Consider the following 72,089-nt stretch of genomic DNA (forward strand, 5'->3'; position numbering starts at 1 on the left):
CCCACCAATTGGGTGGTTCGCTCATTTCGAGTGATGACTTGGTGGGATGGCAGGTGCAACTTCATTTGGTTGCTCTTTACACCCCATTAGACATAGTAACACTAGACAGGTTAGCACAAGTTGACGACACACGACGGTGGGCTTGGCAAGTTATCATGGCATGGCAGGATGCGAAGGAACCTCCTCTCTTTGGAGAGGGAAATAAGGATTATGATTAAACGGAAGTTAAGGTTAGTATTTATTTCAGTTAGTGTCTGCTTATGTCCCAAGTAATTTATTTCTCATTAACCCCATAACGGGTGGAACTCTTATAGAGTTGCGTCAGTTTTTATTTTCTATATTAGTATGTTTAACCTTATTTTGCAGATGTTCTAGAATTTCACGCATTTCTATGGCATTTTTCTACCCTATTTATTTAAATATTTTGAGGACAAAGCATGCTTCTTGTTTGGGGGCATAGAAACATGTTTAATTAAGGCATCTGTTAGGATATAGATATGTACAGTATGCACTTGTTTTCTAGTTAAAAAAATCAAAACTTTTAAAAATATTAATAAAAGGTTTATGTTGTACACTTAGGAATATTGGTATTGTTTTCCTTCTCTAGGCCCTTGATAATCTAGAAATCTCACGTAGCTTTTGCATTAGAATAATTTTTAGAAACTTAGGCTAATATGTAGGTAATAATCTTTGCATCTATCTATAAATATGTTACATGAGTATCTATGATTGTTGGCAGTAAGTTTCTGAAATCTAGGCTAGAGTACTTATTCTACAAATTCTGTGAGAATATAGCCTAAAGCCTTATATGAGTGAACATTTGAGAAATGACACAAGGGAGAAGTAAAATCCAGATAGAAAAATCACATATCCACTTGCTTGATCATTATACCATATCCTAATCGAGAATTCAGGCCCTCTTTGGATCGATATAGCCAGAAATTCAAACCTATGAATTATTTTCCGTTAGTCGCCCCTTTGAGCCTTTCTTTAGCCTTTCATAAAACGCAAATCCTTTACCCTGTTACAAAACAAAACAAAATAAAAAATCAACCTACCCATTCATTGAATAAGTCTGAGAATAGAGATGAAGAATAGAAAAGAGAAAGACATTTGAAATTAAGAATTTGTTAGTCGCTTCAGATAAGAAAATGAAGTTTCCATCCAAATAAATAAAAGAAAAATAAAGAGTTAGAACTCCAAAAATAGAATCAAATGAGTCAAAAGCCAAAGAAAAAGAAAAAAAAAATATGGCTAAGGATGGAAACAAAGTATAAAAGCAAAAGTAAAGAACAAGGTTTTCTCTAGTTACATAATATGAACACTCTATTATCTCAGACTTATCATTTTTGAATATTCATTTCCTTCATTCTTAAACCATCTCCTAATCCCCGGAACACGTAATAAAGACTTCTAGCTCAATTAGGAATATGTTAGTGTGATAGTAAGTGGCAGATGTGTTTGATCGACTCCAGCTTTCTTGTGTGTCATTGAGTTTGTAAGGTCAAGTGTGCCCGCCCATTTGGAGTAAATAAACTTGAGCGGAGTGGTTTTGTCTTGACATTTATGTGAGGACCTACTTAAGAACACTATTCCGAGTTTTCAGAAACGGACCTGCTAGTTCATCTCATAGTATTACTCATTGTATATATGTTTATACGTAGATGATTGATTATTATGCATATATTAGCTTAGGTTTCGACTTGATTATTCTGTATTCATTGCTAGTGAGATGTATAGATAATTGAGACATAGATAAGGAAACAATAGTTTTATTTCTGAGTCGTTGTAGTATAGATGAAGTTTGTGAGTACCTTCACTGAAAAACTCTCACGAGACTATAACTCGTCCAGTAGGGAATTCCTAGTGGTTTAATGCCTTGTTGCATATGGTCAATGTAATCGCACTCGGCGAAACGAGATTAGTTAGAACTCCAGTTTTGGTCACTTATGCTTAATTTCTCATATTTGCTTGAGGACAAGAAAAATACTGTTTGGGGGTGGTTTGATAAGAGCCCAAAACTGTAGTTTTAACCCCTTAACAATAATACTTTTAGACCAATTATGCGAGTAATAAATAAGAGTTAATGGTAATTACGTGTTTTTATGTATTTCAGGCATTGACGTCAATTATGTATAGAAATGTGCCACTTTGGCGATATAAAAGAGCAAGGGTTGGTTGCTAAGAAGTTCTGTGATTAAAAGCCAAGATTCAAGGAGAAAAAGCCTTTGTAGAGCTCGGTCAGAAGCTGAAAAGTCAGAGTCAATGGGCGTAAAACAACACACAAAAAGTCAGTGAGAACTTCCCAAGACGTCAGATCTTTGGACTCGGACTTGAATTGGGGCATCTTTTATGTCAAAACGACCGGCTCAGAAAGAGCTTTCCAATGGTCCAAACCTTAACCCAATCAAAGGATCATAAGTATACGAAAAGCCTGTTGAAATCATAGCTAGCTGAAAAGGGCCTAGTAGACTGAAGAAATTAGGCTTTGGGCTTGATTTTCCGGCCCAAAACATGAACCCTCAGCCCATGCAAGAAAATGTGGGTCTGATCTCCTCCATTTCCACACATAAGACTTAGCTCTTAAGTATCAATTAGCTTAGGATAGAAAGTAGCCATTAGAGAATAATCTAGATCTAGTTTTGAGAATTTTTATTAGTTAATTAATTAGTTTTTTTCATACCTTGTTTTAGATTAGTTATTTGAATCATTTTTTTATCATTCATTAGATAAATAAAATAGTTAGTTCTTGATAATTTTGATTTTGCTATTTAAAATTGCTTAGATCTAATTTCAATTTTTATTTATTATTCATTTCTTAGTTGTTTACTTTCGAATTGAATTCTTGAGTAGATTGATATAGTAACGTTATACTCTTTATATTATGTTTTATTCAATTTCATATGGAAATGATAGTTTGATGAATCAAGGCTAAACCTCCATTACAGGGGTTTGATGAAAACTTGATTGTGTAGTATAGAATCGTTGTAAGAGTCTATTCTACTCTAGAAGGTCGTTGATTTGCCATGAGAATGGGTTGGACTTCCTCACATGCTAGTCATTATTTGGTAGAGATTGTCATGATTGATTAGGGATTAGAACGACCAATTCTTACAGTAAAAATGTAAGAATTGGATTACAACAATCTATGCTAGTTTATTAAGTTGGATTCAAGGTGGATTCAATCCCCCCTAATTATTTATCTAGATTCAAACCTTAGTATTCCGTAGCATTTCGTAGTTTGAGTTAGCGTATCTTGTTCTTAGAATTCACATCGTAGTATAATCCCACCATGACTCTCATTAGACTTTGGATAGATTCGAAATTATAGAAAACTTTGAATGCTAAAGAACTAGGAGTGAAACGAATCTTTTACTCCACTCTATTTCGATAGATTTGAGAGTACAAATCTTTGATAAGAATTGTTTCGTATAAGTTTTAGTTTTACTTGCATTTGATATTCATTATTTATTCGGAGTAGAAATATTAATTTTTACGTTTATCAGTTGGGCCAACCATTCTTCGCACTTGATGTACTTGTCTATTCTATGGTATATGTCGTCTAAACGTTCTGGTTTGTTTCACATTAGAGACCCTGCTAGGTCAGAGTCATCCAGGAGAGCGTTGGTGAAGGCGGAGGTTGCAAAGCTGTCCTTTAGATCTGGCTCCATTAAGAGGAGCTCCTTTTTGAAACGTCCTAGGATGTGATCGTCTCACCATAGTGCTTGCTTCTTTTCTTGTTGTGGATCTAACTCTATTACTTAACAACTCTCAACTAGCTTTGTGAAGTTCTTGATTGAGTCAGGTGTGAGCGTGTAAAACCATTCCAAAGCTCCGTCTTTCAGGTTGGTTGGAAAGAGTTTGCACTTCAAGTAGTCGTACTCTGGAGCACTGTATAGTGTGAGGATCTGGGTGAAACGAGCTATGTGCTGGCCTGGACACGAGCTACCGTCGTACAATGGAAACTTTGGCTGGATGAACTCTGATGGAGGGTGCTTGTCTCTGATTTCAGCTGTGAATGGTGACGCCTTGTACGTCTGGAGGATCTTCTGAGCGATCTGGAGCGCGCTTGCCTTGTCATTCGACTTCTCTAATCTTTGTTCAAAGTCTTCTAACCTTTTGTTTGTGGTTGTGGTGAGGGCTGTGACGGCGTTGTTCTCCACTGCGTCTGGAGTGTCGTTATTGTTGTTGGAGGTGGTGTGCTCGCCATCATCTAATTCTTTTACTGAAGCGTTATGAATGACTCATGTAACGTCTTCATCTGATTTGCTAGTGCTTGTAATTGTGCTTCCTTGGTGACTTGTTTGTGACCAGCTTCGTGGGCTTGAGAAAATGGTATGTGTATTTTTTTCAAGAAAACGAACTGGCAGACGGCACCAATGTAGATGTTGGTGTTTACTGGACAACGACATGATGATCTGGATGATAGGGAATATTTGCATTCTTCTCAGGATAAGAGTTGCCTACGTATCAAGTTTCTTGGGATAAACTTGAATCAAGCCTTACGTAGTTATCTCTCTCTATTTATAATTGTTGGAAATAAAGGTTGGATCCACCAAGATAAGGATAAACCACTGAGTATAGGACTCTATCCTATCTAATATTAGATGAGTATAGGACTCTATCCTATCAGATATTAGATGAGTATAGGATTCTATCCTATCAGATATTAGATGAGTATATGACTCTATCCTATCGATATTAGATGAGTATAGGACTTCTATCCTATCGGATATTAGATGAGTATATAACTCTATCCTATCGATATTAGATGAGTATAGGACTCATCCTATCGGATATTAGATGAGTATATAACTCTATCCTATCGATATTAGATGAGTATAGGACTCTATCCTATCCAATATTGAGGAGGTGGGAACCTCTATAAATAGACCCCCACCTCTCACATATTAAATCCGAACAACAAGAAAAGCTCTCTCTCCTTTAATGGCGACCTCCAACATTTTCTAAAGTAGAAGCCGATTAATTTGTGGAGATTCCATAGGTGGTATCCTCCCTAGCCATTGTCGGGTTCTTGGTTCTTGGTTAAATAAAAAAAAGGTTGCTTCCGTTTGTGGGTTGGAACTTGACTTAAGCAAAGTTAAGAAGAAGAAGATCTTGAGTGTGTCAAGAACATCTTCTCCGTAGATCAAAGCTTGGAACTTCAAATTGAAAAGTGTGACCAAGGTCACGATCTTCTGTTTCATTAGGCTATTTTATGCATGTGGTATAACGTAATTGTATATATCATAGGAATCATGCATGAGATATCGATAAAATCCAACATTGGTATTAGAGCCAGTTTTCCATGGTTTGCATGCTTTTGTTTGCGGTTTTGATCTTGTGATCTACAATTTTTGAAAAAAATGTGTTTTTTTCAAAATATTTTAATTAATTTTTAAATAATTAGGTTGTTTAAAATTAATTAGATATTGCTTAATTTTTTTTGTAAAATAAATTATTTATGGGAAATTAATTAGTGGAAATTTTTTTTTCTAGGAAATTTTTTCTTAGAAATTTTTACATGGAAATTTATTTCTGAGATTATTTCTCTATAAATTTTAGGATTTTTTTTCACATGTATTTTTCCACAATTAAAAATTGACATTAGGATGTTTATTTTTACCATGGAGTAATTATTTGAATCTGGATTTTTACTATTGCATGAATATAAAATTGTTTGTTTTCTATCAACGGTCGTATGAAAACTAAGGCACAATGCCTAAGTCACATAGACCCGAAACTTGTAGGAAAACTGAACCAGATCTTGGGAGACGGGCTTCCAAGAAACGCATGACTGCAAAGCAATATAGGAGAACTTTGAAGCCTACTGTCTTGAAATCTCGATAAGATAGAGCGAGCCACCATCACCAGAATATACACCAAAGAGCCCCAGTCCTATTCAAGATAGGAATGAGGCTCGACCACTTAAATCTCTCCTACATCGATTATGGGACGATGCTAAGGAACCAAATCCATATGATGTGTCATCAGGGTTTATTTTCCCACCTCACGGGGAAACAGAGGAAGTGGCTAGTAATTTTCGAATGGTGATAGTGTTGAGGATGAGGATGACTCCCCTGGGCACCCAGGAAGCTTCTATGTTCATGGTTGACTAGCTCTGTTTAGTTCTACATTGTTTTTTGAAAGATAGGAAACTCTTTTTTGTAGAAACAATTTTATGAAATGGAAATTTAAGTAGTAGATTTTTTGCATATTCTATGTTATTGATAGTCAAATGCATTGATTTTATTTAATGGCTAGAATCATGCTAGTAGATTATCATGATCATCTCATATGTGAAAATGTGGATTACTTAGATTTAAATTTAAGAGATGATTCTTATTCGTAGTATCTTATTTTTGGAATTCAAACTTGATAGAATGGCACCCGATGGAAAATCCCCGTTCTGATGCTACGAAAAGGACTTGTTAAACGATAAGAATTACGAACTTTGGTCTAGGAAAGTTAGGCTAATTGCGGCAGATAGGAAGGTCATTGATGTAATAACCGACAAGAGCGTAAGGAGAACCTGCTGAAGGATTAACACAAGCCGCTATATCTTTGTACTAAAAAAAGTACAATGAGTATACAAGCAAAGATAATGTTGCCCGAATTGCCATACTTGGCACCATGAGGAATGACTTCATGATCGCGGTATGATGGCCTTGGATCGCAAAAGAGCTATGGGGAAGCGAAAGCGGACCTTGGGGTAATGCGACAACTTACGGTGAGGAGGCTACAAATGAGCTTTGACAAATTTATCGTTGCCCCATACCTCTATGACCAATAACATTGCGCGGTGATGAGAAACATGGTTCTTGAAGTTAGCCAAGCGGGGACAGGTCTGTCAAATGAACAACAAATTCAAGCTGTCATTAGGTCTTTACCTAAAACTTGGGAACAATTTCGTCTTATCTTGACGCATGACGACAGTATCACAAACTTTGCACAGGTGCAAAGGAAATGTGAGCTTGAGGAACAAAGGCTTCTCAATGAAAAGCCTGTTGTTCAAACTGAAGCAAATGTTGTCAACTCCAAAAAGAGGAAGGCTCCTTGGAACAAGAAAAGTGGAAAAGGGAAAGGCAAGGAAAAGGCCAAGCCTAACCCACAGCAAAAGAAACCTAGGAAGTCGATAGACATGACTAGTGTTGAATGCTTCCGTTGTCATCGGATGGGACACTATGCTAGGGCATGTCCTTCTCCGAGGTGAGTTTTACTTTAAGTACTGTCAATGTGATAAGTATCTTGTCATCTTTGTCGATTCATCACAATATTGGATTGTAGATTCAGCAATGACATTGACCACATAAGCCGGGATAGGTCCCTATTTGAAGATTTCCGGAAACTTCCACAAGGAACTCGGAGAGTCCACATGGGAAACCAAAGTGTTGCTGATGTTTTGGGCACAAGCACTTGTAGGTTGGATTTTGCGAGTGGGAGATCCATCCTTATTGAAGAAGTACTCTTTGTACCCTCAATTAGGAGAAATCTTTTATCAGTTTTGAAATTACTTCAAGAATCCTATGTGTTTAATTTTTCCCAGAACTTGCTTGAGATATCTTTAAATAACAGTTTGATAGGTCATGCTTATTTAATGAATTCTTTTATGACATTACACTTAGCACAAACTGAAGTTTTTATGTCTAAAATGGTTGGTTGCCAATTGTGGCATGCTAGACTAGGACATATTGGACCAATAGGATGACCGCTTAGCAAGGGAGGGTTATTAGGTAACTTAACCTCTGTTAAAATGGAAACACTGTGAAAGTTGTCTTCTTTGGAAAAGCCACCAAGAAACCTTTTGGGAAAGCCCAAAGGGCAACTTATCCTTTACAACTTATTCACTCGGACATCCGTGGACCAATGAATATAAACAAGGCATGGGGCTTTGTATTTCATTACCTTCACGGATGACTATACACGTTATGGGACCGTGTACTTGATGTCTCACAAATCGAAGCCTTGGACTATTTTAAAAAGTACAAGAACTTAGTTGAGAATCAACTTGATAGGACAATAAAGGCCTTTGACCCATGGGGCGTGAATATCTTTTCGATGAGTTTAAGGAACTCTGTGAAAATAAAGGGTATAGCTAGACGACTAACTATTCCTTATACCCCTCAAAAAATGGTGTCTCGAGAGAAGGAATAGAACCTGCTTTGGACATGGTTAGATCTATGATGGCTCGGGCTAACTTGCCTATCTCATTTTGGGGTGATGCATTGTTAGCCAATTACAAGCATACTTAACCTAGTTCCTTCAAAAACTGTTGACAAAACACCTATGAACTATGGGTGGTAGACAACCCGTTTTGAACTACCTTAGACCATGGGGGTGTGCGGCCTTTGTCACTTCTCAAAATCGAGAATTTGGAAAGTTGAGTGCTCTGGAAAGAAGTGTATCTTTATAAGATCTGATTGAGACTTCTAAAGGGTATGTCTTCCTAGGGGAGGATACTCGAGGGCATGTCCGCGAGAAATAGAAGCACGTAACATCCGATTCTTAGAGGATCAATACCCAATGAGGGGTGAGGTTGATAAGGATATACAACTTTACGAAGTTGATAACCTTATAGCTGGCGATGAACAAAGGCGAAGATGAAACTTTCATCAACCCTGATTCTAGTAACAATGGCATTGGTCAAATGATTGATCAATCCCAACCTCGTAAGAGTGTTAGAGGCCATATCCCCAAACGTCGGTTTGAGATTGAAGGGGAGATAAATATGACCAATGCACTTGCAGAAATATCTGATGAACCTAAAACGTTCAAGGAGGCTATTTATGGGTCCAATACAAGTAAGTGGATGGAAGCTATGAAGGAAGAATTGGAGTCGATGAAGAAAAACAAAGTATGGGACTTAGTTGATCTACCTCCAAACAGGAGATCTATTGGGAACAAGTGGGTTCTCAAGATCAAGAAAAATCGCGAAGGAAGGAACATAGACAAATTCAAAGCTAGGCTTGTTGCAAAAGGTTACACCAAAAAGAAGGAATAGACTATGAGGACACCTTCTCACCGGTAGTGAGATTTGCCTCTCCATCGTCTCCTCTTGTCAATGGTTGCCCATTTAGATTTAGAGCTTTACCGGATGGATGTCAAACTGCTTTTCTCAATGGAAAATTACAAGAGGAAATCTATATGGATCAACCCTTTCTGGTTTTTCAATCAAGGGTCGGGAACACAAAGTGTGTAAACTGAGCAGATCCATATATGGTTTAAAACAGGCCTCTAGGCGATTGGAATCTCGAGATTCCATGAAGCAATGCTTCAAGACAAATTGAAATGGTAAATGAGGACCATTGCGTATATGTCAAGACATCTAAAAATGGTTTTGTGATTCTATCTCTATATGTGGATGACATTTTGTTAGCAGGTAACAATAAGGCATTGATAAATTCCACTAAGGAGTGGTTGTCATTAAACTTCGAAATGAAGGACATGGGTGAAGCAAGTTATTCTTAGGAGTTAAAATAACCTCGTGATCGGCCCAAACGCTTGTTATCTTTGTCTCAGGAGACATATATCAAGAAGGTTTTGGAAAGATTCAACATGACTGATTGTAAGCAAGTAGATCTCCCAGTAAGTCTAGGAGAGTCTTTGAGTTCTAAAATGTCTCCCAAGAATCCTACTGAAACTTAGGCTATCAAAAATGTACCATACTCAAGCGCAGTCGGAAGCCTTATGTATGCAATGTTGTGTACAAGGCCGGACATCTCGCTATCACGAGTTGGGTTAGTATCAAGGTTCCAAACAAATCGGGTCGCATTAATTGGAAGCTGTCATCAAGAAGATAATAAGGTATCTAAAAGGCACCGTGGACTACTCACTTGTCTACCAAGGGAAAGATCTTGTTTGATTGGGTACTCCGATGCCGACCGGGCCGGAGACCTTGATGAGAGGAAGTCAACTTCGGGATATACCTACATAATGAATGGAGGTGCTATATCTGGAGCGACAGAAGCAAACTTCCATAGCACTTTCAACTATGGAAGCCGAAATATATTGCATGTTGCTCGCCACCACGGGGAGGTTTGTGTGGCTCGACGATTCATCAAACACTTGTCGGTGTTCTCAAGATTTCTTGAACGGTTCACATCCGGATCGACAAACATGGCTGCTCTTTGCATATGCTAAAGATCCAAAGTACCATGGAAGAACCAAGCATATAGAGTTAAAATACCACTACGATCATCGACAAATGATCTTTGAAAAAGAAAGTGGTTCTACAACATATATCCTTGATCGGATGGTTCATGGATCCATTTGACCAAACCTATTCCAAAGGAACTCTTCCTTGCACATGTAAAAATGCTTGGGTTAAAGAGGATGTGATTATGTTAAGAACACTTTGATGGTTTAATGAATAAAAGTGCATTCTTTCGGATCGATTGCATTCTCATTATATCTTTGTTTATCATCTCATATGTATGTCGGTAGGGTTGGTTGGTTCACTCACATGAACAGTCACTTCCATTTTAAGCGATGGGAGTTTAGCTTGACAAGTCACTAAACCTTATAGGAAGGGTGGACCTAGTCTTAGAGTCATGCCCCCTTCTTATAATTGGATAAGAAGAAACAGGGCTTCATAGGGAAGATTCTCATTCTAAACCTACAAGCGGTTGTTGCCAAGTGGGAGCATAGTATCCTTGGAATTGTCATTAGGGATGACAACACTTGCATGGTATGAGTGGACATACAGATATCTATTGTTGAGTAAACAAATTAGATACTCTTGCCATGACATGTTTTCACACAACATGTGTATAGTTGACCACCACGAGAGCAAGAAAAGAAATATCCCTAAAATTCTTGCTATGTGAGCTCTATTGATATATTTTTGTTTAAAACATATCGAATGGTACCCTCCTTGAACTTTTGACCTTGTCAAGAAAATAAGAGGACTACTCGTAACTTTGGTTTTGCTCCCCACAAGCTCTTACTAAAAATTTGGATGCATTTGGGAAGTTGGTAGAACTCGGCGACAATGACTTAGCGTGCAAAGGGTAAAAGAACTGAAGGTTTATCACACAATCACTTTGGGATTCTACCTAGCGGAGGACAATTGATGATAATTGTGAATCATGTGATACGTTTTTGACTTTATGGTGTGGACTCATAGGGATGAGTGCTATTTGTCAAAGTGATGAAACAAACAGATCTTGGGGTATACACACACTCTCCAGGATATTAGGTTTTCGGATTCATCTTCTTTAAGATCACTTTCATGGTAGATCAGCGCGGTCGTGCTTTTCATTGCGACTTGCTACTTCACGAGATATCATGATACGTGTGCTAGGGTCACACCACGAACCAACCATTTGTCGTGTGAGACACACAAATGGCTAAGCATTCTACTTAAATGCTTCTCTTAGAAACCTTCTTCGCCCGTTGTGGGCGAGTGGGAGATGTTGGAAATAAAGGTTGGATAGGCGCACCACCAAGATAAGGATAAACCCGAGTATAGGACCCCTATCCTATCTCGATATTAGATGAGTATAGGACTCTATCCTATCGGATATTAGATGAGTATAGGATTCTATCCTATCGGATATTAGATGAGTATATGACTCTATCCTATCGATATTAGATGAGTATAGGACTCTATCCTATCGGATATTAGATGAGTATAGGACTTCTATCATATCGGATATTAGATGAGTATATAACTCTATCCTATCGATATTAGATGAGTATAAGATTTCTATCCTATCGGATATTAGATGAGTATATAACTCTATCCTATCGATATTAGATGAGTATAGGACTCTATCCTATCCAATATTGAGGAGGTGGGAACCTCTATAAATAGACCCCCACCTCTCACATATTAATCATCCGAACAACAAGAAAAGCTCTCTCTCCTTTAATGGCGACCTCCAACATTTTCTAAAGTAGAAGCCGGTAATTTGTGGAGATTCCATAGGTGGTATCCTCTAGCCATTGCCAGTTCTTGGTTCTTGGTTCGTGAAAAAAAGGTTGCTTCCGTTCGTGGTTGGAACTTGACTCAAGCAAAGTTAAGAAGAAGAAGATCTTGAGTGTGTCAAGAACATCTTCTCCGTAGATCAAAGCTTGGAACTTCAAATTGAAATTTCGTGACCAAGGTACGATCTTACATTTTTCATTTGCTTATTTATTTTATGCATGTGGTATAACGTAATTGTATATATCATAGGAATCATGCATGAGATATCGATAAAATCCAACAATAATGTTTGAATTGACCTTCCATATTTTCTCTGGACCGTTATAAAGTGTAGATCCACCTTGTGTGCTATCTTGATAATTCGCCATTACTCTGCTGTTACAAAATTAATGACTCCATGATTATGGCGTTGATTGAGCTCCAAGATTGCGCTAGTTGGTTTGCTTCTATAAATGGATGTAACTGATGTTGTGGACGACATGGGTGTTAGGTCGTGGGGTACAATCTGATGGTGTGGGACGAGTTGAAAGAGGACGACCTGGAATGTAGACACGTATACAGTAGTGTGGAACGGAGGGTACTTACATATGGTCTCATATAGACAAAACATTGTGTGCACGGTGCACCAAGAATTCAACTCCCAACTAGATGGGAACAAGAGCAATGATAATTGATCTTTTTAAAAACAGGTATGAGATATCCGCCAGCATTTATTCTGATTGTATGGCGTCCGAAACAAAACTAACGCAATTCAGAACTGTATTTCCAAAATTGTTACCAACAATTTTATGTTTGTACCTTCTTACAATTTTTACCAAAAATAACTTCTATTGGTTAGTTGATTAGATTGGCTGATTGGGCATCAGCAAATGAAACCTGGTTTCCTAGTTCCTTCTTTTATATATGTTTGTTCTATTAGGAATTAAAGCTCGTCACAATTAGTCGACTTAACACAGAACATAATACATACAGTAGTGTCAAACAAAGGTATCCCCTAGAAAACAAACACTCCTCTTTTTCTAACTCACAATTATTTTAAAAACGTGAAAATCATATTTGTTTGATTGTTTCTTCTGAATCAAGTGCTTATTTTACTTCCTCATATGCATGAATGTAGGATCCAAAGAACAGAGTCGCGATCATGTTTTCTTGGTTGTTCACTCTTGTATTTGAAAAAGAATTCAAGCTTATTTCAAATTTAAAATAAGACTAGGTTTGTTGTATCATTACTATATAGAAAAAATATAGAGGTCAATGAATAGTATGTATTTTGGTATACGTCCCCGAGACAATTTAGTAATTTCACTGTTTAAAAAATATTTTTTTTAGATTTTTGTATGGGCAAAATCGTCAATTTTCATTTAAAAAAGAAATATTTTTGTCAACATTATGAACTCCACATTTATTGTTTATAGTTTTTTTTTGGTAGGTCCTATGTGGCTTGGCTACATGCAAAAAGCTAGTATATATATATATGTTAGCTGTCTACTATATCCACTCGTGCTTATTTTGATGCCGAGGAATTACTTTACTATTTTAGAAAAAAATAATAAAAAAAAATACTTCTTTGTCGAGATGATAGAGCTGGCATTAGTATTTGTGGTTAATTATCGGTCAAAATTTGTGATTAATTATCACTAACCTCTTCTATAATGCCTTATAGTACCGTGTTCAAATAGAATTCTAATTTCTTAAGAAAACTAGCCTATATACACGCCCACGACACATTTTTTTCAACAAAAACTAATTTAAATGAGGCCAAAGAAAACAATACAAAAATAACTTTGGTGCGTCTGATTTGTGTGGGGCCAACAGTCAAAAATTTAAAAAAAAAAACGTAAAATATGTTAATGGGACAAATAATGGAAATGCCCCCATAACATATGCAAATTACGAAACTGCCAGGGTGACAAAAACATAGTCACCATTGCTCACCCCAAGATTTTTTATACTTTTTAGATTTAGATATAGCTATTGTGATGTCTAAGAACACTCTCTTACTTATGCTCTAAGATCACACAATAAAATGAATGAAAGGAACAAAATTAGAGAAGAAAATGAAGTGAATATTTGTTTATTTAGAAATGGCGATAACAGTTTGACAATTTCTCTCCTTTCCTCCCTCATTCTCTCTCCTTTTATACAATGATTTTTTTGATTATGAATGAATAAATCCCTTTTTTTTTTTCACCCTTCCAGTCTTTATATAGTATCCTGATTTGGCCTCGACCCAATCAATTTTTGCCACATGTCCCTTGTCTTCTTCCTTCCCTTTCCCGCTCAAACCTGCAAATGTTCAAACATAAATCCGAAATATACCGAAACATTGACCCTTATATCAATATTTCAAGTTTTGAAATATCAGATATATTAACTTTATACACGATATTTGCCCACTATATCGCCCCCTCTCGAAAATTTGAAATTTCACCTAATAATTTCAATTTTTTGAGAAGCGGTTAAAACACTTTAGGCCCAAACTTTTAACCAGGTCCATGTCCTTAACAAATTTAAAACAAACCGTTCATCTTTCCCACAACTTCCAGCTTCTTCAATACGCTTCATCTTCTTCAGAGCCCGATTTTCTTTGCTGCATTCTGCCTTCCTTTTCTTCAACAGAACTCCAACTCTTATAGGTAAGTTTGTAACTCCCTGCATTTTATTAGCTTTGCCATACCATATTTTGCTACATCTGACACAAATATAACTCTCATTCTCATAGTTATCGCTAGGGTTTTTTAAAGATGGTTACCATTTGAATATCATAATAACTACATATTTACACTACTGTACACAAGACTATATAATGTTTGACACTATCTAAAAGCTTATGTCTTTATCCCTTTAAAAAAAAAATTGACTTAGATATTCTTCATCGTACTGTTTTGCCCCTCGGATATATTCATTGTTTATATCCGTGTATTGAACTTTCCAATATAAGATTATCTATATCGCAATTTCCGATCTATATTATTGATAATATTATATATACTAACTTTTTCGTACTTAACATACCTTTGTCCTCGCATCTTTACATATAGTCCTCCCCATGGCAAGTGAAGATACCCTCTCCGATGATAATATTAGTAGTGAAGGAACTCCTTCCGATGATAGACTTCGTAGTCATAACCGTACCTCTACTTCTTTGGGGCGTTATCGGCCCCAAATGTCTTGGGAGTTTACTTATGTTGAAGAAAGGATTCCTTGTCATCCTTTCGAAACCACTGCTTCTGAATCTGAACGTGACACTATTGAAGATACCAGTCGATGGAGAGATGGGCTTAGCGGTTTTTTCATTAAAAGACCCAATCTAATGTTAGTTCAAACTGCTTATCAAATTCCCTCTACCCTATATCTACAACATTATGCTGGAACTCATACTTTCACTAAATGTCAGAGTGGCACTAGACGAGCGATTATTGTCACTGTTGGCCAATTTGCTGCTGGATTGAGATTATCTCTAACCAATCTCAATCGCAAAGTATTAAACCATCTAAATATTTTCCCTGGTAAGGGAATGGGTAACTTCTGGCGATTAATGTTTATCTGCAACTATTACAACAGTCATCTTTCCCCAGACCAATATGAATCCGATAGAATCCGTTTATCCGATATCCTTAAACACTATACCTTTGCTGAAAAACTTCCTGGTTATTTTTACCCTCGAAAACACAACAAATCAAACATCAAAGGCATCATTCAAAAAAACCGAAAAAGCAATAAAGAATGGACCAAGTATCCCATCATTGCCTTGGGTGAATGGGAAAGTTTCGATCCTCCTGCAAAACCTCCTCTGAAATATCAAGTATTCAAATTTTCAGGTATACCCTGCTCTTAAATTCGATAACTTCGATATATAACAGAATCCCATTCTGACATCAAACATCCTGAATATTTTCAATTCTTCTTCCTCACTTTGCAAAGGCTCGTGAGAACTCTGACCGAGTGCTTAAACTTTTAAGAGGAACCGATGAAGACATCAATATCAGAACTGGGGCTAACAAAGAAGGGAACCTCGCCTTACTGTTGCGCTTCTTGATATCAAACACTATCACGCTCCTCTTTACGTTCTTCAGATTCGAGCTCTTCATAAAATGGGTCAGTCGCCAACTCCCCCTCAAACTCCCTTAAGCACTTTCTCAGATGATCTTCCCTTTTTCATATCTTCCTTTGCCTTTCATGGCTTGCCTCCTAACCTTCCCAAAAGTTTCTATGACTATTTAGATGACAATTGTACCATGACTCCCAATCTTTTCCGTGAGATTAAAGAAGAGGTTCCTGACTTTTATGAATATCCGATATTGCAAAATATATTGAATGAACATCTTTTATTGTATACAGATATGACCCTTGCTTGTCAACGAATCCAAGTGTTAGTCGCCAGTTTCCTGCTAAAGACAAAAAGAAAGCTGTTGACACTACATCGGCCCAAGGCCCACCAGATAAGCGTCCTGCTCCCCTTTCAAACCTTCGACCCTCTTCTACCACAGATAAGAGTTCTGCTCCTCCTCCTAAAGAGACCTCTCACACTTCCTCATAATCTACCCATACTCATTCTGCCTCCAAGAAACATAAACCCACCTGGGGGGAGAGTGGACTTGCTGAAGGACAAACCCTCGAATCCCTGTCCTCTGATGCCAGTGAATTTTTCAAGCCTACCTTCCGCCTAATCGATGGGAACTTTATCCCTTTGTCTGCCTCGCTTTTCGGCAATAATCCCCCTAAGGATTTAGGCGTGGCGCTGGCTTCTTGCTGTGTTATTCCAAAGGATAAGCTTGTTATGCGCGTTGTATCTCCTTCACAACGCTTGACAAACTTCTGTGATGCTATTGAAAAGGTATTCCTTCTCCTACATCCTCTTTACTTTATTTCTCCTTTTTTTATTCTTATCCATTTCCGTTGCTTTTTTAGGCTAAGGTTGCTACACTAGCCCAATTTGATTCCTACTATAAGCAAGATCGTGATATTGGTCGATTGAAAAGAATAGCTGAGAATCAAAATCTTGAATTTGAGAAACTGAACCAAGAACTCGCTTAAAGCAAGAGAACAGCCAACTGACGCATGACTTAAAACGTCATACTAAAACTGCTGAACACACTCTTCAACAGAAGATTGCTGCTCATACTGACATGCTGAAGAAAGAACATGATGAGCAGCTGAAGAAACTTATTGAAGACTTCGCTATCACTGAGGCAAAGTATAAATATGCTTCGGACGCTCGATGATGAATTTAACGATGTAATGCTACAGTTGAATTCTCTTGATGATCGACTTGAAGTTTTCCGATCATATGTTCCATCTGATGTTCTTGCACAGTACGAGCTTTCTGCCGATAGTGTTCCTGCTGATGAATTTCCTACCACTGTTCCATCTACTTCTGCTGCTACCATCACAACAACAACTTGCCCCACTACTGATGTACTCCCATCAGATGAATTTGCTGAAATAGATGGTCTCCTTAGTACCCCCCATCTTAAAATTGATATTCTGTCCACCTTATTGTGTAATATTGGAATATTGTAACTACTCCCATTTTGCCACAATATTCCTTGATTTTGCTACACTACTATAATTTGCTTCTTTCCTTATCAATCACTTTTGTAAATTTTTATTAATTAGAAACATGAATTTCTCACCATCCCCAACATGATCCACATATCGCTAATATGTAGACTTATAAAATAACAGAAAACCTAACTAGGACAAGTATTATTGAAAACTTAGCCTTATATTAACTAAAAAAAAAAAAAAAACTTTTCAGCGGAAAAAAGTATCAACTAGGGGTGGGAATTTGGCAACTAACGACCTTAACCCCTAACGACCGACCGACCAACTAAGCCCTATAAAGCCCTCACAACTAAAGCCCTCACAGAGTTTAGGGTCGGGGCGGGCTGGCCCTAATGCCTTCTAGTAGGTGGCTAGGGCTAAGATTCTAAAACATAGGCCCGACCCCTAATTCAGCCCTCATTAGCCGACCCTAACCAAGCCCTAACCGCCCCTGTTTCATACTTTCACTATAAATACACATACTATAATTGTCCAACTCTTTGTTAAATATTTTAATTAAAATAACATTGTCCTTTGTAATTTATCACTTACACCCAAGGGTACTTCCAATAACTTGTCTTATATAATAAAAAACTTGTCAACTTAATGACCATGAAGAACAATGAGCACTAGCCTAATAAAAAATAAGACTTTATTCATTTGATCATCAAGTCAAAGTCCATAACTTATTATTCTCAATTTCTTTTCTCACTTATTTCTTATAAATTATATTTTTATTCACATCCAAGCCAAGTCTAAAACTAAAGATTTCCTTCCACACCATTAAAGCAAAATACAGAGCAGACATTTGTAACATAGAAACCAAAAAACAATATTTGTCAGAAAAATGACATTTGTAATCTCAAACCTTTCTCCATCATTTGTTCAAAAGCCAATATTTTCATTTCCATATACAAAGCTTGAATCACTTTTAAATTAGAAGAAAGGTAATATTATATTTGTTTGAATCTATTATAGAAATAATTTATGATATTACAAATAGTTTAACAACTTCCATGACCCTTAACCAAAACTATTATGTTTCTTCTTTATATCTATTACTTCTTCCTTTAAAATGATAATATAATTATTTGTCTATGTATTTCAATTTAAAATGTAATTTTAGTGAGGTTTGAGTACAAGGAAGAACAAATTCCGAACTCTCGATGTAATTGATTCATTAGATTGTGGATGTGCATTTAAAATTTTGGACTTATACAGGATTATTACTAGATTGGTTGGACTTTGAGTTTGTAGATTATTGTACATTTTTGTAATATAAATGAGTTTTAAAACTGATGTAGTAAAAAAAAAGAAAATATATAGGCCCGGCCCTAAAGCCCGACCCTAAAGCCTTTAAAGAGGGCTTAGGGTAGGGGGCTTGAGGTTTAGACTTGAGGTTTAGACTTGTGACTTTAGGGGGGCCCCCTAACCCTAATATTTGAAGGGCTTTAAATGTTTAGGGCCGGGCTAGCCCGACCCGGCCCATTGCCCACCCCTAGTATCAACAGAAAAAACAAATAACTTTTTGATATTCCATCAAAACTGGAGTATCGGCGATACTAAGACTTGTATCATCAGAATAATTAAATTTTTGATACTCCCCCAAAATTGGAGTATCGGCGATACTAAGACTTGTATCATTAGAATAATTAAAATTTTGATACTCCCCCAAAATTGGAGTATCGGAGATACTAAGACTTGTATTATTAGAATAATTAAATTTTCGATATTCCTCCAAAATTGGAGTATTGGTGATACTAAGACTTGTATCATCAAAGTATTTAAAATTTTGATACTCCCCCAAAATTGGAGTATCGGCGATACTAAAACTTGTATTATCAGAATAATTTAAAATTTTGATACTCCCCCAAAATTGGAGTATCGGCGATACTAAGACTTGTATTATCAGAATAATTTAAATTTTTGATACTCCCCCAAAATTGGAGTATCGGCGATACTAAGACTTGTATCATCAGAATAATTAAATTTTTGATACTCCCCCAAAATTGGAGTATTGGCGATACTAAGACTTATATCATCAAAATAATACATGCCAATATTGTTAAAATTACACATTTAAACAACGCACCTTCATAATCACGTATACCTCCTCCATACTGTCGATACAATCCACTTTATGTTCCCGGTATCGGTCCTTGCTTTTGATACCAGAACTTTTGACAATATGCCTAATATCAATATTTCTGCTAATATCAGGACTTTATATGCCCATTATCGGCCATTGTTTTTGATACCAGGACTTTTGACAATGCGCCTGATATCAATACATCTATCGACATCAGGACTTTTGACAATGTGCCTGATATCAATACGTCTATCGATACCAGGACTTGACAATGTGCTTGATATCAATACGACTATCGATACCAGGACTTTTGGCGATGTGCCTGATATCAATACGTCTATTAATATCAGGACTTTTGACAATATGCCTGCTACAAACATTTCTGCTGATAACAGGACTTTGTGTGCCTGATATCTGCCATTGTTTCTGATACCAGGTCTTTTTGACAATATGCCCGATACCAATATTTCTACTAATAACAGGACTTTTTGTGCCTAGTATCTATCATTGTTTCTGATACTAGGTCTTTTTTACAATATGTCTGATACCAACATTTCTGCTGATAACAGGACTTTTTGTGCCTAGTATTTGCCATTGTTTCTGATACCAGGTCTTTTTGACAATATGCATGATACCAACATTTCTGCTGATAACAGGACTTTTATACATAATATTATAACATCATTTCATTATGAATCCAAATATTTTATTATCACGAAAATTCTTGCTACATAGATTATTCCTCTGATAAAGCTGAAAAATCCCCTATTGATAAAATACCTTCAGATTATTAATATTCTGAGGTTTTGGAAGTAAATCACCATCAACATTTTTTAAGTAATATACTCCGTTCATTCCCACCTTGTGTATGATATGGGGGCCCTCCCAATTGGCTGATAATTTTCCTGCTCCCTTCTCTTTTGTCATTTGAGTGACTTCTTTCAACACTAAGTCGCCCTTTTGGAAACTTCTTCCCCTGACTTTCTTATTGAATGTTTTCTTTAACTGTCTGTGGTAGCAATCAAGTTGATTTCTTGCTTGCTCCCATTTTTCCTCTATGTTTAAAATCTCTGTATGCATTCCTTGTTCATTCAACCCTTTTTCCACAAGTAATGTTCTGGATGTAGATACTACCATCTCAACTGGAATTAGTGCTTCCATTCCATAGGCTAGAGTAAATGGTGACTCCCCTGTAGCTACTTTTGGAGTTGTTCGGTATGCCCATAGCACACTGTTTAGCTCATCGACTTATAAACTTTTCTTATCCTCCAACCTTTTTTTGATATTATCCATTATAGTCTTATTTGTCGCCTCAACTTGCCCATTCCCCTGAGCATAATAAGGTGCCTATGTGAAGTGCTTGATCTTATATGATTCTAGGAAATCTCTTACCTTGCTTCTGATGAATTGAGGACCATTATCCGATATTATGGCGTATGGTAAACCATATCGACATACCACTCTCTCAAATAAAAAAGTGATCACATCCTATTCCCTGATATGTTGCAAAGCTATCACCTCCACCCATTTAGTAAAATAATCGGTCACAGCCAGCATGAACCTTTTTTTGCCTCTCCCAGGTACTAGGAGTCCCACAATGTCCATTCCCCATAAAGCAAATGGCCATGGGTTTGACACACAATGCAACTCCTCTGCTGGAACATGAATAGCATGACCATGTTTTTGACATTGAATGCACTTTTTTGCGTATCGAAGACAATCTCTTCTCATTTGTGGCCATAAATATTCTTGCCTTGTTATCTTGTTCGCCAAGGATCTCCCTGCCGAATGATTTCCGCACTCCCCTTCATGTATCTCTGCGATGATTTGATTTTCCTCGGCGGCTGATATACATTTTAAATGTGGTCCCCCAGGATTTTTTCAATACAAGTGATCCTCTATTAGAAGATATCTTTCAACTCCAAATTTTATTCTTCTAGCTTCATTTTTATCTTTGGGTAATTCACCCTTGGACAAAAACAAAATATAATTGCTTAACCATGGCGCCCCCAGCCTATCTATTTCCATAATCTCAGGATGTTTTATATCGATACTTGGGCTCTGCTGGACACCCACTTGCAATATCCGTCCTTCTGTATTTTCCAACATAGCAGCAACATATGTTAATGCATCTGCATGTCGATTCTCTCATCGATCGAGGTGCTGAAATTTAATTCGGCTGAAATTCTAAAGCTTCTTTCTCACAAAGTTCAAATAATCGATCATATTATCGCATTTAGTTGAATACCCTCCATTGATCTGACTTACCACCAACTGAGAATCACTGAATACAGATAACTCCTTGACATTTAACGATGTAGCCATTTTCAATCCTATAATCAATGCCTCATATTCTGCTTCGTTATTCGATGCGTGGAATCCTAAAGTAACTGCTGATTCCAATCTCTGATTGTCTGGTGTTATCAGTACTGCTCCGATCCCACATCCTTTTTGACCTGATGATCCATCGACAAAAAGTCTCCACCCATTTGTACCAGCCCATGTATCATCCTTATCCATGTTATCATCAGGTTCTTTCAAATGTAAACCAATATCTTCTTCCATATTCCAATTTTCATCTTCAGCGGGAAAATCCGCTAGAAAATCCGCTAACACTTGACTTTTTTCTGAAACCTTATTACGATACTCAATTCCAAATTAATCTATAAGAACCGACCATTTTTCCATTCTCCCTGACTTGGTTGTTTTGGCCAACGTATGTTTCAACGGCAAATTTGTCATAATAATGACTAAATGAGTTTGAAAATAAGGCTTCAATCTTTGAGTGGAATAAAGAAGAGCTAACGCGTATTTTTCCAACATCGAATATCGCGTTTCAGCCTCGAGCATGGTCTTAGATTGGAAATAAACAGGTCGCTCAGACCCATTTTCCATTTTTACTAATACCGAGCTAATAGCAAAATCCGATACTGCTAAATATAAAAATAAAGTATCACCTTCCTCCGGCTTTATCAAAGTTGGCACTTCTTGGAGATACTTTTTTAATTCTAAGAAAGCTTCTTCACATTCTTCCTCCCATATGAACTTTGTATTCTTTTTCAGTAATTTGAATAAAGGTTTGCATCGGTTGGAAGTTCTTGATATGAACCTATTTAGAGTTGCAATTCTTCCTGTTAGCTTCTGTATCTGCTTTCTAGTACTCGGAGAAACCATCTGCTAAATAGCTCGAATTTGGTTTGGATTCACATCTATTCCTCTTTTTGTGACTATATACCCTAGAAATTTCCTTGAACTGACTCTGAAAGTACATTTCTCTAGATTGAGCTTCATATTAAATTGTCTGAATATCCGAAACACTGTATTGAGTTCTTTAACATGATCTTCTGTTTTTTTCGATTTGATTACCATGTCATCGATATATACTTCCACAATCTGTTTAATCAAATGCCTAAACATTTTCTCCACCAAACGCTGATATGTTGCTCCAGCATTCTTTAAACCAAATGACATTCGAACAAAACAATACAGACCTCCTTCCACAACAAACGCTGTCTTTAAGCGATCCGCCATGACGCCATGACAACACAAAAAAATATCCAAGTGCCCATTCTGTTCTATCGACCAATTCATCAATCCTGGGCATCGGATAATAATCTTTTGGACATTCTTTGTTAACATCTGTAAAATCCACACAGATTCTAACTTTGTCATTCTTTCTGGGAACGACAACAATATTCGCCACCCATTCGGAATTATCAATTTCTTTGATGATTCCACACTCCAACATCTTTTTGATTTCATTTTGCACCACATTTGCATATATCGGCCGAACCTTCCTATGTTTCTTATGCACAGGAACTGCTCCTTCTTACATATTCAACTTATGAGAACATATAAGAAGGTCAATACCCGGAAGGTCTACCATCTACCAAGCGAATATATCTTTATTTCTTCTTAAGAAATCTATCATATCTTGTCTAACACTTCCACTCATCTCTGTTCCAATAAAGGTGAAACAACTTTCATCACTCTGACTGATATTAACTTTTTGTACCTCCTCCATTGTTTTGCTCGGAACTACTTCTATCTCTGTCTTTAGCTCTGACGTAAATCTAAAATCCTGCTGATGCTTTATGGTGTCGGATTTTAGAGATAAATCATCTGCTAATTGCTATTTGGTGCCTTCCGAGACGCCCCCAGTATCTATTTTCTTTTCTTTCATCATCCCCTTTACAGTGACGAAATTGCATTTCTCAGATTCTAACTGATCACCTCGTATCTCATGTGGTCCATAAGCAGTCGAAAATCTGATAACCTGATAAAAAGTATTGGAAACTGCTCTCATAGCATGTATCAATTTTCTTCCTAATATAGCATTATGATCCGAATGATGTTTGATGACTATGAACTTAGTCATTATTGTTTGTGGACCTACCCTTACTGGCAACTTTATTTCTCCCGCTGGTCTAGTTGAAGTCCCATTGAAACCATACAAATTGAACTGCGGCTCCTTCAAATGTGACTCATCAAATCCGATACCCGTATATGTTTTCCAAAACAGAATATTGACCGAACTTCCGCAATCTACCAATATTTTCTGCACATCATAGCCAGATATCCTTAACGTAATTAACAATGCATTATCATAAGGTAACATCACCTTTGACAAATCATCAGGAACAAACATAATAGCTCCAGGTATACTCACCGCTACCAATGATGGATTCACTGGTATCGGCTCTATGTTCACCTCTAGCACTTCCTTCACCGTTGATATTTTTCTAATCTTATCCCTTATAATCTTCTTCTGTGGGATAACTCCTTTGTAAATCATGTTGATCACTCCCAAAGGCTTATCATTCAACATCGCTGTTACTTCTGGCAGAGCATTTGCCCTGAATTCGCGAAGCTTCTCATCTCGCATTAATCTGTCTACCTCTCTGAGTAACTGTAAACACCTATTGGTTTCATGATTTTTGACCTGATGGAAATTACAAAAAGGTTTATCTACTATTTCCCTAAGCTTATGAACCGGATGTTGGAAATAAGGCTCTTTTCCCACCCTCCTCAAGATATCTTCTACTGTTGTATTAATGACAATGTAATTGCTCGGATCTAACTCTTCTTTCAGCGACCTTTCAAACCTCTTTTTCTGCGATGGTTGGTTCTCCACCTTTGCAAAAGAATCTGTTGACTTCCTTTTATCAGACTTATTGTAGTTATCATCCTTAGCCGACTTGCTTGATTCCGATACCTGTAGTACTGATTGATTCGATGCCGCCATAATTCCCTCCTCAGCTTGCACATCTTTTTCAGTTTTATCATACAAATCTCTCAGAGTTTTAATCTCTTTCCGTAGCATATACTTGTGCATGTCAGATCCTGGAATAAGTCCTGTCTGAAATGCCATTACTGCCGTCATTTCCGACTGATCTAAATTTTCCACTAGCTGTGCCTCTGTCTTGAACCTAGATAAGAACGTCTTTAGAGATTCCTTCTTTCCTTGCTTAAGCTGGAACAAGACTGACACTTGCTTTGGTTTGACTCGCTGATGACCATAATTTGATAAAAACATTTCTTCAATCTCCCGATAACATGATATTGACCCTTCCGGTAGTGAACAAAACCACTTCAACGCTTTCCCCTTCATACTTGCAAAAAAAGATTTACATAATAATGAATCCAGGTAAGCTGTACCTTTATATATCGAAAACTGATGTCGATATCCAAATAAATGATCCATCGGATATGATGTGCCATCATATTGCGTGAACTTCGGAAGTTTGAACTTTGGTGGAATGGGCATTATCTCAACACTCTGATGTATCAGATTTTTGCTGACATCATCCGCCAGTTTTCTTATCGAAGCAGAAGTCTTTTCCAGAAGTTGGTTTTGCATCATCTCTTATATCATTTCTTTAGTGATAGGTTGCGGTATCGGCATTTCCAGTATCGGAGATGATTCTATAGTTCTTTCATGTTTTTCCGATGCTTTCCCCACAAAATGACTAAGAACTACATTCCTCTTCTTCCTCCCCCTGGACATCTTTTACAACCCCACTTGGACTTCCTTTCTTCATCTCTTGGTTCTCCTTTAGTAATATTGCATTTAGCTTTTCCACTTCCTCCAACCTTTTCAAAATTGCCTCTATTGTATTACTACCTTCCAGATTTTCCTCTTGATATCGCCAACTCCCAGAAGCTCTTGTATTTCTTGTTTGCGACTGATTATCGTTATCTATCCTTTTACTGTTTGTTTTCTTCCTTGGAGCCATTATGCTTCAAAACTCACTACCTTATTGACCTTTCTTCACTCTTGTACCTCTCAAATAAAGAACAACTATGGATTCTATATCGAAGAAGAAGAAAACATAAAATTTTCTTGTTCTCGATCCACAGACAGCGCCAATGTGATGTCTAAAAACACTCTCTTACTTATACTCTAAGATCACACAATAGAATGAATGAAATGAACAGAATTAGAGAAGAAGATGAAGTGAATATATGTTTATTTAGAAATGGCGATAACAATTTACAATTTCTCTCATTTCCTCTCTCTTTCTCTCTCCTTTTATACAATGACTTTTTTATTATGAATGAATGAATCCCCTTTTTTTTTCACCCTTCCAGTGTTTATATAGTATTCTGATTTGGCCTTGACCCAATCAATCTTTGCCACGTGTCCCTTGTCTTTCTCCTTTTTTTCTGCTCAAACCTGCAAATGTTCAAACATAAATCCGAAATATACCAAAATATTGACCTTTATATCAATGTTTCAAGTTTTGAAATATCAGATATATTAACTTTATACAGGATATTTGCCACTGCAGTTACTGTGTGTATAAACAATCAATATCGTTGCCCAAAGTTTCAGATTTTCATAAATTTTGCACAGAAGATACTCTCGTCGTTTGAAAGTCTTACTAGAATCTGTTGAAATGTCCTGAAATTTAAATAGAATTACAGGTACTCGCTGTTGAATCTTCATTCTTCTTTTTTTTGGTAAAGAATCTTCATTCTTCTTCAAACATTATCATTCCATAAACATATATATAATTTGGTGCCAACTGGTTATTCGTACAATGTATCAGAATTTAAGCTAATCATTGACATCCTAATCATTTTGTGCCCTTATTTCTCATAGCTTTATAGTCCTAAACATGTCCAGATAATCCTAATTCTTTTGATTATTGTGCATAGTTTCAGTCATAGAATGATTAATAAGAACCCCGAAGACCAATTTTTTTCTAGTTTAGGTTGTTCTGCACTTTTGCTGTAATACTCTAATTGCATATTTGCATCATTGATGGGTTCCACCTCTGACCAGTCGCAATCTTGCTTCTTTGGTTGTTCGTCTCTTAGTAAGTTAGTAGTGTTTTTTAAGTGTTGTTTTAATGATAATCATTGCATAAACAACCAATGTTTTTCTTAAGATTTATTCAGTATTGTTTAAGCTTTGTTAAAACTTAAAAGTATATATTTGCATTTGTTGGTCTAAATGTAAACCCGGCCCCTTGTTTATAAATTAGTATAATTGCACTCAACCGGCCAACATCAACTCTAAATTAATAATTAGCACAAGCCATGTAATCTTTACTAAATTGGTTTACAAATGATTGTGGGGCACTAATTTCGATCATTTATGTAGAATCTATTGGAATTTTATGCGCTTACGTTTGTTTTAATTACTTAAATACTACTAGACGATTCTGATAGATGCTTACATACGCTAAATTGTGTTTTGTATCATTGTTGGATGCAGTCCCAAAGATATTTTGTTTTGCTAAATCAAGTTTATTTGTAATGCTTACTGTATTTGAGAACCCTTTTTTCTTCTGGTGTATTCTCTAGCATTTGTGTGCTTTGCAACTTGGCTTGGTCCAACTGTTTCAGTTTCTTAAATATATATACATATATCTGTTGATTATCAAAAAAAAAAAAAAAACTCTCACAACTTAAACAACTCTGAAAAATCTAATGTTGGCTTTTAGTCCACCTAATACCAATTTTCAAGTTAACTTAAAAATCTTGTCGTCATTATATCATTTTGGATGTAGGTACTAGCTAGCTAAATTTAGGGGCTAAATTTTATCTGTGTCAAAATAATATCATGTTTATCATTTTCGAAGTTTCAAATCTAGAGCATTTTGCATGATACACAAATGTTAGCTATGGATTAGAGGAAAAAAAGTAGTAAGGGAAGATTGCATGAGATGTAGAATTCCAAATAAACTACTTAGGGGCTATTTGTTTTTTTGGGTTAAGTTATAAAAGGGTCTTATAAGACCACCATGTGTTATAAGAGGGTCTTATAAGATGGTCTTATAAAGTGGTTTGTTTTTCATTTTAAGTTCCTCTTATAAGCACTTGTTAAAATAGAAAAAACAAATACATAACATCTTATAGATGGTTATTTGACAAATATAACCCTACTTTACATCACATTTAACATGAATAGATTAATTTGAAACAAAGATATAGTTTGATTTTCGATTTCAAATCAATTTTGATAATTAGAATATCGATTTTAGGAAACTACTTTAATTGGCAGTGGTAGTAGTGGTCTTAATAGCACGGTGGTGGTGGTAGTGGAAGTGATGATATTGGTCTTATTAAGAAATTGGTGGTAGTGGTAGTGGTAGTAGTAGTAGTAGAAGTGGTGGATATCTTAATAGCACGGTGGTAGTGATAGTGATAGTCTTAATAGTACGGTGGTAGTGGTGGTGATGGTAGTGGTAGTGGAGGTAATGATATTGGTCTTAATAGCACGGTGGTAGTAATGGTGGTGATGGTGGTTTTAATAACACGGTGGTGATAGTGGTGATAGTCTTAATAGTACGGTGATAGTGATGGTGGAGGTGATGATGGTGGTGGTAGTGGTGGTGGTGATGATGGTGGTGGTGGTGGTGGTTTTAATAGTTTGGTGGTGGTAGTGGTGTTGGTAGTGTAGTGGTGGTGGGTTTTGTGGTGGTTTTAATAGTTTGGTTGGTGGTGGTTGGTGGTGGTGGTGGTAGCCCGGTGGTGGCTAATATTTAATGGAGTTATTTGAAAAATAAGATAATGAAAATGAAAGAAGAGATAAATGAGGTTAGGGGTATATGGACGGGGGTGTTTGAGTCATTTTTGAGTTATAAGACTTATATAATTGAAGTAGATCCAATTTTGATTACTTATAGAATTGGGCTCTTATAAAGACATTTCTAGTAGAATCATTATAAGAGGCAATAAAACAAATCAAAAAAATATCAAAAATCATTGGGCTACATCTTATAAGAGGTTATAAAACCTAAGAGGCAAAAACAAATGACCCTTGGTACTTATGCACCCTTTCCTTTATGCTTGAGAAAAAGTAAAAATAAAAAAAAAGTGTCAAACCAGGAAAACATTGTTTAAAAAATAAAGAAGATGACAATAACATTTCCTAGAAATCTATCATTATTTCCGAAGCAGTTTAATGATAAGATCTTCTTGCTGTCCAAACGCCAAATCTTGTAAGTCAAAAGTTGAGTCACGTGGAAGATCACACCCATCAATCAATTCAATAAATATTTTTGTCACTTGATTTAAATTTTAAAATTTCTGGCACATAGTATGAGCCTCATATTGTATTGATTATATTCCATTTGATTGGGTGACCAAGTACAATAATTCGTGATTAATGATCTATAACTTTATAAAAAAAGAAAGAAAGAAAAGATTAGGGTAAATTTCCCAATCGGCCGTGATAATGTCATTTTGTTTATAATCCGACCATTGTCAGCAACTCAGTGCAAAAAATTGCTGACATTACCCACTAATTGCTGATAAAATGTCCTATGTTACTATTTGTGGCCAGATCCAAATCAAAAATTTACCCAAAAGATTAATGATCTCATAAAAAGATTGCTTTCTTAAAGTTGGGTAAGTTTCGCAATGGGCCCAAATTCTCACATGGTGAAAGGCATATAAGAAAACCATCATCAAAGATCAACCATGAAGATCCCCATCAGCGCAAGGACCACTACGTCTTCATGTTCAGATGAACCACAAAACCTGTCACCTGTTGTTGTGGTCTGATTATTTATACAAATTGAGGTTTTGAGATGTCCCCAAAGATTGTATGCTACTAAGAGCATTTGCAATGCAGGTGGATAAAGGGGGTTTGTGACTATAGTAACCAGTTTTGTTGTAAAAAGGGTGTGCAATGCAGAAGTGAAAAACTGATGATTATTTTTCTCAGTTGAAATCAAGGTGAAGGTGAAATCTTCCACCGAGATAGTGGCTGACTTGTTAACTTAGGATGGAATGTTGGATTCTGTCTCGTGTGTTTTTTCCGATTTTTTTTTTCCGACATGTTTTTTCGGTTTTTTTTAATTTCAGACAAAATACCGAACGGGATGTTACATTCTGTCTCAATCAAAAAGCCTCCGGACGGAATCCAACATCCCATCCAAGAATTTTTTTCACCTTTGTATTGCACAGCTTCACTTTGCTTTTTACCATTTTGGTGAAATGAGAGAGAATAAATGCCTATATGTAGGTGAATAAGGAGGGGATTATTTTGACTTGCATTGCAAATGCTCTAGGAGTCAAAGAGAAACAATAATAATGTAGATCATCTAGGTGCCCATTTCCAGAATTTCAAAATCTCTTGGGACATCACGCTCGTTCTCCATCAAGTTCCACCAGAATGTTCGGCCACTTCTACTTCTTTTTTACTAAGTTAGCAAGTATATTGATATGAATATGTTGGTTTAATTGGGATTATATTTTCCAATTAACCTCAATCAAATCTGTAATACATGACATCTGGGAATTCCATTTTTTACGTAAGGAAGTATCAAATCGAAAGGCCCAAAATATTGACCTTGGGTTTTGTCATTTATATTATTGATAAATCGAAAATATCATTTTACATTTTTACTGATCAAGAAAAATTGTAAAACAGTGGTAGATATATATTGTATACATCAAGATCAGGCCCCTAATTTTCTATCTATATCTTGAAATTTCTGCAATTCTGCTATATAAGTATATGTTCGGCCATGGTCCCAAAATCTTGGCTGAGATGATCACAATAATGAGTCAGAAAACGCATGCCAAAACCCACTTTATCATAGCCCAGCATCGAAACTTTTTTGCTGGATTCTGCGTTAAAACTTGAAACACAGAAAGCCAACGTTGTGATTTGTGAGTCGGTAACCTAAATGAGTAATGGACTGAAATATTGCTGAAGACGTTATCATGTATACTAAAACTATCAAAAGCACAAAGCTAGGTGGAAAGGGACGCAACTTTATTTCATTTTTGGTTACGAGACACAATTCAGAAAGACAGATCAATGGACAACGAGTTGAATTTTGCTTTGGTTCATCAATGAGTTACTATTGAGTTATCGTCGGGGGGTCATCCAAAATCCTCAAAAGTAACATGAAATTCGAGGGATAAGTGGGCAGGAAAGATAAGATAAGTTAAGGAAACCATATGCTTTATTGACACAAATGGCACAATCCTTTATCATTGTTTGTTCAATTATATACAAGGTCACTTGTCAACAATTATGACCGTGAGATTGCTTGTGTAAGTTGTGTGGATGGTGTTGTCTTTTTTGGGTATTATTGATCGTTTCAGTTTAATTGGGTTCCACCCAAGTCCGCATCGCACTTTTCATTTTTTCTAGGTGTCGTTCTTTGGAAAAATGATGTTAACCTTGAATGTGAAGTTTGGTTGATTTTCTTACGCGTCATGCTGTGGTGAAACATGTTTGTTGCTTAAGTTGACGTACTGAAGCTCTTGATTCCATGTCTGTGTCCTTGCAAGTCAGGACATTATTTTTGTTCCTTTGATTTAAAGAATTGACTATTTACATTTTCATAAATGTTGAAATCCATTGTGCAGATTGTGCCATTGATAAAGCAAAATGTCAAGCTGGTTATATGTGAGAAAATTTTGAAGTCTCAAAAAATTTTGAAGTCTCAAAAAATCTTTTTTTTGGTCGAAAAGAAAATAATTCAAGTTCATGGCCCAAAAAAATCGATCGATTTCAAAAAGAACAGAGCAGAAAGCAAGTGATCAAGCAATCACACAAGAACTTTGCTGCTCTCAAGTCTCAAGTACATAGCAGTATAGCACGCATGTTAGGCATAACACTTGTAGTGGGCGGGACATGTCGAGATGCTGCAAAGAAAAGTGTTGAAAGTTGAAAGACAGAACTGTTATCTGCTAACTGATTTCCCATCATGGATTTTGTAGTGTAATTTTACAATTTTACAAGCGAACTCATACAATGAAAGTAAAATTATAATGACGCTGTTATACTTGGAAGAAAGTTTCTAACTACACTCAAATATGAAACTATGAACCTATTAAATAAGTTCAAAACCAGGTGCTATCATTTGTATGGCATCACAAAGTAAGATATATATCGCTGAGGCTCTTTTCCCTTGAATCTTAACTCATCAATCAATTAAGGACACGCCACAAGAAGTGGTCAACATCTTGGCTGGATCTTTTATCACTAAATTTTTTGTTTACATGCACACCCTGAAGTTTTGCTAAGGAACTATTCTAGTTGAATACTTGGCATTCTTCGAGCTCCATGCCTGACATCATTGGAAGGATATTTGTCTTGTTCTTTTAGTAGGAAGCTACTCCCTTCAATCTTATTATGACTTATGTACCAAAAAAATCTTATTAAGACCGTACTTTTCTAATGATATATGTTGAGCATACATCCATTTCTTTAACACCTCATCGGTAGCAGTTCGAATGAAAAGGTCGATAAAACAGACAGTACAAAACTATAACTAGTACCATGCATGTTTTATGGTTTCCACCATTATTGCAGCCTATTAAAATATACTTTCATTTTCTTGTATAGACTCTAGTCGATAGATGAGTCGCGTGATCAGTTACGTAACACATGGCATCATTATTGTGCATTTTATTAGAAAGGCATTACAATTTTGTGTTGGGAAACACTGTTATAGTGACGATACATTTTTGCTTGTTGGTTTAGATGTCGTTCGATGCTGCTATGGATCTTTTTATGGCTTAAAACAAAACTGTTTTCATGATAAAAACCTAAATTGGGCTGAAATCTATTTGTAATTCGCTTGGTTAGTACTTAGTAGAAACTGTACGTCTTCCCAACAATCAAACTAAATGAGTAACTGTTTCTTACAAAACTTGCATATTTCTTCTCTAATAGTCGCTGTATAATCTGCTGTGTTGGTCATTATTAAATATGTCCTGTATCCATGATGACTTCTATACAACATACCAGTCTCCGATTAATGATTTAGAGATCCTCTGTAACAGCGTCTCATAGCTTAATTGAAATTCCCTGACATTATATCAAAGACTATTAATACTGAGCAGTTGAGAATGCTCCCAGTGAAACACGTCAGCCCCATTTTTTCTCTTAGTAGGACACCTCAGTTTTTCCAAAAATTCGGCAGAGAAAAATCAAATACACGTCTTTTTGTACGCATAAAAAAATGAAAAAACAATAAATTCGAGAAAGTCTATTATCCTTATTTCTCTTTTCTCCCTATGCCCCTCCTCCCCTCCAAAAACCCTTGATTTCAAAAACGCCCGGTTTTTGCTTTTTCTTTGGTTTTTCAATTATTCGCCATCCACCCCGAAAACCCCAAACTCTCTTAAAGAAAAAGAAAAAAAATTGTCTACCCTTCTAAACCGTTGCAACGATTCCCGTGCCTTCGAAGTTCAAATTGAACTGCTCGCTCCAACTCTATACACCTAAATGTTCTGTTACTCCAAGTCAAATTGATCGCTTTTTTTCTTGAAGAGACCCCGACAGGTAATTCCCCTAGCTTTTGTTTTTCTCAATTTCTTAATTCAATTATATTTATTTCCTCATATGTGACTCTTGTGGATTTCTTCTACAAGAGAAATCATGATCCAATCCCAGTAGTTGATGATATTGAGAGGTCACATCACACCCCTTAATTTCATTTCTGTATTTTCAGAACTAACGAGGTTTATTTCTGATTATTGTTAAACTGACTACGAAAAAATGGTTGGGAAACAGTTACCGTGTTTCTATCTGTGGTTTGCTGGAAAATGCCAAAGAATTATCTATGGTGGATATCAGATGGGTGATGTATTTTTGAATTTTAGGTACATTAGAGCACCATTTAGTAGTAGTTTTTTCTTTACATATATACTTAAATACACACAAACCCACATGCACACACTCATATATTTAACATAGACACACAACTATAAATATGAGAAGGTCCTAACGTCATTTTCAGTCACAGGAAGCTCCCAAAATACGAGGTTACTGCTACTTTACAGGTAAGTTGCAAAATGCTTATAAAAGTGCTTCCTTCTTTGGTTGAATAAGCTGGGTTTAACTCCTTGAGTATATGTCTTTTGTATTTTCTGAATGCCAGCAAAGCAATTTTATGCTATACAGTGTGCAGGTAACAAAAGGACGCCTATGAGTAAAACGAAAACAGTGAAAGGTGTTGGCTGGGGTGTATCTGCTATTGGAACTGGTGTGTATATTTACTGGATTCCCACTTACTTTTCTAACATCATGATGAAGTGAAGAATTTCTTTTATTAGAAGAAAATGAATGCAACTAACAGTCTTGCATTAGCTTTTGGTAGCCATTTCATTGCATAATTTGCATTAATAATATACAAGACGCCTTGGAGCAAGTCCTAAATTATAGTAAGCCTCTTGTATGGAAATTTGGATTTTTAATAAAAGTGGTGAGGCAGACGCTGCATACAAAAATATGATGCAAATCTATCCTTTCTTAAGCCCTTTGGTGTCTAGGCCGTAGTCCCAATATCCAGTGTTTTTTTGTGTAAATATGAAAACTTACATGATCAGGGTGGCATTGGTTTATTGATCAATGAATCCGGAAAAATAACTATCTTTTGTAAGTTAATAATATAAGGAATTAAGCTTAGCAACAATTTCTCAATTATGATTATGTTGTGACTGCATAACGCACAAAATTGAATGAAATTATAGAATATTTTATTATGCTTTATTTATTACTTAATCTAGGTTGCTACAATTTCTTTCCTTTTCTGGATTTCTGGGCTCCTTCCAACTGAACCCTTGCTGAATTTAACTTGATTACTACTCTGTACCTTTTGGCAAGTCCTTGACGCTTTTCATGTGTACAGTTAATTTGTTTATTCTCCAGACACGTTCATCTTATTTGTGAAGCCCAATACAAGTGTACAACAGTCTACAAGGCTTAGCTTCATCCTTTGTTTTTTTTTTTTTGATAAATATTTTAGGGTTAGACTTGACCCTTGCCCGCATTAATTTCCAGAATAAACGTTCCCATTTTGAGGTCTAATGTTATTAGCTGTTTTATGGGGGAAGTTGGTAGAATTTAGGGAAAGTGTAAAGGAAGCTCTTGAGGCTTCTGGAAGTCCTGCGGCCCTAATTTGAGCTAATCCTGTGATTCTTGTCCATCAACATTTACGCAAAAAGGTGGTAAAGGATTAATGCAAACACACTCTCGAGAAGGAGTCAACAGCAACAAGGTAAGCATGGTTGATTTGGTTGGGGAAGTAGGTGTGAGGTCCGTATTGGTTATTGAGGAAGTGAGGTGACAACCAAAAGACTGGGTGGTTCTGTTCATGGCGACGTATTATGGGGAAATGGTGTTGAGCTATCTAACAGTATTGCACCTGCACCTGTAGAGGCTGGCTCTTTTGACAATATCGTGTTGGGAACGAGGGCATTAATGAAGAAAATGTTAGTGAAATTGCAAAGAGAATGTACAATTGCCAAAACACTAAAGACACTCGCGATTGGATCAAATACATGGTGGTGCCATTAGCAGCCAACTTGGGGATATCATCTGGTTTGGGAAGAAGGGGCCTTGAGAAACTCTACGGGGAAATACATGGAAATAACAACAAGGAGTGCGGGATCGAGCAAAATATGGTGCTCAATTTGGACGAAAATCAGCCTATCATGGAGGCGCATGAAGATAATCATGTAAACTAACTTAATGTATCACTAGCGATGGTGTAGTTGCTAATGATAGGGAAGAAATGTGGGATCTTTTTTTTTTTACTCCTATTGATCTGTACACTTCTTCCTTGAGTGTTCTATTTTGTTTCCGTTCATTTCAACAAAGGATTGTTTTTTGGCGTTGCTCAAAGTTTCAATTAATCACTTTTGAACAAACCTCTTGCAAACTCTGAAATAATATTATTTTTTACAACTATGACGCAGAGCCTTTGTTGCACTTAGAATTGTGTTGATTTCCTTAGACTTTGTCTTTTACAAAGAAACATGATATCATACAATTGACCATATCAGACTGTCAGTATAAGTGTGTTATTCTCCATGAATGGAAAGATCATTTGATTTATGGGTTGAACAGACATTACTACTCAATCAATATAATTTCAGGAAGAATTAATGAATTTGAGGGTAAGATGCTGCCGAACCTACATAAGAAGAAGTGGACTGATGGGCTGACGCTTCGACGATTTGATACCCACTCAAGGCATGTATAATTGACCTTCTCTTTTTACTGAATTTGTTCCATTCGTTGTCAGTTTATATTTTAATAATCGTTACCTTGCGAAACAATACCAAGATGATGTGTCTTGCAATTTTATTTTTAGTAAACTCAAGATAGAGTTGTAAGTTTGCGTAATAATGGATTGTCTATACTCTATAGTGATATTAGGATGTTATCTTATAGGTAAAAATCGAAACACATATGAACCCTTATTAAAGCGTGCACCTGTTAGTGAACTTCTAGCTACTAACTTTCATTTTGAAGCATCTACTTAGTAATTGAAGTGCTAGATTTATGTTAGTGTCAAATTGATGTAATCAAGTGACATGGGTTTTTATCCATAAGTGAATCAGATTAATATATTGGGTTCGGCCTTCAGTATACGAATTCAGTTGAATGATTGGCAATGCCCAATAGCAAGATGTTAGAATGTCCAGTGCCTAAGTCTACATGATGGACTGATAGGTAGCATTGAGATTGGGTGTCCAAGCCAATCATTTCCGATAGGTTACCGTCAAGGCGTCAATAGCCTACATGGAATATGATAGTGTCAACGTGGATTTGTTCATGTTACTATTCTCTCTCTTTCTATTTGTTGAATGCATTGCATAAATTTCTCCAGTAAACTTAAAATTTTATATTAAGCCAATGGTGACAGACTATTTTGATTTCTCGAGAAGAACATGTTTAGCTACAAACCAGTGTAGATGATTTTCGTAGCTTCAGAACGGCATCTATGCATGATTAACCACTGTATCCATTATCTTTTACTGTTTTAGCTAAATGGGAGTATCAGTTGTGTTGCATCTTTCTTGACTGGTACTTTGCAATTACTTATATTAGATTACTTATATTAGATTCAACGTTAGTAGTTACTGGATCAAACCAATTAAGGCTCACAATGAGAATCCCTGGATGATTTGATTGTCTCTTTAAGGCATCATGAACCCATAATTTCAGTATTTAACTTTCACCTGTTGTGACTTGCTTGCAGCAGGTTCACATAGCTCTGGAACCACCACTCTTCAGTTTTCCAATGGATTAGAAGTGATATGATGGTAGATAATTCACCAGCAGACATCGCATTCAACCTTAACCGTCTATTAACACAGGTGATTGATGATTACCTCTCGCTGCCTTCTGAAGAACCAGCCTCTACCAGCCCATGGATGACCAGGAGGATGTTACTGAGGGAAAACCTGAAAAAGATGGCATTGAAACAGTTTCCTAAAAGAAGAATCAGAAGACAAAATCCTGCAGAACCAAGTTCGAGCACAAAAGAAGTAGGCAAATCCACTTTTGATAAACTGAGTTCTTCCGAGTTGTTGCTCATCATTCGCCAACCCAAAATAAAGAGGCGGAAGAGATCTAAACAGAATGTTAGGGTTCGCGACCTGGAAACCTTAACTTCAGTTACACAGTGCTATAATTTGCTTGTGCCTCTCCCCAAAAATGCTCTGACGTCTCATAAAAGCAAAGAAACATATCAAGAAGGGACTACAATGTTTGTGGTAGAGCAAGAGCTGGCAGTACTAGACTTAGGGAACTCCATATATCATGGAAATATGCCACCTGAACCAGACAGAAGTCACAGTCAATGTTCATTGACACTCCATGAAATAGAAAAAATGGAAACAGAGAAATAATAAACAAAAGTTAGTCATTTGAAGCCAACACCAGGGACTGTTGCTCTTCAGCCATTTCATACAAGGAATTGGGAATGTGCCAAGGCAGGCCTGACAAGTGTCAAGAATATCTGAAGACAAACTCCGAACTTATAACCGCAGGATTTGGGTGTTCAAGCTTTACTGAAGCGGATGGGAGAGCAACAACACTTGAGCTAAAGAACTCTGGTATTTCACCACAACTTTCTGTAGATTCTTTGTTACTTCAAGTAAATGTTGGAAACATGAATGCGGAGAAAGAAAGTCCTACATTGTTAGAGGCTGACAGAGCATTGGAAAATGTAAGTTCATCTGAAAACACCAACAATATTTCCAAGATTCAACAGGAGCTTAAGGCTTTAAAGAAGGAACTAAATGAGAAAGCAGAAGAAATAGAAGACTTGATTAACCTGAACCAAACTCTTACAGTCAAAGAGTGTCAGAGTAACCAACAACTGCACGAAGCGCACAAATCATTAATCGAAGTAAGATTTGTTAGGATTGCAGGCACGTTCATATGTATAATATTCGAATACTTTTATCAGAACTCATAAAACTATTGATCAATTTGTTTATACTTACTACTCCTTGAAATAATCATTATACTTCTCAAAAGAATTAGTATAAAGGAAAATTAATTTCATATGGCAAGTTTGCTATTAATTTTTGATGCTACTGATGCATCAATTATATTTCAGTGGAGGAAGGTCAGTCAATACTCTGCCAATAGTAGGTAATGTATCTAAATGTTGTATTGCAGTTGTTAATAGTTTGACAAAATTAAAAACACGTAATCGTGAACTATCAATGTAGTAGGCCCAGCCGTATGCTAAACAACTGAGAAGAGAAGCTGTAATAGTTGGATTATATGCAATAGATCACACTCAGTCGTGCCAATTAGAAACTATGAATTGTGTAATTTCGGCTTTACAAATTTACATCAAGCAACAGCTGAAAGTGAGCTACAAGCAGAAAAGTCTGCGTAAAGAAACGTGTTAGAATCATTGAAGAGTTAATTAGACAAAATTTTACACTCTTCAAGTGCACCTACACAACAGGGGAACAAACCATGTAAAAATGGTGGCTCTGATATTTCTGAGAATGTTCCTGTTAAATTGGGTATCCATCACTTTTTCTGAACGGGATTAACTGCAAAATTTTGCTAGATTGACGTTTCCAGAAGTAATTAGCCGCTTCGATCCAGCGGGGGTGAACCAGGAACTTTTTATGCTGCGCAGCCCACTTAGCCTTGTCTGTTCCAGTGTGTCGAGACCACGTGTGTTACAGATGAATCAAGGTTTGTAGAACATGTGGCCCCTAATTGCACTGCCATCTCCCAAAGCTTTTGATTATGGGCAATCTCTCCTGTCTTCCAGACCCTGCTGAAAACTAGTTTACAGCCCTTCAGAACTTCTTGTCTTACAGTTTTCAGCACCTACAAAAAATTGGGAAGGATTGTGATTAATGCATGTGGATACGTTATCGTAGAGATGATACCCAACTCTGGGTTGCACTGATAAATCAATCAAAACACAAGACAATGCATGAGTCCCTCTCATGCTTATTGACGCATACGCAATTACCAGGAATTGATAATTAGTTTTAACATTCAAGTGAAACATTGTTAGTTCACAACTTAACATACCATCGAGCGTTTAAGTTTGTACTTCTTACTTATTCACAAGCCAAATAGGCCTAAAAGTTTTGTACCTGTCTTATGTCTCTGCTCATGCCATCGGCATCATGCTCCAGCAAAAATCATCAAGCAGTGAAAAATATTCCTACATAGAATTGGCCTTATTTAAACAAGAAAAAAAAAGGGAAAAAAAAAAACAGAGAAAAATCTTCAGTAATAATGTAATATACCAAATCAAAAACACATCTGGTGAACTCGCTTAAGAACATTAAGAATGTTTGCAAGAGCACCCTCAGCCTCGTTTTCATCAATCTTTGATTATGAGAGAGATTTAAGTCTGAAACCGAATTGACGACCACTTGAAGCAAAGAAATGATATCTTTCCATAAGAATTAGGTTTTCTCTATGCTTGCTCCATACCTAGAAAAGGTTAAACATGAAATTTGTTGTTGGTAATCGAGTTGAAGCTAAAGAACTAAAAGTCAGTAACCATAATGAGAAGAAAAAAAAGAAAAAAGAAAAAACCAATGAGTCTTGACAAGATAACAACCTTTCAATCTAAGTAAGCACTAGTAAAATCTTTCTGTTTAAGAATGCACTTCTTCGAGATGCAAGACGTATCTTGAACTTTTGGTTTTTTATACTTCAGGAAATTGACCAGTACATAAACAAGTGCACTAATAATAAACGCAAATTTCTTTTCATAAAAAAATATGAATAAGCTCAAATTTCTAGTTAATTGTTCAAAAGGCCCACACTCATAATTGTCTTTTGGGAAATATGGATTCGAGCTCCTCTAGTACTAAAGGCTAAAGCGTATGTCAGCGTATTCCACAAAAACTGACAAAGTAAATCGATTATCTCAACCGTTCAATGTTCAGCTACACAGTACATCAGCTACCTCCACCAATGCTTATAATAAGATAGCATTAGTTGCCCATTACACTTCTACTTACCCATCTCCTTTCCCCCCCCACACATATATATTAAGGGAATTTGTGTCAGAGACTATTAAGGGAACTTTCTCTCTATCTAGTATATTAAAGGGAGTTAATATCACACATGACAACAAAACTTTCTTCCTTTGATGATCTACCATGCCCATACATGGAGCAGAAACAAGACCACCTGGAAGATAGGGTGAACCAAGATTAAAAACGAAGGTCTTTGTTAATGTTACGGTCAAAAAGTCATCTCCTCATATTAATGATTGATGATGTAGGTACAACCCCAATGATCCACAGGTTTAATGCAAAAAAATACTGCTCCAACATTATAGTTGGTTAGCAAGAGTCTTCCTCACTAATTAAACAAAAATATCTATCGATTAAAAGCAAATTAATACATAAATACTAATTGAGCAGAGACCAACTGTATGACAGGGATGCCATGAAACAAGTCAGACTGAAGAACGAGCTAAACAAAAGCAAAGACAAATAACACTTAAATTTTTCGTCCAAAGGGCATAACTGATAAGAAATTGAACTTACAAATTCTGTGTCATCAAGAATGACCACGGCACTCTGCACCAAGCACCACATCAAGACCTTTCTGATGTTTTTGGGTGCAATCCGCTTGAGAAACTACTTTGCAATCAAAGTACACTCTTGCTGGATCAAGTAGATCTTCCATTTGTAATGCTTAGGATTTTTCTCCCATTGTGGAAATATGCATTTCATACATGCTACTGGCTTCTCTCAGAAACGTTCGAACAAAGGGCCTCAACTTTGTCATCATATGCATCCTGTCCAACTTGAAAAGGCTCCCCTTTGGAATATTTACCACTATTGAATTGTTAATCAGCAGTAACAATTAAATACAAACAATGAATAAAGCTAAATGAATAAGCAATAGTCAAGAAATGTACGATTTCATTCCAAAAAATACAAATTGCATGAAACTCAATTTTTTACGTCTTTGCATCAATATCACAATTATTTGATTAAAAAGAATCGGTATAGCAAACTTCTACACGAAAACCTGTTATTGAAAGTGTAAGTTGCATTTTGTAGAACAAGTTTTCGGTAGTGTAAACTAAGCCATCGATGAAATATGGTCCTAATGTTAACCAAAGTTACATATGAGCCAAATAAACAAAACCATAGCATTCGTATACATAATACCGAAGGGATTAGAGAATTTGATTTTACAAGACACATTAACCACTCAGAAAAACAGGGTAAAACAAAATGTGTGAAGACCTTAGGTCTACAAGTACATCTGCTAAATGGCCTCTAATTGGTAAAAACATGAAGAATTGAAAGAAAAAATAAATTAAAAAAACAAAGTGTTTTAGTCCCTTAGGACAAGGGCTGTTGAAGCTCGAAGCAGTTTGAACGATCAAGCTTCACTAGATATGCTTGAAGCGTAGGTTCCACATAAGTGGGCAAGGTAAAGTTCACCTTAGTGACATTTAACGGATTCAAGCTGCAATACAGCTATCACATCGAACCAATAAAGGAATATAGTTCATTCAATCTCATAGCTTATTTGTTGATACCACAAATAAAGGCATAAGATCAACAACCCACCAAGAATTATTTACCATGATGCCAGACAAGAATGAGCTATGACATGGATAGGGGGAGGGGGGGGGAACCAATATGTGGAGACAATTGTTTTTGAGTCTATTATATGGGACTACAGTCTTTAGGCCAACCCATCCTATCATAACAAGAGAAGAACATCCCGGTGTTGGGTGTCTAGCCTTTATTTTAAATCTTGCTATTTCTGTTGCAATCATACTAGATGCACTATAATATTTCCTTGTTTAGGATTTCTTGTTTGTCTATAATAATTCTGGGTTCAATAGGGCTACGGGTAGAAGTTTCCAAGAAGTAATCTTGAAATATCATTGAAAGAAGTATCCTAGACTGAGCAAAAAGAGGAGGAGAAACGTATGAAGTGGCAGTATCCATGTCTTATCATGTGTATAGATATGACATATTGAAGTATTCATGTATCATCGATCAGGAATCTTTTGAAGAAATGGACCATAGTATCCTCTTTATTTCTTTCACATAAAAGCAAATAATTAGAGGAAAAACTGTGAAAACATATATGAAAAAGATGAGAGGTGTTGTGCCTCATTAAAACAAGACACTAACAGCGGTACAAGATGGCCAACTATTAGTGCTTGGTTTTACAACTTTTTCTGAATGACAAGCCTGTTGTGTAATGAGATTAGTAACTCGGTAATGCTGGCGGGGTTTGAACCCCAGACCTCTGGTATGATCACCCAAAGGTTATACCAACTAAGCAAGCTGGTACCTGCCTTGGTATTAATACTATTGCTAAATGAAATTCATAGTAGCTGATGAGATTCATCCTGAACTATCATCAATGCCTGATAATTTCAAAAATCAGTGCCATTAGATGCAATATGTGTAAGTAGCACTATCAGATGTTCAGTTTCAGAAACTACTGGTATTTTTAGATGTTAGAGATATTGCAGCGAAAAACATTCGGTCATTGCATTTTCCTAGGTACATTTCTTTTCTTAAAAATTTCCCTATCAACCAAACACGCCCAGAATTCTGAATGTTTTATGATATCTTTACATACAATGAAATTCAGTTCAAAATAATAGGTTCATAATGATTTCCTTAACACAAACAGGTAGAATTACAAAAAAAAAATAATAAAAAATAAAAAAAGAAAAAAGAAAAGAGAGAGAAATTTACAAGCAGGTAGGAAAGTAATAGATCTCACCTTGCAAGGAATCTATTTGGTTATTTAAATAATCCTCCTCAGGAGAGAGATGAAAAAGTCTAGTTGAATTGAGTAATGTATGGTCCAAATCCAAACCGCAAGCAAAGCTTTCTGTTTCTCAACAAGCTCTTCAAATCAAAGCCACGTAATCGATCCATTTCATCACGGACAATCTTTAAATTCTGCAAAAACATATTACAAGAGATGATTAAACAAATTTAATTGAACACATGCAAAGCATATACAGAAGTACATTACGACTAATCATTGTAAGAAAAAAACATATGGACAAAAAGTGAAACAATTTATATCCATTCTGATTCAAAATTAAATTGGCTCTAATGTGGCAGCAAAGTTATAACATACTACAGTATGTTCAAATGTTACAAAATCGATAATTTTCACACAACAGACTCATGTCGCCAGATCTGCACAAACTAAACCGCCAACAGGGACTTCCACACCTTGACAACAGCCCTACTTTAAATTGCTTGGGTCGTGAGGAACCATTGCACCCGATTGAGCAGACATAAGTTCATTGATCTATAAGCATCCATGAGAAGCGAAAATACCATATGAAACTTACTTGTGCATCTAGACTGGAAGAAAAAAGGTAAGTATAACTGTACAATTAGAATAACTGCATAGCCAATGACGCTCTAGATAAACAGAATCTTCGTGGTTTACCGGCACCAAGAGTTATAGGGAGCGAAAATTTTATGAAAATATAGCCCATGCCCCATTCTGACCACCACCCCTTAGGCCCAACCCATAACACTATTGTTTGCTCTCTTTGGCGCAATAGTAAAACAAGACATTCCAAAGAGCCCATCACTTAGATAGCTCTTGCCCACAAATACATCATTCTTAGTAAGTACAAACTTATCATAAACAAAGACTAACTTAAAGTCATTCTTGCTTAGCAGCGACCCAGAAACTAAATTCTTACGAATATCAGCCACATAGAGCACATCATTTAGAGTTAGTTCATTTCTAGAAGTCAACCTCATCACTATTTTCCCTTTGCCTTCAACATTGGACGTAGAAGATTTTCCCATAAAAAGTTGTTTTTCCTTCTCCACAACATGATAAGTGGTGAACATCGACTTGTTGGAGCATATGTAGCGAGTAGCATCAATATCCACCGACCATTCCCTTTCATTTCCAACCAAGAGACATTCAAAACCACAGTAGATAGGTTCATGTCATTAACATTGTCAGAAAGCTTCTCTATTGTCACATTTGCTTCAGTCTTTTGCTTCTTATACTTCTTTGGCTTACGACATTCACTTGCCTTATGTTCAACTTTGCCACAGTTGAAGCAATTGCCTTTGAACTTATTAGACACACTCCTTTCATCTTGATTTGTGTAATCTTGGCGCTTCCTCTTTCCTTTGCTTTTCGTGCCTTCCACAACATTGGCTTTTGCCACCATGAGATCTTTGCCCTTTTTCTCAGATAACGGTTATCTTTCTCTATCCTTAGACTGACGATCAGTTCTTCAAAGTTCATCTCTTTGTGTTTATATTTGAGATAATTATTAAAATTAATCCTTCTAAGATGGTGGTAACGTCTCCACCACATCAACCACTTGGAATGACTCACTCATACTCATTTCTTCAGCAATAACATCATGTATGATTACTTGAAGTTCTTGAACTTGACTTATGATAGTCTTAGAATCTGTTATTCTGAATTGAAATCAAGAAATCTGTCAACTATGAATTTCTTCATGTCAGCATCTTCACTCTTGTATTTCTTATCCAAATAATCCCAAAGTTCCTTAACGGTCTTGAACACACTATACACATTGTATAATGAGTCAGCCAACCCGCTAAGGACATAATTTATACATAAGAAATCAGCATGATATCAAGCATCTTTTGCCAACACCTTTTCCATGTTAGCTTTATCATGACTTATTTCGGGAGCCTTATCCCATAGAAATCTTGTCAAGTTAAGAGTGGTTAGATAAAAGAGCATCCTTTGTTGCCAGCGCTTGAAATCAGTTCCATTAAAATTTTCAGGTTTCTCCCCATGAGGAACATAATGGGGAACGACATTAAGGACTGCAACAACAGTAGAAACAGGAGTAATTGGTGGGGTTGCCATTTTTGAAACAGAAACAGGCTTTGTTAATATTCGAAAATATAACAAACTAAAACATAAACAAATTTTGTTGGTAGCAAAAACTTGATTAGTAAGTATAATCGAAAAGAATAAATCTGTGTTAAGTTGTTAGGAACCACAACCTAATTATATTTACACTTTACCAATGACAACAATAGTACAAATATTTCTCTCTTATATACCAAGTACGAAAATTTCAATTCGAGCCTAGTGAAGATTCAATATGTCCTTAAGACGGATTTTCCCCTTCACGGTGCTTCAAGATTGGATGGGAAACTGTCTCCCAAGATAGAACATATGCATTTTCGAAACAACACAGTGACTGTTCGAGACAACATAGTGACTTTTCGAAAGGTCGTACATTTTCGGCATAATGCAACGTTTCGAACCATTACATCTTTCGAAAGATCACACCCATTCCGGCATAATGCAACGTTTCAGACCATTACACTATTTCGGAAATGTTTTTTGCTTTTTACTATTTCAAGTGAAACTGTTAAGCCTTATGGGCCCAAACGGATTGGGCCTTGTTAAGAAATTGTCTGTCCAAAAAGAATATACACTACACACCACCTAGCCATGCCCCAGCCGAACGGTGACACGTTGTGTGTTTTTTGTTGAGTTTGCTTGCATTCCGTTTCCACGGAAAATTAGTAGTACCCATCAGCAACGGTTTATAACCGTTACAAACTAATTTTAAATTATTTTTTTAAAATTAACTTACAATTTTGCAACGGTTATAAATCGTTGGTAAAAATTTTAACAAATTACCAACGCTTAAAAAGCGTTTGTGAAATAAAAAACCGTTGCAAAGGTTTTAAATATGTGTACGAAATAATTATAATAAGCGTTGGAAAGTTACGTTTTTGCAACGCTTTAATAAGCGTTAAATTTCTGTTTTGCAACGCTTTTTAAGCGTTCCAAATATTTTCAACACTTTACCCACGCCATATTTGCAACGCTTAAAAAGCGTTGCAAAAATTATTAGCAACGCTTTTTTGCCGTTGCAAATAGCCTGTTATGGTGTAGTGGAAATCAAGAAATCTGTCAACTATGAATTTCTTCATGCCAGCATCTTCACTCTTGTATTTCTTATCCAAATAATCCAAAGTTCCTTAGCGGTCTTGAACACACTATACACATTGTATAATGAGTCAGCCAACCCGCTAAGGACATAATTTATACATAAGAAATCAGCATGATATCAAACATCTTTTGCCAACACCTTTTCCTTGTTAGTTTTATCATGACTTATTTCGGGAGCCTTATCCCATATAAACCTTGTCAAGTTAAGGGTGGTTAGATAGAAGAGCATCTTTTGTTGCCAGCGCTTGAAATTAGTTCCATTAAATTTTTCAAGTTTCTCCCCATGAGGAACATAATGGGGAACGACATTAAGGACTGCAACAACAGTAGAAACAGGAGTAATTGGTGGGGTTGCCATTTTTGAAACAGAAACATGCTTTGTTAATATTCGAAAATATAACAAACTAAAACATAAACAAATTTTGTTGGTAGCAAAAACTTGATTAGTAAGTATAATCGAAAAGAATAAATCTGTGTTAAGTTGTTAGGAACCACAACCTAATTATATTTACACTTTACCAATAACAACAATAGTACAAATATTTCTCTCTTATATACCAAGTACGAAAATTTCAATCCGAGCCTAGTGAAGATTCAATATGTCCTTAAGACGGATTTTCCCCTTCACGGTGCTTCAAGATTGGATGGGAAACTGTCTCCCAAGATAGAACATATGCATTTTCGAAACAACACAGTGACTATTCGATCCAACACCGTGACTGTTCGAGACAACATAGTGACTTTTCGAAAGGTCGCACATTTTCGGCATAATGCAACGTTTCGAACCATTACATCTTTCGAAAGATCACACCCATTCCGGCATAATGCAACATTTCAGACCATTACACTATTTCGGAAATGTTTTTTGCTTTTTACTGTTTCAAGTGAAACTGTTAAGCCTTATGGGCCCAAACGGATTGGGCCTTGTTAAGAAATTGGCTGTCCAAAAAGAATATACACTACACACCACCTAGCCATGCCCCAGCCGAACGGTGACACGTGTGTGTGTTTCTTGTTGAGCTTGCTTGCTTTCCGTTTCCACGGAAAATTAGTAGTACCCCTTGGGGCCCAACCCAAGTAGCCTCAATTAGGCCTTATAAACTCAATAACTCTTTGGTTTTCTTTCCATGTGGGACTAAGTGTTTTTCACATTCATTTATCAACCATTTCATCTCAAGTGGGGTAATTTGGGAGACAAAATTATCATTCATTTCTCAATGGATTTGCGCAACTCCAAGTCCTATGTGTTCACAACACTATAGACTTTCAATTGCAACCCATTTTTCTAACAATTATATTATGCAATATGTGCATAGTATCTATTGGATTGGAATAGTCTAGACGTAGACTTGTCTCGTAAGATTATATTTCTTGATCTAGGTTTATATGGTAATATTTTATCTCTTGGATTTGTTCATAATATTTATTTCTATTTTGATGTATGTACTCAGCCGCATCTATTTAAGCATTTCCTTTCTCAACCTAAACAATCCAACTATCAATGAATTCACCCCTTTTAAATGTGCATTCAGTATAAAAATTGGGTCGAAAGAACCAATATTCCATACTTTAAAGTACAATCTAAATTCTAAAGAAGCACTCATTAACGTGTTAGCGTCTGTAGGATTTAATGTCACTTGCATTTACGGACGGAGTATGTCCCTTACAAATATGAGTACAAACCAATCTTTTTCCCAATCCCACGACTTTATAAGCTGCATGTCGTTGGATGATATGATGAAACTATGAAAGTGATGGATGGACAACAACACACGTAATGCGGTCTGCGTGTGCATGAAGCACTTTGATCTTATTATTCGTATTAGTAAAATTGTAATTGTATACATGCATAAACATGTACTGTCATCATCTGCTCCAGCAAAACCATTGCTTACGATAAACTTTGCTGATCGAACTGGCCGGTTGTACGTGCACTCACCTTAAAATATTTTAGCAGTACAGAGAGATTGTAGTTCCAGATGCAAACACATCCAGACTCAAGGCTCGTAACAGTACATGGTTCTGTTGGGAGTAGTGTAGATTCATTGACAGCACTCTTTCTGATCGTGAAACGAGTTTGCTCTTGATCTTGTATCCTTCGTTAGACATTTTTATTGCTGCCAAAAAACAATGATAATAAAAACCATTAAGGAATTAGAGAATGTGATTTGTTTGCACGATTTCTAGGTCATCAACCAACTTAGGCAAAGCAAATAGTTCAACTCAATTTTGTCTTCCTCATTTTATGCTGAATTATATTCTCTTCTGTGCAACAATTTCAGTGGTAGTGCCGTAGTGGGAATAATCGTAAACCCACGAAGATTATCAAACTAAAAAAATCCAAGAAATGGGCCCTTCCTATCGATCCATACCACATAACCTTTCTATTTATCGGCCCATACCACATAGCGGCCCATACCACATAGCCTCACTGTTTTCCAATAACAGGGCAAATCCAGTCTGATTTTTATTTTCTATTTTATTTTATTATCCGTTTGACCCTTTTTACAGATTCATCGTAATTTCTACCAAGAAGAACGCCGATTCATCTGCTTGGATAACACGATTTGACCTCCTTTGTTTCTCAATTGACGAAAGAAGGTTCGACGCTGAAGAGATTCACCTCTTTTCCATCTTCTTTGCAATTTTGATTTTGACCATGAAAATTTAAAAGTTAAATTGCTGAAAATATTGTTTCGTTGGTGATATTGACTATATAAAAATACATTTACATATGTTCATCAATTTGATTTTGTTGTTTTCTGCAAATGCAAATATGGATGGGACTGCTCTTTTTGCTATTATGTACGAGACGTAAATTATGAGTTTCCATGTCAGGACTAACGGTGTGATTGCTGATTCAACGTATGATTTCTGAAAAGTAGCTAGACTTACTTCATTGTCTATAGAACTGTCTTTTGTAAGGGATTCAAAACGTATTGTGATAGATACTGACTTGGAGCTTCAATCCCTTGTTTGCTTGAATTTGTTTAAAGGTTTTTATACATTCTTGATAACAGCATCATCAATTGGATTTTTTTCTTTGTGTGCGCTGGTTCTAGTTCCAAAGTCTCTCTTCAGGTATCTTCTTGTACTTCTAGTTCTTCTATGTCTTCTGCTACATATGATGAAAAATATATTAATGTCACTTCTTTGCCTATTTTGACTAGTGTGGGACAGAGATTTCCTAGTGGTGCTACTAATTTTCGTATTGAGCTTTTACGACATTGTCTTGTTAATCATTACAGAGTTCTTATTAAGAAGAATGATCTTAATAGAGTCACGACTAAGTGTTATTTGAAGACTAAAACTGGGTGTCTATGGAGAGTTCACTCATCCAAAAAGTATAAGATGTCGAAGTTCTTTGAAATAATGACAATGGAAGCAAAACACACATGTGGGGCTGAATTCGCTGTCGTTAACAATCCCCCAGTGAATAGTAAATTTGTAAAGAGTATTGTTTTAGATATGGTGAGAGACAAACCTTTGATTAAGCCAGATGAAATCACTGACCATTTTCTAAGGGTATATGGTGTGAACTTGAATTATTACTTTGCACATACCAGCAGAGATCTTGCATTGAAGGAGATACATGGGGACCATGCTTTATCTTATCATCAGTTACATTGGTATGTTGGAAAGCTAAAAGAAACCAATCCATGGAGTCATATTGTTTTGGAAAAGGAATCAACAACAGGAAAGTTCAAGAGATTATTTGTTGCATTTGGTGCTTGTATTCACGGCTTTAACTTCTGTCATCCTATGCTTTGTTTGGATGGAACTTTCGTGAAAACAAAATACAAGGGGTGTATCTTGTCAGCTACTACCAAAAATGCAAATGAGGGTCTGTCCTTTTGAGTTTGTGACTTTTCACATAGTAGTTCATAGTAGTTTGTAAAACTGAATAAGCATAAACTATGAAAATTTACGTTCACATAGTAGTTTAGCCTATGCATTTTAATATTTACATAATAATTTAGCCTATGAAAATTTATTTTTACATATAAGAGTTAAGTTTTCATAATGAGTATGGTACGCAAAACCAAATCAGTAATTGATGTTTATTTGTGTTCTAGGTATTTTTCTAGTAGCTATGGCGGTTGTACTTTCTGAAACTGATGACAATTAGGATTGGTTCTTGGAGCAACTTAGGTTGGTGGTCTCCAAAGATCGTAGGCTAGCTTTTATATCTGACAGAAATCATGGTCTACTCGTGGGTGTCTCTCACATTTTTCCTGATTCCCATCATGGTTATTGTTTGTGGCACCTTAAAAATAATCTTAATTCAGCTATGCCCAGCAACCATTGCTTTCGCTTGCATACCCTGGATCTCTTTTTAGACCTTGCCTATGCTGGGACGCACCATGAGTTTGAGAAAGTGATGGCTGATTTTCAAGATATTTGCGGCAATCAAGTGAAAACATTTTTGTCCACCATATGTTATGAGCATTGGTGTAATGCTTATTTTCAAGAAAATAGATATGGCGATATGTGCTCCAATATTGCGGAAAGCTTCAACTCTTGGATCCTACTAGGACGCCACTTGCCTATCACTCCAATGATGGACAAGATCCGTGGGAAAATTATGAAAATGATGTCTGATCGGCGGGAGTTGGCTAGGAGCTGGACTACTATCTTATGTCCATCTATGGAAACTTTATTGGCTGAGAGAATCGAGGTGGGGAGAAGTTGGGTGGTTCTTAAGTCAAGGGAGGGTATTTTGGAGGTGCGTGCTAATCATACTTACTTGGTTGACTTGAATAGAAGTCACTGCTCTTGTAATTGGTGGAGAATTGAAGGATTCCCTTGTGCGCACACACTGCGCCCCCTTTTGGCTGATAGATTGAATGTGTATACCTACTGTGATAAATTCTTCTATTCTCAGACATTCCGCGATATTTATTCAAGAGCTATAATACTTATGGAGAACAGTAAAATGCCTGCTAAGGTACTAAGTGTGCCTGATTTACTAGCTTCAGATCTGAAAAAGAATATGGGGAGACCAGACAAGAAACGGAGGCACAACACGGGTGCTACAAGAGGTAGGAAGAAGAACAAGGGCCCTTGCTATGGCCACCGCAACCCAAGAGTAGGCTCCACTCCTACAACATGCTCTGCACCAGTTCAATTATCTATTCTTTGATGGTTGCTTTTATATAAAAGCAAGATGTCAATGAATTTGCATTTTTTCATCTATTCTTTGATGTTGCTCGTATATGAAAAATAAGATGCCGATGAACTTGCTTTATTTTTTATGATATTGGATTTTATAGTTTGATGTTGGATTTTATATATTACGTTTTTTAGTCGGAGATTTTTAAAACAGCTAGTCAAAGGAGGTTTTATATTACTGTGTAAATATAGTTTACATAGTAACTTTTGGGAATGAAATTTCCCTAACACTTGACAGAATATATGTAAATGTATTTTTACATAATCATTATATATGTAAATATATATTTACATAGTAACTTGACCTATGCAAACTTAAATATACATAGTAACTTTTGAGATTGAAAAGTTCTGGACACCTGACCAAATATATGTAAATGTATTTTTACATAGTCATATATATGTAAAACTATATTTGCATAGTCACTAAAGTTATGAAAACTTAAATTTACATAATACCTTTTGGGAATGAAATTAGCCTGACACCTGACAGAATATATGTAAATATATTTTTACATAGTCATTATATATGTAAATCTATATTTACATAGTCACTAATGATAGAGTTATATACTAAAAGCATTACTTTTGTATTAACTCTAATTCTTTATATTTTGAATGAGAATCATATGGGCAAATGTTATGCATATTATATATGTTATTAGTTATAAGCATGTGTCTAATACTTTATGTTGTATATGATATGGTATGGACACACAGAAGATCATATCATCAGTACCTTATAAAGTATAAGTAATCGTTCACAACCTAGATGGATTTGGACAAACCATTGGTACGGTTGTAATATAATCTGGTATTAGTCTATCTTGACTATAGGAGTACACTAGTACACTTTGTGTGTATTGAACAAGACCAAGTTAGGTTGTTTCTCTTTATACTGACTATATAAGAGAACAAACGCCTATGTTATTATGGATGTTTGTCCTCTTAATCCGGATATAATAACGAGCACTTACGTGCATTATACATTGCTTTAAATCATCAATGAGTGAGATTCATTTGTGAATCAACAAACTCGATGGATTGGGTAATGACATTGTATGTAAGGTGTGCTGTTGATTATTGAAGGAATCCGGTCTCCGCAAGAAGTCGATGATGATGTCCCCGCGAGGAGCTCATAAGGATTGTCATGTAAACCCTACAGGTGGATTTGATCCGACATGACAATGAGGTTGAGTGGTGCTACTCAAGGACATAAGAAGTTGATTAATGTTATTGTCAGTAACTTGACTTAATCAACGGACATTCGATATCTTAAACACAGGGAGATCCACAAGCATATAATATGGAGCCCATAAACGCTGACACGTAATTTGGGATTAGGGCGGTAGTGCAACAATGACCTTTAGTGGAATAAGCCATTTATTGACGGACTTGGGCCGTGTGTTCTGGGCGAACATGGGAAGCCCAAGCCCGTCAGGAGGCCCAACCCTAATTTCTCCTCATGGTCCCTGTTGTAGCCTATAAGTAGAAACCTTTCTTCTTGGCCGAAATTCACTATTCATCTTGATTGAAAAGAGAAGCAAGAAAAGATAGATCCAAATCGGTTCTAGCTTTGTGAGAAAGAAAGGGGTTGGTAGATCGTTGCCCACAGAAGATCAAGAGGTGGTTGCTGATTTCATAGCTATTGGATTCTCAGAGTTATCTTAACCGGAGTTCTGGTATGTTTTCCAATCCAAAATCGCGTGAGAACCATTAATTCTTGGCGTGGTTTTCCGCGGTTTGTAGAAATATTCATTTTGAAATTACTGTTCCTACAACTAAAGCTTTGCTATCCAATTTAGTAGATGTTTAAGCTAGCTTTGCTATCTAATTTAGGGATAGAGGATGAAATGGTGATCAGGTGTTTGGAGATTATGTGTTTGTGATGACAATACATAGCTTCTTAATAACTACCATAATGAAGTATGTTATTAGGACAAAGAGTGATTTTCAAGTAACCTTGGATTCACAAATATAGATAATTATATTAGTGCTTAACCTGACAGAGAAAGGGACTCTTCACACATAATATTTCCAGAAAAGCTATAAACATTTCATCCATCATAATAAAATGTTTTGGCAAAGTAACCATACAAAAAAGTATAATCCAGGAAACATTGAATATGCATAACAATACTAAACAACTCCAACACATTAACAGTAATAGTACATCATAATTGAACACTCCCGAAGTTAGAATGGTTCCAATGTTTTACCACAAATAAACCTGGCGTAATCAACTATAAATCTGAAAAATCAGCTCTTAATTTCTTGCATTCTTCTTTTGGATCCCATTTTTCTTGTTGGCTTGATACAATCTCATATGTCAGGTCAACCCTTAATTGTTTCGCGACTTCTAGCGTTATATCTTGGATAGATTTTCCACATATTATAGCCTTCACAAACAAAATGATGAAGAATCCACAATCTGAACTGAAAATACAAAAAGAAGTTTAAGATAAGAGATTAAAAAGATATTTATGTTGAAAGTTAAGTTTTCACGGTGCTCCTTGTTGTGGGCATACTCAACTTTAATATCTTTCATCAAATCCACATCGGCAACCTTAGCTCCGGCCTACATATAATAGCTTCCACCACCCTCTCTTGCTGCATTAAATTGAATTAGAATCAACAAAAATGAAGCAATATATATTTAAATTACCAAAAGATTGCCCAACACCTACCCTCCATCGAAAAACAAAACAAAGTAACTTTTGGGATTGAAAAGTTCCGGATACCTGACCAAATATATGTAAATATATTTTTACATAGTCATATATATGTAAAACTATATTTGCATAGTCACTAAAGCTATGAAAACTTAAATTTACATAGTATCTTTTTGGGAATGAAATTAATCGACTTTTTTTGAGAATATATGTAAATGTATTTTTACATAGTTATTATATATGTAAATCTAAATTTAAAGCTTTGCTAAACAAGCCCAAATCATAAAATTTCACTTACCAACATTTCAGCATCTTCTGACGAAATGTATTTATTCTTCTTGTAGTTCCTTGGCCTTAAAGAGTTATAGTGCGTCCATTCCCAATTCAAAGTATCAACATGAAGCAAAGTCCAGTGATAACCATTTTTGTACTTTCTTAACTTGGGACTATTTATGATGAAAAACAGATGGGCGATCTTGTTGTCCAATTGTTTTAGGACATCTGTGACATAGACTTTCATGCCTTGTTTCTGGTTATCTCTTAAAGCCAGCTATAACAAATAAGAACAACAACATCTTCATAGATTTTGTGAATTTACATATTCAACTTCAGTAATTAAATTACATGGAAGATGCTTACCCATGCAAATGATGAGAAATGGAGACACTTTGGTGGAGAACATCCAATTAGCTTTTCCACTTCCTTGGGGAGTTGGAAGTGCACGTACCAATCAATGATCTGCCGCCTTGAGACGGAAAATTACTAGATTGCAAGTTTTTTCATTTCAAAAGATTAGAGTAATCAAAAGATTTACCTTATCACTGACGAAGAAGTTCAACATCAGGTGGTTCAAGTGTTCCCCCTGTATTTTCAAATGCATTTGGATGTCCATCCACGCAATTGTACTGTAATATGCATACATGATCAAAACAATTTGTGGAACTACATAGATGATAAGAAAAACTTACATATATTTATGAAAAGTAAATTTTACTTTTGGTTTGCTTTTTTGAAAAAACTTTCCACCAATGACAACTTCTCTTTATCAAGTAGACTCCACATTTTGGTTGAATGTAGCCTTGACATAGGCTTTCCTACGTGTGGTGGTGGAGTCTCGAAATCATCTGCATCAATCACCGGTTCATCATCCAATTCAATTTCAGCAACTTTAGTATTCCTTGTTTGCTTCTTAATATTTCCGAACTCATATATCGTTGATGTTTTTTTCAACCGCTCCCTTTCATTCACTTTCTTAAACATCGAGTTAGGTTTTCCCTCACCTTTTTTCTCCTCCTCTTCATCTGACTTTGTCTCTCTGCTTTCCTCCTCTCCATCCAACTCGGATTCTTTCTCTTCATATGCCTCTCCTTTCTCCTCCTCTTTCTCAGCCAACTCTTTCTCATACAACTCAATCTCTCCAATGTCCTCCTTTTCAGCCAACTCTTTCTCGGACAACTCAGACTCTCTTTTGCCCTCCTTTTCAACCAAATCCACATCTCCTCTGTTCTCTACCCTTCAACCATATCTACATCTCCTCCTTAAACCATATCTACATCTCATCCCCCTTCAACCAAACCAATATCTCCTCCCCCTTCAACAGAATCTATATTTCCCCTATTCTCCTCCCCATAGAACTTGTTAGGTTCATTCATGATTTTCAAACATATCTTCTAGACTCTATTAACAAACTATTCTCGCCAATCTACCAAGTTCACCCCGTAAATCTTTATTAAGTTTCCTCAACTCTTCATTATCCCTCTTCAACTCAGCATTTTCCCTCCTCAAGCTTTCAGCTTCACTTTGGTGGTGTTCAGGGTATAATGTCTCTTTCTCTTCCTCGGTTAGTTCCAATCTTACTTTGATGTGGCAATTGGGAACATTTTCTAGCTTGAAAGATTTTGGTACTTCATCCGCTAGTCATTCCATCGACTACTTTGCAATCCGTGGGAAGCAAGTCTCGCATACTGGCTCACAAAATTTCACATGCTCACACAAAAAGTATTACACATAATATATGAATTTGTATTATCAACATTTTAATATGCAACATATGACATATGACATCTGCATTGGATATGTAAATATGAATAAACATATGAAAATTTCTATTTTCATATGTAAATATAGATTTTCATATGCAAATATAGATTTCCATATGTAAATTTCTATTTTCATATATATATTTTCATACACCTAACAGGTGATGTAGACTATGAAAATATAACTATGCATATGTCAAAACAAATTTATATATGAAAATACTAAAATGCAGACAATATAATGTTAGTATATTACCAACATATGACATCTGACATATGCATATGCAAATATATATTTTCTTACATGTGAGGTGATATAGGCTATGAAAATATGACTACACATATGTTAGAAAACAAACTAAATTTACATATGAAAATATGAATTTGTAGACAATGTAAGTATCTTACCAAAAGTTGAATGATGCATCCTGAAATTTTGAACGAACTACTGCTATCCCACTTCTGAATTTTTTCAATCAATTCTGAGTGAACTGAGATAGTCCATGACACACTCCACATAGCTTCCAAAGTCTCAACATGCTTTGGGAAGGACCAAGCTTTTCCACTCGCACCATTACTTACAAATACTATCATCATCAGAAAAATGACGAGTAGTCTCACCACATCTTCAATATTCGTAGGGCCTATTGAGTCTACAATCTAGTTCAAGATTTCTTTTACAACCATATATTGTTGTTATCTTGTTAACTCTGGAGAGACGTCTCAATAAGAATGGTGATCCAAAAATAGCTTCGTCTATTATCGTTCATGACTAGAAAACAACAACGAACTTTCCCCATTATGGGAAGCCCAAAGGTTACGACCACATCAGATGGACATAAAGACACAAATTGATTTCCTATTTTAAACTTATGTCTCTCCTTGCACCAACTGCTTAACAACTTTATAATGATGTGGTTTGGTTTCTCTAACATTATATTATCTACCTTTCCATCGACAAAAACCATAAAAAGATTGCCAAAAAGATTTTCTTTCATCTTGGTGATATGAACATCCCTAATTCTTCCCTTCAAATCTTGCACAAGTTTTAGCATTAGCAATGCAGAAGAACAGAATACCTTGTTAGAACCAGTAGATTTTGCATCCTGTTGCAATACAAATTTACAATATGTAAATACAAATTCACTTGTGAAAATACGAATTCACATTTTAAATATGCTTAAATACGAATTTACATATGAAGCTATATATGTAATTTACTAATTCACACACACACACACACACACACACACACACACACACACACACACACACACATATATATATATATATATAATTGTACTTTTATATATGAAAATGCAGATTTATATAATTAATTAAGCATTTTCACCTTAGATTTTATATATTTACAAACAAAATTCAAAAATAAATATGATTTTCACCTTAGATTTCGTCTTTTTATCAGTTATTGCTTTCTTCATTTTTGTTTGTGATTGAACCACTCGCTTTATTCTCACAGGAGCATTTTCTTTATAAACTTTTGTTTTTTTTTTTGTTTTGTTGGATGTTTCTATCCTCTTTTTGGGTTGTTTTGTCATCTTCTTCTATGTGAATTTAGTTTTGCAGGATATCTAAGGTTTGCAAGAAGAGAGGATGCGGCGAGAAGAAAGAGAGAAAAGAGAAATTTGAGATTTAGGTTTTTATGTGTGGGAGTATTTTAGTCAGTTCGGGTGTTTTACAAAAAGAGGGGGTTTTTATGGGTTAGTACGTAGTGAGGGGGTTTTTATGCAGGATGTGTATGAACTAGGGAGATTAAACCCAAAATTTGCTAAAAATTCACGAGCTCGCCTTCCTTAATTATGTAGACATTTGATACTTAATAACTACTAACGATTGTATAAAAGAATTGACGGCCAAGATTTGGAAATTATTGGAAATTGGATATTAGATTTGGCAAGGTCAGAGATATTGCCTTATATAAGGGATTGTTTGTATTCAACAATTCAACATAGCCTGCTTAATTTTTTACTAGAATTTTCCCCGGAAAATTTTTATCAAGAAATTGGTCCTAAGGCTCATTTTTGAGTGAAAATCACTCTTAGAACTAGCGTTTTTTTTTTAAAAATAACTCTCAAGGACAATTTTCAAGTGAAAATAACACAGAAAACCAATCTTCGAGTGAAAATAATCCGTAGGGACAAATATCCCGGATTTGAAATAAATATTTTTCGATTTTACCATTTTTGTCGTTTGGTATGAATAATAATTGTTCATACCTTATATTGTTGTATGAACAATGATTGTTTATGCCCAACTAGGTGAACATACTTAATACACTATGTTGATGAATGAACAATGATTGTTCATAGCTTATGTTGGGGTATAAACAATGATTGTTCATAACTCATGTTGAGGTATAAATAATGATTGTTTATACCCCAAATATATATGAATAATGACTGATCATACTCCAATATGTGTTCTTAGTTCTTACTGATCATACATTATGTTGGGATATGAACTTATAAACAATGATTGTTTATAATTCATGTTTAGTGTGAACAGTGATTGTTCATACCCCAAATAGGTATGAACAATAAGTGTTCATACCAATAATTGTTCATACCTATAATGATTGTTTATACCCCAAATAGGTATGAACAATAAGTATTCATACAAATAATTGTTCATACCTATATGTGTGGGTGTGGGTGTGGGGGGAGGGGTATGAACAATCAATGGAACCCATGTTGATGTATGAACAGTGATTGTTACGTTCATAGCTCGTGTTGATATATGAACAGTGATTGTTCGAGGTATGAACAATGATTGTTCATACTTCTTAGTTCTTACTGACCACACATTTATGTTGAGATATAAACAATAATTGTTCATACTATATACACTGAATCGTTTCGGTTGGGGCGGGTCGTTTATTATTTCGCATAAGGAGTATACTTGACCTTTCATCTACCTGAGACATTTTTAATATCGTGTCAAGAATATATTTGACCTTTCATCTACTCGGTTTTTGTGAGCGATTAAAAAAAAAAATTGGTTTTGAGAGTTATTTTTTAGGGCTGTCAATGGGCCGAGATAAGCTCGAAACCCAATTGAATCTGAACCGATAAGACAAGGACTTAGACTTTACATTTAGTCTGATAAAGTTATTGGGCCAGGTCTAGACATACCCTTGTCCGATCCGATAATTGCCCGGTCCGAAATCTATGGTAGATTTGTGTGTTTTATAGTTAATATTAGTAATATATTTACTAATAGTGTACATAGAAAATTAGAAGCAATGTTCGTCAGTGTTGTGCTTGTCCCACAAGAAATAAGGGTCAGATTCTTGCTTTCAAATTTGATTAAATTTTAGGAAAAAAAAAAAAAAAAACAACAACTACAACGGCGTATTGCTCATGGACCTAAGCTTGGCCCGAGTCCGAACTTGTCCAATAAGATCTAGACCGGGCTTGGGCTCGAAAATTCATATATGTAAAAGGGTTCGGAAAACAGGGAAAATATATGGCCCAAAAATGCAAAAGGCTCACGCCATGATTTACCGAGCTACCCGAGACACAGAAACGGGATTGACAACCTAACACTTCCCACAAAAAAAAAAATCTAAGTGTATACAATTTATTGCTTAGGTTTCTTTTCCAATTTCTAAAGAGCAGCATCAGCATTTGCAATGTGTTGTACACAAACACTTGGGCACGTTCGAGTCCGAATCCGTAAATCCTTAATCTAACGTATATGCAATTTGAGCAAGTTGAAGCTCGGAGTCTTCGAGGAAAACAAGTTTAAGTCGACTGGAATGTATGTTATGGTAATTGTAACTTTCTACCTGATATTGGGTCTGACGTACTTCTTATGGTTGTCACAGTCAGCACTAGAGAAACCTCTGAAGTTGTGACAGTGTCTTTCTGGCAATCTGAGCTTAAAGCCTTAAACTAGATCAAACTTTATATTCCTCCAAGTGAGTATTTGCAATTTTGAAAGCGAAGTTGTACTATGAAGCTGATTCCTGCCACTGGAAACCACTACCTATAGTGTCAGGGGCGACTCTCAGGAGAGGGCTTCACCAGGCTTCAGCCGAGGTCGTTTAAAAAAAAAAAAAAAATAGTATGCCCATTAGCATAATAGTCCAAAGAAAAAAAAAAACCAAAGATAATTTTTTCTCCCTCCCACGAAACCCTCTCTCAGTTTTTAAATAGATATTGATATTGATCTGGGTTTGATAATAGATGATTTTGACGCTCGCAAGACCCGTAAAATACCGTTTAAGTAGTTTTGCTTTTTAAATAGATTTGTAGTTGAACTTGATTAGATATTTTGATGAATTAGTATATATATATGGCTATTTGTGAATTCTGGTGTTTCAGTTGATTCTTTGGAATGTATATATTAAATTTTTTTTTTGTTTAAGACTCTGGTTATCGTTTGTTTAGCCCGAAAACAGTTGAAACTAGATTTTGGTCCCGGGCATACGCCCGAGATCTATTAAATATTTTGTGTGTTGAAAAAGCTTTACAAAATGTCTCACACAAATTTTCGAATTAGAATATATTTTTATTGAAAATAAACCAAAATACGTTAATGACCAGCGATTATGGTGCATAAGTACTTGGAAATTAAGGGATCAAATTGAGATAGCCTCTTCACTTTGTGGTTTATGATATTAATCCGTAATTTTCAAATAGAATTATCTTAAACTCGATCTAGCTTATATAATAGTTTTCTTAGATTTATTGTGATTTAGCAGCAAATTTTCTAATCAGAATATATTTTTATTAAAAATAAACCGAAATACGTTAATGAGCAGCGGTTATGGTGCATAAGTACTTGAAAACTAAGAGATCAAATTGAGATAGCTTATTCACTTTGTGGTTTAGGATATTAATCCGTAATTTTCAAAATAGAACTATGTTAAACTCGATCTAGTTTGTATAATAGTTTTCTTAGATTTATGGTGATTTAGCGGATTTTTGAATCAGAATATATTTTTATTGAAAATAAATCGAAATACGTTAATGAGCAGCGATTATAGTGCATAAGTACTTGGAAACTAAGGGATCAAATTGAGATAGCCTCTTCACTTTGCGGTTTAGAATATTAATATGTAATTTTCAAATGAAATTATCTTAAACTCGATCTAGCTTGTATAATAGTTTTATTAGATTTATAGTGATTTAGCGGTAAATCATCACCGTTCGGCTTACGTTCCTGATTTATAGTGATTAACAATTATGCATAGCTATGAGATATGAAAACTATATTAATTACTCATTTAAATTTCTTGCACCACTCTCTATAAAAAAGAATCATCAAACTTTGATAAAACTCATCGACTTCTTTTTATTGTTAGGTTTAATAATAGAAGTTTGATTGAAGTTTTGTGAGAATGTCCAATGTGACGAAAATAATATTGAAGCTACTTGAATATCAAGGCATTCTCAATCACAATAAAAGTATTATAATAAACACTACTTGAAATGCAAAACTATATTTGTCGAGACATTTATTCCCCCTACATATAATACAAATACATTTTAGGGTTATTAGTTCAATACATTTGCATCAAGTTTCTGATTTTTCATTAATTATTCTTTGAGGTTAGTTTAATGTATTACATTGCATCCAATTTCTCATTAATTATTCTTTGAGGTTAGTTCAATGCAGTTTCATCAAGTTTCCGATTTTCCGTTAATTATTATTTGAGGTTAGTTCAGTGCAATTGCATCCACTTTATGATTTCTCGTTAGTTATTCATTAAGGTTAATTCAGTACAATTGCATCCAGTTTTCGATGTTTCATTAATTAGTCTTTTAGATTAGTTCATTGTATTTGCATCCAGATTCTAATCTCCCGTTAATTACTCTTTGAGGTTAGTTCAATACATTTGCATCCAGTTTCTGATTTCCCATTAATTGTTTTTCTAGGTTAGTTCGATAGTTTACAATTTCTATACAGTTTGCATACATATAAGAGTCTATTTTTATAAACTCACTTTTATTTTGGATTCCTAATTACTCATAATTAATCATATGAGAAGCCTAAAAAAGTGGACATTTTATGCTTTGATGTCAGTGCGATGCAGTTACATCCGACTTCCGATTTCTAGTTAACTAATTTTTTAGGTTATTTCAATGCATTTGCATCCAATTTCTGATTTCCCGTTAGTTAATTTCTTATTTTAGTTTAATGCAGTTGCATCCAGTTTTTGGTTTTCCGTTAATTATTCTTTGAGGTTAGTTCAATGCAGTTGCATCCAATTTCTGATTTTATGTTAATTGTTCTTTGAGGTTAGTTCAATGCATTTGCATCAAGTTTCCGATTTCCCGTTAATTATTTTTTGAGGTTAGTTCAATGCAGTTACATCAAATTTATAATTTCCCGTTAATTATTCATTTAGGTTAGTTGGTGCGGTTTCATCCATTTTTAATGTTTCGTTAATTAGTCTTTGAGATTAGTTCATTACATTTGGATCCAGGTTTCGATTTTTCATTAATAACTCTTTAAGGTTAGTTCAATACATGCATCTAGCTTTTTTATTATTTATGTTTTAGGTTAGTTCGATACAATTATATCCGGTTCTGATTTCCGTTAACTATTCTTTGAGGTTATTCCAATGCATTTGCATTTAATTTCCTATTTCCCACAAATTATTCTATGAGGTTAGTTCAATGCAGTTGCATTCAGTTTTTGATTTTCTGTTAATTATTTTTTGAGTTAAGTTCAATGTATTTACATCTAGTTTTCGGTTTCCCATTAATTATTATTTGAGATTTCTTTAATGTATTTGCATACCGTTTCCGATTTTCCATTAAATATTTTTCAAGGATTTGCATCCAATTTCTAATAACTCGTTAGTTACTCTCTGTTGTTAGTTTAATGCAATTTGTATAAAGTTTCTGATTTACCGTTAATTACTCTTTGAGCTCAGTTATGTATTTGAATCCAGTTTCCGATTTCCTTATAATTATCTAATATGGTGTATAATACCAACTTCTACTGATCCATCTGTAGTGTCCTTGCAAACATGACATAAAAAGTAAATTATGTTTAATGTACTATGTATGATCATCGAAGATTATCCAGTTCCTGATTTTCCGTTAATTATTATTTAAATTATGCATGACTTACTATGTGGAATCTTCAAAGATTAACTACGAACGGGTGTTATTATATTAATTATTTTAAAAAATATTTGCAAATATGCATAACTATTATATATTAATATTATATTAATCACTCATCAACCAAATTTTTATAACGTGAAAACCTCACTCCCCATTAAAAAAAATAACTCACCTTTGATAAAATCCTTCAACTTCATTTGGTTGTTTAATAATAGAAGTTTAATTGAAGTTTTGTGAAATTGCCTAATAAAGCGAAGTTCATATATATTGAAACTACTTGAATAGCAAGGAGTTCTCAATCATACGGAAAGAGATAAGATAAACACCATATTAAATGCAAAACTATACTTATCGAGACATTCTCACAACATATAACCCAACTATGTTTTGAGATTAGTTCAATGCATTTGCGTCCAATTTTTTATTTTCCGTTATTTATATTTTGAGGTTAGTTCACTGCAGTTGCATCCAATTTTCAATTCCCGTTATTTATTTTTTGAGATCAGTTCAATGCAGTTGCATCCAGTTTATGATTTCTCGTTAATTATTCTTTTCGGTTAGTTCAATACATTTGCATCCAATTTTCTGTTGTTAATTATTATATTATTTGAGGTCAGTTCAATGCATTTGCATCCAGTTTCTGATTTCCCGTTAATTATTTTGTGAGATTAGTTTAATGCATTTGCATCCAGTTTCAGATTTCTCGTTTATTATTTGATAAAGTTGCATTTTCATCTAGTTTCCATTAGGTTTTCGATTTCCCGTTAGTTATTTTTTAAGATTAGTTCTACGCATTTGTATTATGTTTCCAATTTATAATTAATTTTTCTTTGAGGTTAGTTCAATGGAGTTGTATCCAGTTTCTGATTTTCCGTTAATTTAATCTTTGAGGATTAGCTCAATGCATTTACATCCAATTTTCGATTTTCTGACAATTATTTTTTGATGTTAGTTTGATATATTTGCATCCAAGTTTTAATTTTCCGTTAATTATTCTTTGAGGTTAGTTTAATGCAGTTGTATCCATATTCCGATTTTCTATTAATTACTTTTTAAGATTAGTTTAATGCTTGCATTTGCATCCAGTTTTCGATTTCCCGTTAAATATTATTTAAGATTAGTTCGATGTATTTGCATCCAGTTTTCAGTTCCCCATTAATTGTTTTTTTTTTTACATTAGCTTCAATCAGTATTATATATATTTTAAAATATTTGTCATTATTGCTTTGCCGTTATTATTATTTTTTTTCATTTTCTATTATATATTTTATGATGTTATTTTTTGTATAATTGTTTTTAACTATGTTTTGAGGTCGTGTTAAGGATATATTCGAAATAAGTCGGTGTTTTATCATAGACACTAAAATTGTATGATTTGTAATAGGGAATTAATTTCTACAAATTACCTATTTTTTAGCAATTTTTTTTATTTGATCAAATATATAAGAATTGGAACACTAAAAGTGTTTGATTCGTAATAGGAAATTACTTTCTACAAATCACCTATTTTTTAGCAATTTTTTTTTTCATATTAAAGTGCCACATAGGATATAGAAAAAGCTAACTCTCATATTAGAGTGCCACATAGGAGAGAGAAAATATTTCTTTAAAGGTCTCTCTGCTTTAGTATATAGATAGTAGATCTTTGGATCCGGCCTCTGTATAATGTGTATTGGCTAGTTTTAATGTTAAGGTACCTTATCGGGTACTCCTATATCTACTCGGCTCCCCACACAATCCGATTTTTGTGGGGACGATCTCTTGGTGTCTTTGGTGAACTTTTTTCCTTTCGAAAAACTTGCATCTTCTCCATTCATTTTCGTAGAACCCAAAGCTTATTCCTCTTGTCCGAATGTGCATTATTACTCTGTATGTGCATGACGAATTTACTTGAACCTATAGTGAAACCTAATCACTTTTGAATGGTATGGATTTTTTTAACTTTAGCACCAATCGATTCGGATACTAGTTAGAGAGGATCAAGTAAGCAGCGATATTTTAAAAGCGGTGGTGTAATGCGGATTTAATAGGTGCGTAGTAAACCGGCCGACCGCACCATTTTGTCGTTGAATACTTAAAAGGTTATAGATATCAAGCATTGTTTTTTCAATGTAGGTAGATTTTCTAAAAGAATGAAAACATTTCCGGGATTTTGGACAAACATCCTAACGAATGGATTTCCACCTATCGCTCACTCCGTCTTTGCAAATAAACTTACCACGAAATATACTTCCCTTCACTGCGTGCTAGTTGTTCATCGACAAAATTTCCCAATATAAATTCCCACAAGTTACTAGTCTTTGCTACATCAGTCATAAATCACTCCAAACAAAATATGAGGAACTATCGATAACTAGCCATGCGCCCGGGCTGAGGTTGGGCACGCTATTTTAAACCCATTATGTTCGGGCTGTTATTTTTAAAAAAAAATTGATTGGGCTTTTGTTCACCTATAAATTTAAGGCCCAGTTAATTTGGGTCTCTTTAATTTTAAAAACTTTTGTTGAGCTTTTGTAAATGAATCGAGATTGCGTAAAATGTAAGTCATTACCCACTTAAGAGTTCGACACTTTTTCTCGAGAGCAAAGCTTCAAACATTATTCGAGAGCAAAGCTTCAAACATTACCGACAATTGGGGTAAAAAACAATTAAATAAGCACTTAGAAGTTGAAGTTGTACAATATTCAATATCGTTTCTACTTTTTACATTTTTTTTGGTAACCAATATCGTTTCATCTTTATCATGGAACATCCAGCCCATCAATGAAAACGTACAATTCTTAAATGAAGGTTTCTACTATCGAAACTTAAAAAATAAAATAAAAGGATGACCACCTCCCTAACCTACCTTCTTTTCTAGCAAAAGATAAATCAATCATTCACAAATTCGTTTTGTATTTCATCTAAATCTTGGATAAGTGATGCCACAAAATCAATCTATATCAAATAGTAGCAAAACAACAATATCTCATGCGGAATAGAGATTGACATCTTACAACCGTGCAACTTCATCCCCTGGATATATGACAATAATGGAAATCTTTTAGGCTGATTTCATTACATTTTTAATAGAATCACCATGCCACCACAATTTTATAGGATTTTTACACATAAAAGTGAAATAAGTCTAATTAAAATACACCAATTAAATGGACAGATTCTTGCCTCTTTGAGCAGTTTGTAACAACATAGAACTATCTCAAAGACATTAATTATTCCCCTGCAAAACAATATGATAAACTCATTCACATCTGACATGCCTACAATAGAGCTTCTCAATTCTAGGCAGAAAAGCAAGTTATGAACTATACTCCTCATTTAAATTCAAATGGATTCATCTCACCAAACTTAGCAAAAGGGCACAGAAGTCAAGTCAATGCCACATAAAAGACCAGTATTATAATACTCTATTTTTTTCTATTTTCCTAGTACAATAAATAATAAGAACTAGCTTTCGAACCCGTCCTACGAACGGGTGCCGTTATATTAAATTATTGTAAAAAATATTAGCAACTATGCATAGCTATGAGATATGAAAATTATATTAATCAGTCATTCAAATTTCTTGCACCATTCTCTATAAAAAGAAAGCACCAAACCTTGATAAAACTCATCGACTTCTTTTTGTTGTTAGGTTTAATAATAGAAGTTTGATTGAAGTTTTGTGATAATGCCCAATATGACGAAGATAATATTGAAGCTACTTGAATAGCATGACATTCTTAATCATAATAAAAAAAATTATGATAAACACTACTTAAAATGCAAAACTATATTTGTCGAGACATTTATTCCCCCTACATATAATACAAACATGTTTTAGGGTTATTAGTTCAATGCATTTGCATCAAGTTTCTGATTTTCCATTAATTATTCTTTGAGGTTAGTTCAATGTAGTACGTTGCATTTAGTTTCCAATTTCTCATTAATTATTCTTTGAGGTTAGTTCAATGCAGCTTTATTAAGTTTCTGATTTCCCGTTAATTATTATTTGAGGTTAGTTCAGTGCAATTGCATCCACTTTATAATTTTCCGTTAGTTATTCATTAAGGTTAATTAAAGAATGCTTGCATCCAATTTTTGATGTTTCGTTAATTACTCTTTTGTGATTTGTTCAATACATCTGCATCCGGTTTCGATTTCCGTTAATTGTTTTTCTAGGTTAGTTCGATAGTTTATAATTTCTAGTTATTTATGCTTTGAGGTCAGTGCGATACAGTTACATCCGGCTTCCGATTTCCAGTTCACTATTCTTTGAGGTTATTTCAATGCATTTGCATCCAATTTTTGATTTTCCGTTAGTTAATCTATAATTTTAGTTTAATGCAGTTGCATCCAGTTTATGATTTTCCGTTAATTATTATTTGAGGTTAGTTCAATACAGTTGTATCCAATTTCCGATTTTATGTTAATTGTTTTTTGAGGTTAATTCAATGCATTTGCATCAAGTTTCTGATTTCCTGTTAATTATTTTTTAAGGTTAGTTCAATGCATTTAGATCAAATTTATAATTTCTGTCATCAATTATTCATTTAGGTTAGTTCAGTGTAGTTTCATCCTTTTTTCAATGTTTTGTTAATTAGTCTTTGAGATTAGTTCATTGCAATTGCATCTAGTTTCTAATTTTCCGTTAATAATTCTTTAAGGTTAGTTCAATACATCTGCATCTAGTTTCTGATTATTTATGCTTTGAGGTTAGTTCGATGCAATTACATCCTGTTTCTGATTTCCGGTTAACTATTCTTTGAGGTTATTTTAATGCATATTTGCATTTAGTTTCTGATTTCCCACCAATTATTCTATGAGGTTAGTTCAATGCATTTGCATTCGATTTTTGATTTTCTGTTAATTATTTTTTGAGTTTAGTTCAATGCATTTGCATACAGTTTATGGTTTCCCATTTATTATTATTTGAGGTTTGTTTGATGTATTTGCATACCGCTTACGATTTTCCGTTAAATATTTTTTAAGGATTTGCATCCAATTTCTAATTTTCCGTTAGTTATTCTCTGATGTTAGTTTAATGCAATTGCATCCAGTTTCCGATTTCTAGTTAATTACTTTTTGAGTTTAGTTTATTGTATTTGCATAAAATTTTCGATTTCCGTTAATTACTCTTTGAGTTCAGGTTATGTATTTTAATCCAATTTTCGGGTTTCCTTTTAATTATCCAATGTGGTATGTAATACCAACTTCTCTTGATCCATCTGTAGTGTCTTTGCAAACATGACATAAAAAATAAATTATGTTTGATTTACTATGTGGGATCATCAAAGATTATCTATCTAGTTCCTGATTTCCCATTAATTATTCTTTAAATTATGCATGACTCACTATGTGGAATCTGCAAAGATTATCTACGAACGGGTGTTATTATATTAATTATTCTAAAAAATATTTGCAAATATGCATAACTATTATATATTAATATTATATTAATCACTCATCTAAATTTCTTATAATGTGAAAACCTCACTCTCCATTAAAAAAAAAAAACTCACCTTTGATAAAACCCTTTAACTTCATTTTGTTGTTTAATAATATAAATTTGATTGAAGTTTTGTGAGGTTGCCTAATAAGGCGAAGTTCATATATATTGAAGCTACTTGAATAATAAGTAGTTACCAGTCATACGGAAATAGATAAAATAAACACTATTTTAAATGCAAAACTATACTTATTAAGACATTCTCACAACATATAATCTAACTATGTTTTGAGGTTAGTTCAATGCATTTGCATCTAGTTTCTGATTTTCCGTTATTTATATTTTGAGATTAGTTCAATGCAGTTGAATCGAATTTCTGATTCTCGTTAATTATTCTTTGCAGTTAGTTCAATACATTTGCATCCAATTTCCAATTCTCTATTAATTGTTCTTTGAGGTCAACTCAATGCATTTGCATCCATTTTTCTGATTTCCGTTAATTATTACGTGAGATTAGTTTAATGCATTTGTATACAGTTTTAGATTTTCGTTTATTATTTGATAAGGTTGCATTTGCATCTAGTTTTCAATTTTTAGTTAATTATTGTTTGTGGTTAGTTCAATGAATTTGCATCCAATTTCCAATTTTCCGTTAATTATTTCTTGAGGTTAGTTCAATGCATTTGCATCTAGTTTATTTTTTAAGATTAGTTCAGTGCAGTTGCATCCGGTTTTCGATTTTCCGTTAATTATTCTTTAAGATTAGTTCCACGCATTTGCATCATGTTTCCAATTTATAATTAATTTTTCTTTGAGGTTAGTTCAATACATTTGCATCGGTTCGATTTCCGACAATTATTTCTTTTATATTAGTTTAATGTATTTGCATCCAAGTTTTGATTTCCCGTTAATTATTCTTTAAGGTAAGTTTAATGCAGTTGTATCCATATTCCGATTTTCTATTAATTACTTTTTAAGATTAGTTTAATGCTTGTATTTGCATCCAGTTTCCGATTTCCGGTTAAATATTATTTGAGGTTAGTTCGATGCATTTGAATCTAGTTTTTGGTTCCCCATTAATTGTTCTTTGACGTTAGTTTCATTCAGTATTATATATGTTTTGAAATATTTGTCATTATTGTTTTGCCGTTATTTTTTTTTTCTATTTTCTATTATATATTTTGTGATGTTAATTTTTGTATAATTTAATTTTTCACATGTAATTTGTTTTGATTTGGTATATAATTTATTTAAGCCCAACGTCCACTTTAACTGAAAATTTTATATATATATATATATTGTGGCCAGAATTGTGATATATATATAGTGTTGAAAATTTATAAATTTATAAATTTAATTGGAATCTGCCGTAATTATTGTGATCAGAATTGTGATTTTTGGAATATTTAACTATGAATAAATGTCTAAATCACACAGTGGATGGCGAATCAAATCGAAAGGGTTTTAGAAAAATCGTTTTCGGTGGAAATTATTGTTTTTAGCAATTTAGTTTTTTGTTTACTATTTTTTTTTTCTTAATTAGCTATATTGTTTAGGAAAAGTTGGAGATTTTGTGAAACTCTAGATGTGATTGTTTTTTCTGTTTAGAAAAAGTTAGAGAATATGTGAAACTCTAGATGGGATTGTTTTTTATTTATATCCTATTTTTTTATATTTAGTAATAGAGTTTAGAAAAAAAAAATGTTTTTATATTTAGTAATAGAGTTTAAAAAAAAACTGGAGTCTTTGTGAGGGTATAGTTATAATATATATCTAAGGATAAAGATAAATATTTGTTTCCTATTTTATCTCCTATTTTTTCTTAATTAGTCTTGACACGTGGACACTCTATAAACGCTTCCTCAATTGAAGAGGATAGAGCTATAATATATATATAAAGATAATAAAAATAATAAAAATAGATAAAATAAAAAAAAGATGAAGATTAGTGGAGATAGGAAAGGTAAAGAGATAAACCTTCATCCCTGTTTTCGGGAGTTTTGAAAGAAAAAAGATTTTTTTTTTACACAGGAGTTTACACTGAGATTTTTAACAGAGAGAAAGGGAAAGATTATGGGGATTGCTTTCTAATGATTATTACAGGGCGTTATTTGTTCTCAAGTTTTTATTCCTTCATTTCGTAAAACAACAACAGATGTGAGTAGATATTATATATACGGATTGAAACGTGATTTAAACTGTATGGATTACCTTGAGATTTTTTTAGTTATTAATATATAATATTACGGTAATTTATCTTAAAGTTGAACTTTTAAATAAAGAAAAATTATCATATATATATATATATGAAGAACAACTTATTTTCAGTATTTATGGAATCAAATTAACTCGTTGGGATTTCAATATATAGATTCATGATATCAATAGATTTGTGCTTCCTTCATCAATATCTTTGCCGATTCCTATTTAACTTGGATTGGTTTTATTTGTATAAACTGTCATTAATTGATTAGTGATTTTGGTATTTGTTTCGTGTATTGATTGAACTGTTGGTAGGTTGGTCTACATTGACTGGATTGATTAATTTGTTGTTGATGGTTATGTGTTTGAAAAATGTCGTTTTGTTTGTTACTTGATTGGGTTAATGGTTTGGGTGATTGTTGAAGCTCACGAAAGGGTGTTAATGGAGGTCGAGATTTTTTTTATATGATTTATGAATGATGAGTTAGTGTTTTTGTTTAGTTAATGTTGGTGGGTTTTGAGGGGAGTAAAACCAGGCGCTTTAGAGTGGGGTTGTTGAAGCTTGAATGGGTTGGTAATGGCGTGAGATCAGGATCTAGTTTTTGATGAAGGGTTATTGATTTAATGAATTGAGTTTTGTTTTATTAAAGTTGTAGGGTTTTCTATTTGGATTATTTTCGGTGGGTTGATGGTGGTGGTTGGATAGGTGTTTGTATTAGTTGTTCGGTGGAGAAGAAGGTCTGATGGAGGAGATGACCGTGAGTGTTATCCAGTCCTCCGGCTTGTAGTTTAGTTATTTTGTATCCGGATCTTTCAGTTGGGCTTGGGCCGAATTTGAATGGTGGGCTTAAGTTGTTTTATAACCTTTTGGGCTTAAGTTTGTTTAAGGTTGGTTTGGGCCGAAATATAAACATGTGGGCTTAAGTTTTGTTTAAGATGGGCTTTGGGTGAGAGTTTGTTTTTGGGCTGAATTTGTGCCTGGTTCGGAATAGAGTTTTCATATAGTTAGGGTTAGATTCAAACTCTTTCCAAAACATGAAAAAGTGAGTTTTCTGAGTCTTCTTTCCAACTCAATTGGCCTCGTCACATTTCGAGTTCTGTGGAGGTAGATATAGTGTCTGGAAATTTGGTTGACAGAAAACAGTACGTCAGAAATCAGTTTTAATTTAGTTAGAGTCCAATTTTAATTTAATTTAGCTAGTCCAAT

The 72,089-nt window shown here is 34.9% G+C and overlaps 5 protein-coding genes across 6 annotated transcripts; 3 read left to right on the forward strand and 2 right to left on the reverse strand.

Annotated features, from left to right (window-relative positions):
- Positions 1 to 23,697: 23,697 nt before the first annotated feature.
- LOC147508223 (uncharacterized) lies at positions 23,698 to 25,428 on the reverse strand. The gene has a single exon (XM_086596981.1). It carries the CDS (start codon positions 25,426 to 25,428, stop codon positions 23,698 to 23,700), a length of 1,731 nt encoding a protein of 576 aa, XP_086453107.1.
- A 7,214-nt stretch (positions 25,429 to 32,642) lies between these two features.
- On the forward strand, positions 32,643 to 38,378 carry LOC147508224 (uncharacterized). 2 transcript variants are annotated; one of them, XM_086600790.1, is made up of 6 exons: positions 32,643 to 33,327; positions 33,559 to 33,647; positions 33,791 to 33,827; positions 33,949 to 34,030; positions 35,925 to 36,021; positions 37,034 to 38,378. In XM_086600790.1, the coding sequence occupies exons 2-6, from the start codon at positions 33,622 to 33,624 to the stop codon at positions 37,044 to 37,046; spliced, it is 255 nt and encodes an 84-aa protein (XP_086456916.1). In that variant the 5' UTR covers positions 32,643 to 33,327; positions 33,559 to 33,621; the 3' UTR covers positions 37,047 to 38,378. The 2 variants fall into 2 exon arrangements, with proteins under 2 accessions (XP_086456916.1, XP_086456917.1); XM_086600791.1 differs by having other exon boundaries at positions 37,037 to 38,378.
- Positions 38,379 to 38,541: 163 nt separating this feature from the next.
- Positions 38,542 to 43,630, reverse strand: CPL4 (C-terminal domain phosphatase-like 4). Its single transcript, XM_086596982.1, is given in 8 exon segments — positions 38,542 to 38,967; positions 38,969 to 39,138; positions 39,414 to 39,449; positions 39,577 to 39,759; positions 40,830 to 40,866; positions 40,868 to 41,123; positions 43,051 to 43,147; positions 43,149 to 43,630. Coding segments are annotated over 8 exon segments (1,029 nt in total). The 5' UTR covers positions 43,245 to 43,630; the 3' UTR covers positions 38,542 to 38,813.
- Positions 43,631 to 49,042: 5,412 nt separating this feature from the next.
- Positions 49,043 to 50,124, forward strand: LOC147508226 (uncharacterized). Its single transcript, XM_086596990.1, has 2 exons — positions 49,043 to 49,080; positions 49,287 to 50,124. Exons 1-2 carry the CDS (start codon positions 49,043 to 49,045, stop codon positions 50,122 to 50,124), a joined length of 876 nt encoding a protein of 291 aa, XP_086453116.1.
- Positions 50,125 to 50,557: 433 nt separating this feature from the next.
- On the forward strand, positions 50,558 to 51,409 carry LOC147508227 (uncharacterized). Its single transcript, XM_086596991.1, has one exon. The coding sequence runs from the start codon at positions 50,558 to 50,560 to the stop codon at positions 51,407 to 51,409; it is 852 nt and encodes a 283-aa protein (XP_086453117.1).
- Positions 51,410 to 72,089: the final 20,680 nt, after the last annotated feature.

Source organism: Coptis chinensis, chromosome 3 (assembly GCF_015680905.1).
Source record: "Coptis chinensis isolate HL-2020 chromosome 3, ASM1568090v1, whole genome shotgun sequence".
Classification (NCBI taxonomy): domain Eukaryota; kingdom Viridiplantae; phylum Streptophyta; class Magnoliopsida; order Ranunculales; family Ranunculaceae; genus Coptis; species Coptis chinensis.

Bases quoted from the DNA above. Each gene is read 5' to 3' on its own strand.
- LOC147508223 (XM_086596981.1), bottom strand. From the start codon at position 25,428: ATGATGCAAAACCAACTTCTGGAAAAGACTTCTGCTTCGATAAGAAAA.
- LOC147508224 (XM_086600790.1), top strand. From the start codon at position 33,622: ATGGGTGATGTATTTTTGAATTTTAG. The intron at 33,648-33,790 runs GTACATTAGAGC...TTTCAGTCACAG, and splicing joins GATGTATTTTTGAATTTTAG to GAAGCTCCCAAAATACGAGG. The intron at 34,031-35,924 runs GTGTGTATATTT...ATATAATTTCAG, and splicing joins TGTATCTGCTATTGGAACTG to GAAGAATTAATGAATTTGAG.
- LOC147508226 (XM_086596990.1), top strand. From the start codon at position 49,043: ATGGATGGGACTGCTCTTTTTGCTATTATGTACGAGAC. The intron at 49,081-49,286 runs GTAAATTATGAG...TCTTGATAACAG, and splicing joins TTTGCTATTATGTACGAGAC to CATCATCAATTGGATTTTTT.
- LOC147508227 (XM_086596991.1), top strand. From the start codon at position 50,558: ATGCCCAGCAACCATTGCTTTCGCTTGCATACCCTGGATCTCTTTTTA.